Genomic DNA, 72,089 nt, shown 5'->3' on the forward strand with positions numbered 1-72,089 from the left:
GGAACTGTTGGAGGTGTTCCTCAGTCGACACATCCAGCCTCTCCAAGCCTGAGACCACCCGATGTGGATGTACTCAGGCCCTGGAGACACCGCTCGGGTCCACCCAGAGGAGGTCGCCGAGGAGACGGTGGCTCAGTGGCTGCAAAGCATCATCGGAAACAAGGATAACCCCAGGGGGTCCATGAGAGTTCAGCCATTCGACACTAACCACGAGCCGGAAGAGGCGAGGCTCAAAATACTGAGTGCTTTCTTCTTTCGATATGCAATTGCTTTTGAATCTGATTGACTCTTGTTGACTTGCGCCTTGCAGATTTATATCAAGATGTATTCGATGCCAAATGGGAAATAGCTCTAGGAGGGAGAGGAGAGCGCAGACGAAAGCGCCGATTGGCAATCCGAAGATGATAGTGACGACCCGGGCAACAGCGAGGAGGTCGACTCGCCGCCCCGCTCAGAGTGTCATTCCAAACAATCCCAAGACCCTGCAGGTGGGCGCGGCAAGGCAGTTCCACCAAGCACACAAGTGCCAAAGCACACTCGGACTTCGACTCCAGAACCATCGGAGAAGGCCGCTAAGCAGCCCAAGGTTGTCCCGCTGAAGCCTCGGAAGGCCCTGCCCAAGATCAAGGTGGATGTCCCTGTTTCTTCTGCGTAAGTGTTTGTTTCTTCTCTTTGTCTTCTATGTTATTGTCGACTCGTCCACTTGCTTGATCGAGTGAGTTTTGGAGCTTTCAGTGCTGCTACTTCTAGGACGTCCATGTATATCAACAAGGAGCAAGATGACGAGGAAACTGCAGACGCGGCCACTTCTGGAGCAGGTACAGCTCCACAGCCATGCTCTTGCTTTGTCAACTGTCCCGTCGGTCGACTGAATTCTTACGGTCGAGTGTTTTTGTAGCGCCACAACATGTTATTGAACTTCGAGATGACGATGACCATGAAGACGTGCCACAAAAGAACACAAGGAGAAGGGGCAGGACTTTGAGCAAGAAGGTGCCTGATAGCAAAGTGTCTCACTCGACATTAGCATCAAAACCAGTCGTTCAGCAACTTGGTGATCCGGTTCGTACTTCTGTTTCTTTTGTCGATCCGGTGTCGACTGATCAACCTTCGGCGTCGTGCAGACGGAACTCATCTACTACATCGACATCTTCTTGGATCAAGAATGCGAGGGATGTCACCGAGCTGAACGTATGCAGAACTCCGAAGTGTTGTACGTTCGATACATGATCGGTCGGAGTTAGAAGAAGTTCGACTACATCAACCGCGTTGTCAAACGCTTCCGCTTTTGGTCTATGAGGGTGCGTAGACACACTCTCCCCCTCGTTGCTATGCATCTTCAAGATAGACCTTGCGTGAGTGTAGGATTTTTTTTGAAATTGCATGCTACGTTTCCCAACAGCGAGTGTCATCCTTTTTTGTATGCCGGCAAGTGTGTTGGCATGACCACGGCCGTGATGATGTGGTCGAACTCCCGCCCCTTTTTTGTGTGCTGGCATGTGTGTCGGCCGCTGGCAAGTGTGCCAACCCAACTATGTGGTTTTTTCTGAAGCTGGCATTGTATGCCGGCGTTGACATGGTGCCAGCATGAACTTTCGGGCGAAGACATGGCCGTTGGCATGAACTATGGTCACGCGCATTTTTAAAAAATTTATGAACGGACATGAAATAGGTCGATGCGTTGGACGCACTGTCGACCCAAATCTTAAATGAGACGGACACCGAACAAGCGACCGACTCAAACGGACGAAAAACGGACAAAAAACATCATCCGTTTAGCTTGGTGCGTTGAAGTTGCTCTTAGAGCATGTGCAACCAGGCGTCAACGGACAGGCTCGCTCGCGCATTTGAGCGGATACCTGGCGTGCTTCGTTCAGAGCGGTGACACGAACAAAGCAGTGGCCCGGAAGGCCGGAACGGAGCATTGGGAATACGCACGCACGCGCGCCGACGACAAGCACGCACATGGGGACACGTCGGCGGCGGCACCATGCATGCACACAAGCGCTTACACAGCACACACGCCGCCGACGATACGAGCACGTTGAGCAGCGCGTTGGGGAGGTAGTTGACGTTCTTCATGGTGGCTGTAGACTGGGGAAGGAGTGAGAGAATGCACCTTGGGTGCTTGCTCTGAGTGTATTACTCAGGCTAATATACGGGGGGCGCCGAGCGCAGTTACATGAGGCGCGAGGTGGAGCTACAACGTGGGCGTGCACGAATACGTGCATGAGTGCTAGACTAGAGAAGTTACAGTCAACAGTGGCGAGGCGAGCAACGGCGGCCAGCATCGTACGGAGCACGCGCGGCAGAGCCATGGGACCGCGAACTGCTCAACCACGACGCCTTTTCAAGCCCAGTGGAGCCGCCGTCCCGTGATCGCGCACCGATCTGGGAAGACAAGGCCGCCGGCGCCGGGCATGGAGCGGGAGCAGATTCGGCGTTGCTCTTGCCGGAGCTGCCGCCCGTGGGTGGCACTGGCAGGCCCAACGAACCACTGACAACGCCGGGCCTTGAATGCGGATGCGAGGACCGTGGGACCAAACCAGAGGCCGGTCGATAGAGCAGTTATTGACGCGGTGCCGCGACCAGTTAGTAACGAATTCTACACCCATCTGCTTGCACCCTGTAATGAATTCGAGGGTGTTTGTTTCCAGAAACTTATTGGTCTAGGGAATAAGACTCTCAAGAAGGGACTTAGGGACTTACAGTTGTAATATGGTTTTATAGAGACTTATAAGTTTCGGAAACCAAACATGTAAGGACTTTTTAAAGACTTGAGACTTATAAGTTGGGACTAAAAAAAGTCTTAGGACTTATGAACCAAATAGGGCCGAAATCTGCCCTGAATCATCAGCCTGGTCGAGGCGACGTGTCATGCCGATGCCGCGCGTCGATCCATCAATCTGATGTATACCAGCGTACGTACGTATGTAGTACTCCCTCTGTTCCTAAATATAAATCTTTATAGAGATTTTACTATAAACTACATACGGTGTATATAGATGTATTTTAGAGTGGCTGATGAATCAACAATCTCCCCTCCCCTCCCCTCCCCTTATTGGCTGAGTGCTTCGTGGAACCAAGCCAGCCACCTCAACTGACACTTGAACAGTACACATGCATATACGTAGGACGGTACTAGGAGTTAGCTAGCCCTCCCCCGTCACGTACAGTACATATACAACAGACGCAGCGGGTATGACACGTGCGCCTGTCCGAACGAGGGAATCCGACGTGCACCATTTGCTTCCATGAGCATTTTTTTTATCAAAGAAGGGCTTGGCCCCTTCCGATTTTTATTACTGAAAACCATCACAATATCCAACAGAGTTCTGAACAAACACCCACTATAGTGACACTAAACGCTGGCAGGTTCGAAACCGAAAGACCAAAAGGTCACCACTAGTAGAAAAGGGGGCTTTGGTTCAGGCCGGGTAACCCCATTAGTCCCGGTTCAGTCCAGAACCGGGACCAATGGGGGCATTGGTCCCGGTTCGTGAGCCCAGGGGGCCGGCCGGGCCACGTGGGCCATTGGTCCCGGTTCATCTAGACCTTTTGGTCCCGGTTGGTGGGATGAACCGGGACCAATGGGCCTCGCTTCTGGCCCACAACCATTGGTCCCGGTTCGTGCCACAAACCGAGACTAAAGATAAGACCTTTAGTCCCGGTTTGAGGCACGAACCGGGACTAATGGGGATGAGACCTTTAGTCCCGGTTCGTGCCACGAACCGATACTAAAGATCCCATTTTCAAACTATACCCCCCCTGTGGATCGGCTTTTCAGTTTTAAAAAAAATAAACGAAAATGATGGAAATGTCAAAAAAATAAAAGAAAATAAGTTTCCCATGTGATATGTGGTCTAGTTGTTGGGAAAATTTGCAAATGTGAATTTTGACTTTATTTGCAAAATCTCTCTGAAATTTGTAAAAATGGGCATAACTTTTGCATACTAACTCGGATGAAAAAGTTTTTTATATGAAAAATCATCTACTCGAAAAGTTACATCAAAATTCTCAAAAACCTAATAGAAAAAAAAGTTACGGGGCTTTTAAGATCTAGAGTGAAAAAAATCGAAAAAAATTCAAACAGTGGGCAAACTGTGGTCAAACAATGGTCAAACTAATTATTCTAGAATATTAGTGTTACTAAATAATTATTTCAGTTATTTCAATTTTGGTCAAATCTGGTCAAACTGTGGTCAAACAATGGTCAAACTAATTATTCAAGAAATATTAGTGTTACTAAATAATTATTGTTTTTTAAAACAATAGTTTCAAAATAAAACTATGAAATGTGTCACTTCATGCTCAAGCAAAATTCCTAAAGGTTAATAGGATTGACATCTTAGTATTGTCAGGAAAACAACAAGTGCAGATTTGGAACGAGGAAGAATAGAACCCGGAAGTTAAGCGTGCTCAGGCTGGGGGAGTGGGAGGATGGGTGACCGTTCGGGAAGTTAGATGATTTGGAATGATGAGGGGTGATTAGAGGATAAATTGAGAAGTGATGAGGGGTGGTGATTACAGACTAGAGGTTAAAATAATTCAGAAATTTGAAAATAAAAAAAATTCAAAAAAAATTTTCAAAAATAATCATAAAATTTCCTTTAGTCTCGGTTGGTGTTACCAACCGGGACTAAAGGTGGAGCTCCACGTGGCCGCGCCCTTTAGTCCCGGTTCTGGATTGAACCGGGACTAAAGGGAGAGGCATTAGTACCGACATTTTAGTCCCGGTTTCAGAACCGGGAGTAAAGGCCCTTATGAACCGGGGCTAAAGGCTCTTTTTCTACTAGTGCACATTGAGAGCTAGCCACAGCCAGCCCCCCCCCCCCCACTGCAGCCAACATCCAGCTTACTAGGAATCAGTCTAGAAACAATCAGGATAACAAAATAAAAGAAGCCCTGAAGCTAACAGCCACTAAAACAAAGCAGCAACGTCCGGATCCACAGCAGCAACAGTTCCAGCCTCCAATCTAGCGACGTTGATTTTCCATCCTTGCCTGGCTATGAACACCTCATTTGCTGCCCGTTCTAGTATTCTTGCTCCCAGCTCCAACATTTTTTTTGGCGGCTCCTTTATCTGCAAAATAGACCAGTCAATCAACCATCTGCACATCAGTTTGACAATATATAAAGGATCATTTATCCTTTTTTATCAAATATAATCGCATTTCTGCTTTTCCAAATAGCCCAGAACAGGGCAGAAACCCCTACCATGAGCATTTTCTTATCATCTTTGTTGAATTTTTTAATCCAGTCTCCAAAGCAATCTTTTACATTTAGAGGGACAGTTTTTAAACCACACACACATCTAACCAAACTCCATAACAGAGAAGCCACAGAACAAGAGAACAGGAGATGGTCAATTGATTCATTTTTCCCACAGAAAACACAATCTTTCCCTCCCTTCCATCCTCTTTTTAATAGATTATCTCTAGTTAAGATCCTTTTTTTATTGACTAACCATAGAAAGACTTTTAACTTTGCTGGTACCTTAACTTTCCACAAGTATTTTTGTGGGAAATTCACCCCTATAGTAATGATTTTCCTATACAAGGACCCCACAGAAAACTTATGATCAGCAGTGAGGGTCCAGGAAATTTTATCAGCCCCTCCCTTCATAGGGATTTCTTCACATCTTTTTTTCATGCTTTTCCATAGCCCAAGGGTCTCCCTATGCCAAGTTCTCCTGAATTTGAACCCATGCCACCCTTTTTGGATAGCTTCTTCCACAGTAATGTTGTGGTCAAAGCATATGTCATATAATCTGGGATAAGCATCTCTCAGGTGTTTGTTATCCACCCAAGTATCTTCCCAAAATCTAGTGTTCTTTCCATTTCTCAATTATTTTTTAACAAATTTATAAAAGATCTCTTTGATTTTTATCAGGCTTGTCCAGAACTGGGAATCTCCAGGTTTCTCACTAACTAATGCTAGACAGCCTCCTTTTCTATATTTTTCATCTAATACATCTTGCCAAAGCCCTTTTTCAGTTTCCAACTTCCAAAACCACTTAGCCAGCAATGATATATTCATAATTTCCAAATTAAGAATCCCTAAGCCACCTACATCTTTAGGTAGACAGCATTTTTCCCATTTAACTAGGTGATATTTTTTCACATTTTCATCTTCCTGCCAGACTAACCTAGCCCTGAAGAAATCAGCTTTTTTAACAATCCCTTTTGGGATTGCATAAAAGGACATCATGAACAAGGGGATATTGGTGAGACATGCCTGCACCAGAGTGATTCTTCCAGCAATGGACCCCAGCAACTTCCCTTGCCAGCAGCCGCACCTTTTTTCAATTTTATCAGTTACACAGTTCCAATGAATATTTCTAATCCTATTTTCTGACACAGGCATTCCCAAGTATTTAATAGGAAGGTCCCCCATTTTACATGTTAAAATTTCCTGATATATCATCTGTTTTTCTTTGGCTTTGCCAAATAACAATAATTCACTTTTTATGGAAATTTATTTTGAGACCAGACATCTGTTCAAAAGCCCCCAAAATAAACTTGAGGTTCTTCACACTTTCTATCTCATCTTTGATCAGAAAGATGGTGTCATCAGCATATTGTAGCATGTTTATTCCCTTATTATCTCCTGCTCTCAGCACCGCTTTGACTGTATCCTGCCTCAGAGCATTGTTTATTAAAATAGCCAAGGCATCAGCAGCAAGTAAGGGAGACATAGCATCCCCTTGTCTCAACCCTTTAAATGTTTTAAAATATGGGCCAATCTCATCATTCACCCTAATTCCTACATGTCCCCCTCTCATAGTCTCCATTACCCAATCACACCATTTATCTGGGAAGTTTTTCAGCTTCAGCATCTGAATTACAAAAGGCCATTTGATTTTATCATATGCCTTCTCAAAATCAACTTTGAAGACCAGAGCATCTTCTTTATTTTTGTGAAAAGAGTTAAGGGCTTCATGTAGAATAACCACCCCTGTCATTATATATATGCCTTTAGTAAAAGCAGTTTGAGTTTTGGAAATGACACGTGCCACACATCTAGCCAGTCTATTCATCAGCACTTTAGTTATGATCTTAAAGCTGGCATTTAGCAGACAAATAGGTCTGAATTTTTGAATTTGTTTGCCATCTTTGGTTTTAGGCACCAAAGTGATGATGCCATAATTGAGCCTAGCAATATTGACATCTCCTCTTGCAAAACTATCTACTAAAGCCTTCAAATCCCATTTGACCAAATCCCAGAAATCCTGATAGAAGTCAGCAGGAAATCCATCAGGGCCTGGACTCTTATTCCTCTTCATCTCAAAAACCACCTGGTGGATTTCATTTAGGGAGAAGGGAGCTAACAGCTCCTCTCTGTCTTGTGCATTAATTTTCACCATCTCTATCTCCTTTAAAGAAATATCAGACTCCTCTGGATGTCCAAATAGATTTTTGTAAAACTTAGTAATATATTCCATCAGTTTGTCTTCTCCTTCAATCACCCCATCCTCCTGTTCCAATGAGACAATCCTATTCTTCCTTCTCCTCCCATTCACCTTTGCATGATAGTATCTAGTATTCCCATCTCCATCTTTAATTTCTGCATCTTTATATCTTTGTAGCCATTTCATTTCTTCATGTACCATAATTCTTTTTAATTGAGCTCTAAGCTCTTTCTGCTCCACTCTATCTACACTAGATAGCCCCATTATCTCAGCTCTCTTGTCCAACTCATCTAATTCTCTGATGATTTCTATTTTAATTTATTTATACCAAGCATCCACATTCTTATTCCATCCTTTGGCTTTTTTCTCATATTTCTCAATCTCAATTGCCATCTTTCTAAAATATCACCTTTATATCTCTCATTCCATGTTTTATATACTAACTCTTTGAATCCCTCTCTTAGGACCCAAGCATTTTCATATCTAAATATGTACTTGTCTTTGTGTTCCTCCCATGTATCCAAGAACAGGGAGTGTGATCAGATATCTCTCTGGCAAACGCTTGAAGAAAGGCTAGGGGATATTTCTCTTCCCAGGCTGGACACATAAGAACTCTATCTAATTTCTCAAAAGTAGGCTCTTCCTGATTATTAGCCCAAGTATATTGTCTCCCATTCAAAGGCAATTCCCTCAACCCAGCCTGTTCAATAATAGCATTAAACATAAAGGGCCATTGATCATTTGACATAGGTTTATCTTTTTCCTTGTCATTTCTGATTATGTTAAAATCCCCTCCCACCAAACAGGGCAAAAGGGTTATCATGATACAATCTTGCTAGTTCAGCTAGGAAGCTAGCTTTCCTCTCCTTCTAAGCATCTCCATATACAGTTATTAAATTCCAGTGCATTTTGATTTTTTTATCAAAGACTAGGACTCTTAAAAAATATTGTCCCTTCTCCACCCCCTCAACATCAAAGATATCTTTGTTGATCCCAACTAGGATCCCTCCAGACATTCCTCTGGGAGGGTTCCAGTACCATTGGTAGTTTTTCCCCCCACACAAGTTGTGAAGTTCATTTTTGGTGAAATCTTTCTTTATTGTCTCAGATATCCCAATGAAATCCAGCTTTTGATCAATAATCATTTCCCTAATATATCTCTTTTTGTGATCTTGTCCTATACCTCTAACATTCCAAAAAAAACCTCATTATTCCTTTTTATTGAGTTTTATTCTGTCTTCCTTTCTTTTTCCTTTGCAAAACCCCAATCCCAACTGTTTGCTTCACACAATCTAATGCTGGCGAGCTTTTTTTTGCTGCTTTTCTTCCCTGAGAGCAATCCTCTCAATTTTCTGATTTGTTTCTCCTCAATATCAGCATCTGAATGTTCAAAATCAGAACATATTTCATCAAGTTCCACATCTCCAGTATGAATATATACTGGTGTGTCTTTCAGCCCTTCTGTTTTCCCCTCAGGAATTCCTTTTTCCTCATATCTTTTTTCTTTTTTTATATTCTGAAAATATATGTCTCTTCTAGCTTTTTCCCCCTGTATGTCCATCCCCACCCCCTCGATTGAATCTAGCAGCTCCAAACCCTCTCCCAAAGTTTCCAGACATCTCCAACTCTACAGTCGGCGAGGGGAGGAGAGGGGGAAACCCTAACTGTTGGGATTGCATTCCTCCCATCTATGTCCCCTCTTTTATACCAGCCAGGGCCCTCCTTCCTTTTTTGGGTGGGCTGAGATTTGGCCCATAAGGCCTCCACCAAGATAGGCTCACGTCCACATCAGCATCAATCCTTTTTCCAATTGTGCCCCCAAAAAAGATTGGGGGTCCCAGTCTTTCCAGAACATTATTTTGTTTAGATTTACCCTCTTTTGGAGCCAAATAGGCTGCAACTGGGGTCATTTGAACTACAGTTTCCCCAAAATCAACATCCTCTCCCCCAAACCAGGGTGTGATGGGATATATTTTATTTCTTTTCATGTGTTCTTGCACAATTCTGGCATCTATCCTAGTAGGATTGAGATAATCTCTTTTTTTGTCACCCCCCTCATCCCAATTTCCATGAGCTTTATCTGAACCACAATAACCAACCAAAATCCTATTGCCAACATGAGGATCCCCTAATCTAGGTCCTTTACGGATTCTGTTAATAGCATTTTTCCTATTCCCTAGTTTGTTTCTCCTGAATCCAGTGTAGATAGTACCAACTAGGTATTTTGCAGGATTGAGCAAACCTGCTTTGACAACGGCGACCTCCCCCTCCCCTCCTCCTCAGAGCCCTCTCCGGCCAGCAGCCAGAATCGACTGCCAGCAGGAGAGCGCCCTACTGGCGGCGGGAGAGAGCCAGGAGGCGAGGTGAGCGCCTCGGGAAGCGCGGTGAGCGGCGCGAAAGCGAAGTCAGGGTCGCTGGCGCCCTGGCCCTCCGTCATGGCGGCACATCCGCCTGAGCAGCCGCCGCCATGTCCTCTTCGATCTCGATTGGGAGCCACCTGGACCCCGGGGCTGGGATCCCCATCACCACCTCCTGTGGCTGCGCCGGTGGCGGCGCCCGAGGCTGGATCAGGCGGAAGCGGAGGGAGCGAAAGACCTTCCACTTCTCCCTCTGCTCCGGGATCAGAGATTCCGCCTCGAGCATCGCCCAGAGGATCACCCCCATCGCCGGCTGACGCTCGTAGTTGGGGAAGCATCTGAGGATCTCCTCGCCCCGCAGCTTGTCCCGCACCATTCCAGATGCGTCGTTGAGAGCCTTCGCCGTCGGAAACCATCGATCTATCTCCTGAAGCCGTCCCATCAGCACCTCGTCGCCGGCGGACAACTCCCACATCTGCTGCTCGCGGGTCGTCATGGAACCCTAACTCTCGGAGCAGCGGGGCGCAGTAGTTTTCGCAGATGAGATTTGGGTGGAGGGATGAGGTGGAGAGCCGAGTCGACGGCCAATTAACCTCGCCCTCTCTCCCCCACTCGCCATTACTCACCTCGATAACCGCTCCATTGCCACCCCACCAATCAGCCGCCGCGATATTCACAACGTGGCAAGGGGACGAGATGATCTGACCCACCCGCAGCGCCGCGTCGTCGCACCAACCGCACGAATCCACCACCACCCCATCGGCGTCGAGGAGTTCCACCCGCTGCCCGCGCCGGCGAATCGTGCCAGGCCGGGGCACCGGCCGCACCGTGCCGAAATCAGGCACATAGGCGCAGGGGAGGCGTGCACCGCACGCGGTGAGAGCGTCGCACGCGCTGTCCATCCCCCGGGCTTATCGGTCCCTTTTCACAACAGTTCCTCGTCTGCTCGTGTTGCCGCTTCCATGAGCATGAGACAAACAAAACAATCTGGCCGGCTCCAAGTTTGCACGCACGTGTGCCTGCCCGTGCATGCACATCGCAATTCCCCTCCGTACGTATCGAGACGAAAGCTCCAACCAACGGCGAAAAAAAGAGCGACAGAGAGAGTTGATGATTTGCGTAGTACTACATGCTCTTGGTTAAAAGAGTGAGCAAAAAGTACGTAGAGGAGATGTAAAATAAGCAACCCAACGACCCAAATCAAGCTCAATCTCCCTACATAGACATGCCAAGAGCGACAAGATGTACTACTAGTACGTACTGTATTTAGCATCACCGAACTATATGTGGGCTCGTTGGGATTAAAAACATGATCAGTGCACGATGGAAGCTGCGTCTAGTGCTTCCGAGAGATCTGATCCGATCACCTAATCGATCGATATTAGTAAGTGAATTTGTAATATACTCCAGAGTCCAGTCCAATCTACATACGTACTCATAATCAGCTCCATACTGCCATACTGGTAGAAGTATACAATGATCGATGGAGCTTAGTTGGAAGAAGAAGAATGTGAGGGAGCATGTGGTTGTTAATTAATCGATCAGCACCATGCATCTTTTGTCTCACATCACAGCACACCAACGCAGCCAAACTGACAAGCCCACACGTACGTGAGCGAGACACGGAACGTGGGCTGGTCCGGCCGCATGCATGGGACACGGCACGGACAGGTCGATCGGCCGTGCAGCAGGTTGCACACGTACGTACAGGACCATGGAGACCGACCGGCCCGGTCGATCGAGTCAGTCGGTCACTCACGTACACACCCGGCCGGACCGGCGATTGATCGAGTGCGACGCAACGGGCAGCGATCCAGTAAGTTGGGCAACGACCGTCGTACAGTAGGTGCGTACGCTGAGTTTTGCAGGCAGGACGATCGAGGATCGATGAGAGACCGGCCGACTCGAGACTCGACCCATATTGTTGCGCGTGCGCGTGCGGCCGAAAGGTCTTCTGTAGTACCCGGCCACTCCAACCACGCGCTACCGAGATCACTGGAAGGCATTTGTGACACCGGTAACGTTGGATTTCTTTAGACCATCCACCAGCACCTGCTGTTAGCTCATTCTGAGCTCCCGATACTCCTACTGTTACAGCAACTTCAACGCGCGGATCCAAACGGATGGCGATTTCGTTCGTTTTTTTGTCTGTTTGGATCGGTCAGATGAACACGGATGTCCGCTTTCGCATTTGGGTCGTGCGCGTGCGCCCAACGTTGGCCTGAACCCATTTTTAACGACACAAAAAAAATGAACGTATGCATATTAAAAAAGAAAAACAGCATTAATTAAACATTAAAGCCGGCCACGAAGACCGGCGAGAGTCCACGCGTCCACATTTTCATTTTTAAAAAATAAAAAACAGCCTAAACTACGAGGCGGCGCGCTGCCCTAGACATCCTCGTCGTCGTTCTCGGGGTCCGTGAGGTCGATGAGCGTCGGCGCCGGCCCGGCCCAGGCGAACGCCGTGTTCCAGAGCGCCGTCATGTCGGGCAGTGTCGTGGTTCTAAATCTGACAGTAATGTAGGGGGGTAAGTATAGAGAGGCGAGGTCTTAGCTATGGAGAGGTTGTAAGGACGCAAGGTTTACGAGTTCGGGCCCTTCTCGGAGGAAGTAAAAGCCCTACGTCTCGGAGCCCGGAGACGGTCGACTGGATTATGTGTGTATGAGTTACAGAGGTGCGAACCCTTGTCTCGAAGGAGGGGGTGGCTTATATAGAGTGCGCCAGGACCCCGGCCAACCCACGTTACGAAGGGTTCAATGTACATTAAGGCAGGGCGTTACTGATAACGCTAGTAATAAAGTGCTATGATAACCATAAAAGCTACTTAATGACCGACCGTTAGCGTGCGGAGTGACTTTAGGTCTCCTGGCCGTCGAGTGGTTGGATCTTGGTCGAGTAATTGCTTCTTGGTCAAGTGTCTTCGAGTCTGTCGAGTGGAACACCTCCAAGTCAATTGAAAGGTGATTTATTCTAGAGGTGTCCTTGGGTTGGGCAGTTAGGACAGGTCCGTGACCCTACCCTAGGTACATAGCTTCATCATTAGCCCCCGAATGAATCGAGGTTTGAGTGGGGAAGGAGTTGAGGACTTCTCCGACTCGTTTTCCATGCCGTGAGCATATCTTGTTTCGGATCAACGGACCTGAGTGATGACAACAACTTCCTTTTCAGTCGCCTTGATCCATTCTTAATTCTTCGTCGAATGAGTTTCTTTACTTGTAAGGCTCCGAGTGATGGTGCGGAGGAGATCTTTGGTCTGACAAGTTGTTTGCTGCCCGTGGATTTAGTGGGATCCGAATTTTGGGAAGCGCGCGGGACGGGGGAGGCCGCAGTAATCGGATGGGATAGAGCGGAGCCGGCTCGATCCCCGCGCCACCTTTTTCACCACGTATCGCTCGCGCGGTCGTTGCGGGATTTGACAGAGCCATCTGGGCCTACCTGTCAGCCACTCGGAAGCGGCCTCATATAAGGCGTTGGACCGGAGTCCCCCGAACAGTGCGCCCCATTACCTCTTCTCCTCCTCACGCCTCTCTGCTGCGCTCGCTCTCGCCCTAGCGCCGCCGCACCACACGCGTCTCGTCGGCGACAATGGTGAAGGAGAAGACAGCGGCTCTGGAGCGGGCAAAGAAGGCGACGGCGAGATCGAAGGGGAAGGCGACGAGTCGGGGCGGATCTTCCTCGCGGACTGGCCTGCCGAAGGGTTGGATCCAGGGCGACTGGATCCACTCGAGGATCTCCCAAGAAGACCTCGACGACCTGGCCGAGGGAGGGCTGATCCCCTACGACTCGGCGCAGCTTCCGGGGAAGGAATCCGAGCCGCAACCCCGGGAGGGTGAGCGCGTTCTTCTTGCCACCCACGTCGACCGTGGGTTTTCCTTGCCTCCTCATCCTTTCTTTCGAGGGTTTCTGAACTTCTTTGGGGCTCAACTCCACCATTTTACCCCCAACTCAATCATTTATCTTGCCGCGTTCATTTCCTTGTGTGAGAACTTCTTGGGTTGTCAACCTCACTGGGGTCTTTTCAAGCATATTTTCACTTGTCGCTCCCAGACAGTGAAAAAGGCTAATCCGAGTGACGAGAGGACCCAAGTGATCCAGATGTGTGGGGGTCTTGGCATCCAGACGAGGGGAAAAAGCTCCTTTCCGGCCATGATTCTTCCCGATTCAGTTCGCGAATGGCAGTCGACCTGATTCTACTGCAAAGACCAATTGACGCCAGGGCAATCGACCGGCCTCCCTCCCTTTACCATGGACCGAGTGGAAAACCCTCCCCTTTGAAGGTGCTCCCGGAGGAGAAGGCGCACGTGAAGGTGTTGGTCAACCGAGTGGTCCAGCTCATTCGTGACGGGGTCACTGGTATGGATCTCTTGGAGGTCTTCCTTCAGCGGCGCATCCAGCCTCTCCAAGCCCGAGACCACCCGATGTGGATGTATTCGGGTCTAGAAGACTCCACTCGGATCCACCCGGAGGAGGTTGATGACGACACGCTGGAGAAGTGGCTGTCGAGCATTACCGGGAACAAGGACAATCCCAGAGGAGCCATGAGAGTTCCCCCGTTCGACCAGTCGCGTGCACCAGAGCAGGTCTGATTCTGAGTTTTTGCTTGTAACCTGAATTCACTCGCGCAGCTGTATGTATTGCGTCGACTGACTTTGTTCTCCCTGCTTTCTTTCAGGCCATTATTGAAATGTATTCGATGCCCAACGGGGAGCAAGAGCAGGCTCTGGAAGGCGAGGCGAGTGGTGGCGAAAGTGGTGAGTGGACTTCCGATGGTGAAGGGGATGGTGGAAGTGACGACTCAAGTGATGGAGAAGAAGTCGAGTCGCCTCCTCGCATAGAGAGACGATCCAAGCTTGACCAAGAACGACTGAGTGCCCGCGACAAGGCAACTGCTCAGGCTGGTCAGTCTTCGAAGCGTCCTCGGGTCTCTTCACCAACCCCGACTGAGAAGGCGCCAAAGCACCCCAAAGTTGCAGAGCCAAAGACTCAGAAGGCGCTGCCAAAGATCAAGATCGATATCCTGTCGCCTCTGCGTGAGTGTCTCTCCTTGTATTCACTCGACGCTCTGTGCTATTTGTTTTTCTTGTTTTAACTGGATGAACTTTGGAATTGTTAGCGCTGCCACTTCCGGGACCTCAGCTTACAGGGATGATGATGAGGTGATGGAGGATGCGGTCACTTCTAATCCGGGTATGATTTCTGCCATACTATCTTTCTTTGGTCGATTCAACTGCATCGTGCATCATTGGGTGACGTGATTTTGGCGATTTGAACTTGGCACAGCTCCCAACATTATTAACCTCCCTGATGATGATGAAGAGCCCGAGAGGTCTTTGACGAGGAAGAGTAGGCGAGCTCCTGTAAGTGAGGCGCTATAGTCGACGCCGAGGGCGGAACCAGTCGTTCAGGACACTGGTGACGTCAATTGGGGTTCTGTTACCTTCACGGAGCCCCTGTCGAGTGCCTTGCCTTCTTCTTCGACTGCTCAGGTCCCTGTCGACCCGCCTTCAGTTTTTGCGACCCATCATATCCCAGAGGATGAGGTGAATGCTGCTAGGGAAGCCATACGCCAGGCGGGCATTATGATGGAGAAGATGAAGATGGTGCGGGACGCCAGCCAAGCCGCCTATGATGCCAGCTCGGCTCTCCAGAGCAACGTTCAGGTTAGTCGGCTATCTGAAGATTCTTTCCAAAAATCTTTGCGTCTGTACACCCACTGGGTGCGTCGATTGAAGTTTTGGACTAGTGGGGGCACGCTGAGTGCACCCATTGGGTGTAGTCCCCGAGACTACGGTGGACTGCTGGCAGTCGACTGTAGTCTTTGTATTTTGCCGAATGTATAAACCAAACTGGTAGTTTGTCTCTTCCACTCGACTTCGGTGGGCCGGTCGAGTGGGATTAGAACCGGTGGGGGCACGCTAAGTGCACCCACTGGGTGTAGTCCCCGAAACTATGGTGGACTGCTGGCAGTCGACAATAGTCTTAGTATTTATTGCATTTGCTGTTTTTTTGTAACGATAACTTCTCCCCTTTGATTTCAGAAATCTTGCGATCTTGGAGCTCGCTTTGCTGACTTGGAGAAGCAGCAGATTCAACTGAACCTTGATTTGGAGCTGGCCAGGACAGAGCTGCAAAAGGTCAGAGACGGCGCCGCAGGTAAGACGATTTCGTCGACTGGTTAGTTTTAGGCTTGAGTATCCTTCTGCTACTTCCGAATCAATCATCATTTCTTTGCAGAAAAACTGAGAGAAGCTCTGGCGAAGAAGGATCAGGACTTGGCTGCTACCCGTAAGGAGGCTGACGACAAGACCGCTCTGGCCGAACAGAAGTTGGCTTCGGTCGGCCAGTTAGAAGAAGAGAATACCAGGCTGAAGACTGCTCTGAATGAAGCCAACAAGGATTGTACACGCTGGAAGAAGGATAACCTTGACCTGAATGAAAAGATGGAAGGCATCGCTCGCAGGAGGGACGATCTGGAGAGCTACTTGAGGAGCCTCGCCAAGAAGTTGTACATCAAGCTTGAAGGTGCACATTTAGTTCCGACTGGTGTTTTTTTGTGTCGACTCAGTGTATGAAAACTGACTTATCCTTGGATCGTGAATGCAGAGTTTTGCCAGAACTTTGAAGAGGAGACTGGGCGGATCGAACCAGGTTTGGATTCAATCAACTCTCCCATGAAAGATGAAACTGCCATGAATCTGCTCCAACTGGAATCTCGCATCGACGGTGCCGTGGACTACTTGGCTCGACTGAAGGTCGCCATGTCACGGATCGACCCGGCACTTTGGCCAGAGGCTACGCTCCAAAACGATCTCGAGTCTCTGATGACTCGACTTAACGGAATCCCTGACCGAGTGCAGGAGTGGAAGAAGTCTTCTGCTCGGTGTGGCGCTGATGTGGCTCTGTCCTTGGTTCGTGTCCACTGCAAGGAGGTGTGACAAGACAAGCTGGCAGCAATCAAGGTCGCCAACACCCAAAAGCATGACTTCCAAACCTTTATGTAGACTTTCATCGCTGCAGCCACTCGGATAGCCGACGGCGTCGACCTGGATGAGTTCGTCGAGCCTGCCAGCCCTCCTCCCGCGGAGTGAACAAACTCTTATGTCCTACCTTAAATTTGCCTCGGAATGCCGAGTGGTTTTTGTAACCATTAAACTTTTTCGGGCTGCATGCCCGAGTACCTCGATTCGTGATCCAGAACCTTTAGGATTTTATCTGAACTTGGTTTACCGTTGAATTTCTTTATGAGTCTCCTGCTGAGTGAAACCATTCTTCGTTCGAGACAACTTTCTGTATTCGCAGCGCAGCCCCGAAGGAGAGGGAAGCAGACGACCCATGTCTTGTATTTGTGGCGAAGCTCTCCAGGGGAAGGCGGCGATCGACCCACACCCTGTTGCTGCAGAGTGGGACAGAAGGCACATTGTATTTGTGGCGAAGCTCTCCAGGAGAAGGCGGCGGTCGACCCACACCCTGTTACTGCAGAGTGGGACGGAGCGCACATTGTATTTGTGGCGAAGCTCTCCAGGAGAAGGTGGCAGTCGACCTGCGCCTAGTCGTTCTTGAGGATTGAGATGTGTTTCGTACTTAGGCGAGTACTGGACTGCGGCTAAGCCCTCGGGAGGGAGGATTGCTCTCTACTCGGTAGGATTTTTCAAACTTAGGCGAGTGCCTGACTGTAGCTAAGTCTTTAAGTGGGAGAACTTAGGCGAGTACTGGACTGCAGCTAAGCCCCCGAGTGGGAGGGTTGCTCTCCACTCGGTAGGATTTTTCAAAGTTAGGTGAGTGTCTGACTGCAGCTAAGTCTCTAAGTGGGAGAACTTAGGCGAGTACTGGACTGCAGCTAAGCCCCCGAGTGGGAGGGTTGCTCTCCACTCGGTAGGATTTTTTAAACTTAGGCGAGTGCCTGACTGCAGCTAAGTCTCTAAGTGGGAGAACTTAGGCGAGTACTGGACTGCAGCTAAGCCCCCGAGTGGGAGGGTTGCTCTCCACTCGGTAGGATTTTTTAAACTTAGGCGAGTGCCTGACTGCAGCTAAGTCTCTAAGTGGGAGAACTTAGGCGAGTACTGGACTGCAGCTAAGCCCCCGAGTGGGAGGGTTGCTCTCCACTCGGTAGGATTTTTTAAACTTAGGCGAGTGCCTGACTGCAGCTAAGTCTCTAAGTGGGAGAACTTAGGCGAGTACTGGACTGCAGCTAAGCCCCTGTCGTGGAATTGTCACGGCAGATGTCCTCTTGCAAGGACTTAGTCGTGGAGCCATCGCAACTAGGAAGCTTAAAGGGGTTAATCGGGACAAAGGACATGAGAGGTTTATACTAGTTCAGCCCCTTACGGTGAAGGAAGGCCTACGTCTAGTTGGGTTGGTATTGCTTGAGGTTTCAATGACCAGGGAGCGAGATACGCTATGCCTGGCTCTCGATGAGTTGTTTTCTGCCCTAAGCCGCCGGCGGGTCGTCCCCTTATATACACGGGTTGACGCCCTGCGGCCCACAGAGTCCCGGCCGGCTCGTAGACAGTCTCCGGCTCGGTGACTAGTTAATTCTACCTTATGATACAAGTCATGCCATCATGGCGGTTTACCACTATGGGCCTTAAGTCGCCTGTGGGCTTTAGACCCTTTATTGAACCGCCATCTTCATGCTTGATCTTGGGCTTCTTCTGATGAGTCCTTCTTTGCGTAACCCGGCCCCTCCTGGGCGGCTTACACAAATAGTTATATCCCCAACATTAGGCCCCAGATTGATTTGAACCGGTTCATGTCAATCTTAAAATACCTTAAGAAACAAGCCTTCAGTCTTCTTGTCTGCGCAAAGGTTTTAACCCGCTATGACGTCATCTTCTGGATCCGCGTTAACCCGTCGTGACATCATCTTCAATTAAATTCATATTTTACTCCATCATATCTTCCAACGGATCTTTGCCTTTACTGACCATTCTGAAAAACGAGGCGTCGGGGTCGCTGGATAATGATGTTCGGTCCCCTCGTTTCTCGCGCCGTCTCAGTCGGCCCTTCCTTATAAATAGGTGCGACCTAGGTCTTTCCCATTCTTCTTCCTCGGTCGTCTTCCTCCTCGCACTGTTTCTCTGCCGCTCGAGCTCTGCCGCCGCCGCCACCGCAGATTTCCTCGTCTTCTCCAACTCCGGCCGCTGCATCAACCTGACTTGACCAGAAAAACGTGACGGAACCCTGCAACAGCTCTGCATCCGTAAGTCCTTTTCCTTCCCTGCTTTTAGATCTGCATTGCGGCCTCCCGAGTTCGTCGATGTTCATCGCCGCCCGTTGCAAACCCTTGATAGCTTTCTGATGGGTTTCGTAGTAATTTCAAAAAATTTCCTACGCACACGCAAGATCATGTGATGCATAGCAACGAGGGGGAGAGTGTTGTCTACGTACCCAACGCAGACCAACTGCGGAAGCGATGACACGACGTAGAGGAAGTAGTCGTACGTCTTCACGATCCAACCGATCAAGCACCGAAACTACGACACCTCCGAGTTCGAGCACACGTTCAGCTCGATGATGATCCCCGGACTCCGATCCAGCAAAGTGTCGGGGAAGAGTTCCGTCAGCACGACGGCGTGGTGATGATCTTGATGAACTACAGCAGCAGGGCTTCGCCTAAACTCCGCTACAGTATTATCAAGGTATATGGTGGCAGGGGGCACCGCACACGGCTAAGGAATAGATCACGTGGATCAACTTGTGTGTCTAGAGGTGCCCCCTGCCTCCGTATATAAAGGAGCCAATGGGTAGGGCTGGCCGGCCAAGGAGGGGAGGCGCAGGAGAGTCCTACTCCCTCTGGGAGTAGGATTCCCTCCCCCCAATCCTAGTCCAACTAGGATTCCTCGGAGGGGAAGGGAGAGAGGGGGGCCGGCCACCTTCTCCTAGTCCTAATAGGACTAGGGGAGGGGGAAGTGGCGCAGCCACCTTGGGCTGCCCCTTTCTCCTTTCCACTAAGGCCCATGAAGGCCCATATGGCTCCCGGGGTGTTCCGGTAACCCTCCCGGTACTCCGGTAAAATCCCGATTTCACCCGGAACACTTCCGATGTCCAAACATAGGCTTCCAATATATCAATCTTTACGTCTCGACCATTTCGAGACTCCTCGTCATGTCCGTGATCACATCCGGGACTCCGAACAACCTTCGGTACATCAAAATGCATAAACTCATAATATAACTGTCATCGTAACCTTAAGCGTGCGGACCCTACGGGTTCGAGAACAATGTAGACATGACCGAGACATGTCTCCGGTCAATAACCAATAGCGGGACCTGGATGCCCATATTGGCTCCTACATATTCTACGAAGATCTTTATCGGTCAGACCGCATAACAACATACGTTGTTCCCTTTGTCATCGGTATGTTACTTGCCCGAGATTCGATCGTCGGTATCCAATACCTAGTTCAATCTCGTTACCGGCAAGTCTCTTTACTCGTTCCGTAATACATCATCTCACAACTAACATATTAGTTGTAATGCTTCCAAGGCTTATGTGATGTGTATTACCGAGAGGGCCCAGAGATACCTCTCCGACAATCGGAGTGACAAATCCTAATCTCAAAATACGCCAACCCAACATCTACCTTTGGAGACACCCGTAATGCTCCTTTATAATCACCCAGTTACGTTGTGACGTTTGGTAGCACCCAAAGTGTTCCTCCGGTAAACGGGAGTTGCATAATCTCATAGTCATAGGAACATGTATAAGTCATGAAGAAAGCAATAGCAACATACTAAACGATCGGGTGCTAAGCTAATGGAATGGGTCATGTCAATCAGATCATTCAACTAATGATGTGACCTCGTTAATCAAATAACAACTCATTGTTCATGGTCAGGAAACATAACCATCTTTGATTAACGAGCTAGTCAAGTAGAGGCATACTAGTGACACGTTGTTTGTCTATGTATTCACACATGTATTATGTTTCCGATTAATACAATTCTAGCATGAATAAAAAAAAATTATCATGAAATAAGGAAATAAATAATAACTTTATTATTGCCTCTAGGGCATATTTCCTTCAGTCTCCCACTTGCACTAGAGTCAATAATCTAGATCACATCACCATGTGATTAACATCGATAGTTCACATCATCATGTGATTAACACCCATAGTTCACATCGCTATGTGACCAACACCCAAAGGGTTTACTAGATTCAGTAATCTAGTTCACACCGCTATGTGATTAACACCCAAGGAGTACTAAGGTGTGATCATGTTTTGCTTGTGAGAGAATCTTAGTCAACGGGTCTGCCACATTCAGATCCGCATGTATTTTGCAAATTTCTATGTCAACAATGCTCTGCATGGAGCTACTCTAGCTAATTGCTCCCACTTTCAATATGTATCTAGACCGAGACTTAGAGTCATCTAGATTAGTGAAAAACTTGCATCGGCGTAACCCTTTACGACGAACCTTTTTCCACTTCCATAATCGAGAAACATATCCTTATTCCACTAAGGACAATTTTGACCGCTGTCCAGTGATCTACTCCTAGATCACTATTGTACTCCCTTGCCAAACTCAGTGGTAGGGCATGCAATAGATCTGGTATACATCATGGCATACTTTATAGAACCTATGACTGAGGCACAGGGAATGACTTTCATTCTCTTTCTATTTTCTGCCGTGGTCGGGCTTTGAGTCTTACTCAATTTCACACCTTGTAACACAGGCAAGAACCCTTTCTTTGCTTGATCCATTTTGAGCTTCTTCAAAAAAATTTCAAGGTATGTGCTTTGTGAAAGTCCAATTAAGCGTCTTGATCTATCTCTATAGATCTTAATGCCTAATATGTAAGCAGCTTCACCGAGGTCTTTCATTGAAAAACTTTTATTCAAGTATCCTTTGTGCTATCCAGAAATTCTATATCATTTCCAATTAGCAATATGTCATCCACATATAATATCAGAAATGCTACAGAGCTCCCACTCACTTTCTTGTAAATACAGGCTTCTCCGAAAGTCTGTATAAAACCAAATGCTTTGATAACACTATCAAAACGTTTATTCCAACTCCGAGAGGCTTGCACCAGTCCACAGATGGATCGCTGGAGTTTGCTCATTTTGTTAGCACCTTTCGGATTGACAAAACCTTCTGGTTGCATCATATACAACTCTTCTTTAGTAAATCCATTAAGGAGTGCAGTTTTGTTTATCCATTTGCCAGATTTCATAAAACGCGGCAATTGCTAACATGATTCGGACAGACTTAAGCATAGAGACGAGTGAGAAACTCTCATCGTAGTCAACACCTTGAACTTGTCGAAAACCTTTTGCGACAATTCTAGCTTTGTAGATAGTAACACTACTATCAGCGTCCGTCTTCCTCTTGAAGATCCATTTATTCTCAATTGCTTGCCGATCATCGGGCAAGTCAACCAAAGTCCATACTTTGTTCTCATACATGGATCCCATCTCAGATTTCATGGCTTCAAGCCACTTTGCGGAATCTGGGCTCACCATCGCTTCTTCATAGTTCGTAGGTTCATCATGATCTAGTAGCATGACTTCCAGAACAGGATTACCGTACCACTCTGGTGCGGATCTTACTCTAGTTGATCTACGAGGTTCAGTAGTATCTTGATTTGAAGTTTCATGATCATTATCATTAGCTTCCTCACTAACTGGTGTAGGTGTCACTGAAACAGTTTTCTGTGATGTACTACTTTCCAGTAAGGGAGCAGGTACAGTTACCTCGTCAAGATCTACTTTCCTCCCACTCACTTCTTTCGAGAGAAACTCCTTCTCTAGAAAGGATCCATTCTTAGCAACGAATGTCTTGCCTTCGGATCTGTGATAGAAGGTGTACCCAACAGTTTCCTTTGGGTATCCTATGAAGACACATTTCTCCGATTTGGGTTCGAGCTTATCAGGTTGAAGCTTTTTCACATAAGCATCGCAGCCCCAAACTTTAAGAAACGACAACTTTGGTTTCTTGCCAAACCACAGTTCATAAGGTGTCGTCTCAACGGATTTTGATGGTGCCCTATTTAACGTGAATGCAGCTGTCTCTAATGCATAACCCCAAAACGATAGTGGTAGATTGGTAAGAGACATCATAGATTCGCACTATATCTAATAAAGTACGGTTATGACGTTCGGACACACCATTATGCTGTGGTGTTCCAGGTGGCGTGAGTAGTGAAACTATTTCACATTGTTTTAATTGAAGACAACTCGTAACTCAAATATTTTACCTCTGCGATCATATCGTAGAAACTTTTATTTTCTTGTCACGATGATTTTCCACTTCACTCTGAAATTCTTTGAACTGTTCAAATGTTTCAGACTTATGTTTCATCAAGTAGATATCCCCATATCTGCTCAAATCATCTGTGAAGGTCAGAAAATAATGATACCTGCTGCAAGCCTTAATATTCACCGGACCACATAACATCAGTATGTATGATCTCCAACAAATCTGTTGCTTGCTTCATTGTTCCGGAGAACGACGTTTTAGTCATCTTGCCCAAAAGGCATGGTTCGCAAGCATCAAGTGATTCATAATCAAGTGATTCCAAAATCCCATCAGCATGGAGTTTCTTCATGCGCTTTACACCAATATGACCTAAACGGCAGTGCTACAAATAAGTTGCACTATCATTATTAACTTTGCATCTTTTGGTTTCAATATTATGATTATGTGTATCACTACGATCGAGATCCAACGAACTATTTTCATTGGGTGTGTAACCATATAAGGTTTTATTCATGTAAACAGAACAACAATTTATTCTTTTACTTAAATGAATAACCGTATTACAATAAACATGATCAAATCATATTCATGCTCAACGCAAACACCAAATAACACTTATTTAGGTTCAACACTAATCCCGAAAGTATAGGGAGTGTGCGATGATGATCATATCAATCTTGGAACCACTTCCACACATCGTCACTTCACCCTTAACTAGTCTCTGTTCATTCTGCAACTCCCGTTTCGAGTTACTAATCTTAGCAACTGAACTAGTATCAAATACTGAGGGGTTGCTATAAACACTAGTAAGTACACATCAATAACATGTATATCAAATATACTTTTGTTCACTTTGCCATCCTTCTTATCCGCCAAATACTTGGGGCAGTTCCGCTTCCAGTGACCAGTCCCTTTGCAGTAGAAGCACTTAGTCTCAGGCTTAGGACCAGACTTGGGCTTCTCACTTGAGCAGCAACTTGCTTGCGTTCTTCTTGAAGTTCCCCTTCTTCCTTGCCCTTTTCTTGAAACTAGTGGTCTTGTCTACCATCAACACTTGAGTTTTTCTCGATTTCTACCTTCGTCAATTTCAGGCATTACGAAGAGCTTGGGAATCGTTTCCGTTATCCCTTGCATATCATAGTTCATCACGAAGTTCTACTAACTTGGTGATGGTGACTAGAGAATTCTGTCAATCACTATCTTATCTGGAAGATTAACTCCCACTTGATTCAAGCGATTGTAGTACTCAGACAATCTGGGCACATGCTCACTAGTTGAGCGATTCTCCTCCATCTTTTAGCTATAGAACTTGTTGGAGACTTCATATCTCTCAACTCGGGTATTTGCTTGAAATATTAACTTCAACTCCTGGAACATCTCATATGGTCCATGACGTTCAAAACGTCTTTGAAGTCCCGATTCTAAGCCGTTAAGCATGGTGCACTAAACTATCAAGTAGTCATCATATTGAGCTAGCCAAACGTTCATAACGTCTGCATCTGCTCCTGCAATAGGTCTGTCACCTAGCGGTGCATCAAGGACATAATTCTTCTGTGCAGCAATGAGGATAAACCTCATATCACGATCCAATCACATCATTGCTACTATCATCTTTCAACTTAGTTTTCTCTAGGAACATATATAAAACATAGGGAAGCAACAACACGAGCTATTGATCTACAACATAGATATGCTAAATACTACCAGGACTAAGTTCATGATAAATTAAAGTTTCATTAATCATATTACTTAAGAACTCCCACTTAGATAGACATCCCTCTAATCTTCTAAGTGATCACGTGATCCAAATCAACTAAACCATAACCGATCATCACGTGAGATGGAGTAGTTTTCAATGGTGAACATCGTTATGTTGATCATATCTACTATATGATTCACGCTCGACCTTTCGGTCTCCGTGTTCCGAGGCCATATCTGCATATGCTAGGCTCGTCAAGTTTAACCTGAGTATTCTGCGTGTGCAAAACTGGCTTGCACCCGTTGTAGATGGACGTAGAGCTTATCACACCCGATCATCACGTGGTGTCTGGGCACGACGAACTTTGGCAACGGTGCATACTCAGGGAGAACACTTCTTGATAATTTAGTGAGAGATCATCTTATAATGCTACCGTCAATCAAAGCAAGATAAGATGCATAAAAGGATAAACATCACATGCAATCAATATAAGTGATATGATATGGCCATCATCATCTTGTGCTTGTGATCTCCATCTCCGAAGCACCGTCATGATCACCATCGTCACGGCGCGACACCCTTGACTCCATCGTAGCATCGTTGTCGTCGCCAATCTTATGCTTCACGACTATCGCTACACCTTTAGTAATAAAGTAAAGCATACATCGCGATTGCATTGCATACAATAAAACGACAACCATATGGCTCCTGCCAGTTGCCGATAACTCGGTTACAAAACATGATCATCTCATACAATAAAATTCAGCATCATGCCTTGACCATATCACATCACAACATGCCCTGCAAAAACAAGTTAGACGTCCTCTACTTTGTTGTTGCAAGTTTTACGTGGCTGCTACGGGCTTAAGCAAGAACCAATCTCACCTACGCATCAAAACCACAATGATAGTTTGTCAAATAGACTCCGTTTTAACCTTCGCAAGGACCGGGCGTAGCCATACTCGGTTCAACTAAAGTTGGAGAGACTGTCGCCCGCAAGCCACCTATGTGCAAAGCACGTCGGGGGAACAGGTCTCGCGTAAGCGTACGCGTAATGTTGGTCCGGGTCGTCTCGTCCAACAATGCCGCCGAACCAAAGTATGACATGCTGGTAGGCAGTATGACTTATATCGCCCACAACTCACTTGTGTTCTACTCGTGCATATAACATCAACATAAATAACCTATGCTCTGTTGCCACTGTAGGGTTTCGTAGTAATTTCAAAAAATTGTCCTACGCACACGCAAGATCATGTGATGCATAGCAACGAGGGGGAGAGTGTTGTCTACGTACCCAACGCAGACCGACTGCGGAAGCGATGACACGACGTAGAGGAAGTAGTCGTACGTCTTCACGATCCAACCGATCAAGCACCGAAACTACGGCACCTCCGAGTTCGAGCACACGTTCAGCTCGATGACGATCCCCGGACTCCGATCCAGCAAAGTGTCGGGGAAGAGTTCCGTCAGCACGACGGCATGGTGACGATCTTGATGAACTATAGCAGCAGGGCTTCGCCTAAAGACCGCTACAGTATTATCGAGGTATATGGTGGCAGGGGGCACCGCACACGGCTAAGGAATAGATCACGTGGATCAACTTGTGTGTCTAGAGGTGCCCCCTGCCTCCGTATATAAAGGAGCCAAGGGGGAGGGCTGGCCGGCCAAGGAGGGGAGGCGCAGGAGAGTCCTACTCCCTCTGGGAGTAGGATTCCCTCCCCCCAATCCTAGTCCAACTAGGATTCCTCGGAGGGGAAGGGAGAGAGGGGGGCTGGCCACCTTCTCCTAGTCCTAATAGGACTAGGGGAGGGGAAAGTGGCGCAGCCACCTTGGGCTGCCCCTTTCTCCTTTCCACTAAGGCCCATGAAGGCCCATATGGCTCCCGGGGGGTTCCGGTAACCCTCCCGGTACTCCGGTAAAATCCCGATTTCACCCGGAACACTTCCGATGTCCAAACATAGGCTTCCAATATATCAATCTTTACGTCTCGACCATTTCGAGACTCCTCGTCATGTCCGTGATCACATCTGGGACTCCGAACAACCTTCGGTACATCAAAATGCATAAACTCATAATATAACTGTCATCGTAACCTTAAGCATGCGGACCCTACGGGTTCGAGAACAATGTAGACATGACCGAGACATGTCTCCGGTCAATAACCAATAGCGGGACCTGGATGCCCATATTGGCTCCTACATATTCTACGAAGATCTTTATCGGTCAGACCGCATAACAACATACGTTGTTCCCTTTGTCATCGGTATGTTACTTGCCCGAGATTCGATCGTCGGTATCCAATACCTAGTTCAATCTCGTTACCGGCAAGTCTCTTTACTCGTTCCGTAATACATCATCTCACAACTAACATATTAGTTGTAATGCTTCCAAGGCTTATGTGATGTGTATTACCGAGAGGGCCCAGAGATACCTCTCCGACAATCGGAGTGACAAATCCTAATCTCAAAATACGCCAACCCAACATCTACCTTTGGAGACACCCGTAATGCTCCTTTATAATCACCCAGTTACGTTGTGACGTTTGGTAGCACCCAAAGTGTTCCTCCGGTAAACGGGAGTTGCATAATCTCATAGTCATAGGAACATGTATAAGTCATGAAGAAAGCAATAGCAACATACTAAACAATCAGGTGCTAAGCTAATGGAATGGGTCATGTCAATCAGATCATTCAACTAATGATGTGACCTCGTTAATCAAATAACAACTCATTGTTCATGGTCAGGAAACATAACCATCTTTGATTAACGAGCTAGTCAAGTAGAGGCATACTAGTGACACTTTGTTTGTCTATGTATTCACACATGTATTATGTTTCCGATTAATAGAATTCTAGCATGAATAATAAACATTTATCATGAAATAAGGAAATAAATAATAACTTTATTATTGCCTCTAGGGCATATTTCCTTCACTTTCCTCTTCAGTGCTCCTTTTTGATCTTTAGACAGTTAGAACTACTGCGGTGGCTGTTCCGCACCCATCTTGAATAGAAATAGATCTCATTTCCCTTGTTTAAAGGCCTCTTTCGAGTGTATGAACTTCTCTGCACTGGTTTTAGGTCTAGAAAATTTTCTTTTCAGAACGATCGTTTGACCCAAAATAATAGCTGCAACTTGTGAAACCTGTTTGTTCCACACTTAGCCAAAAAACAGCATCTGTCTACTCTGTTTCAGCCATAGTAGTTCATGTGACCGGTTTAAGATAATACTGACTGTCAGCACTGCCTGCTTTTGGTGACTTAAGACAATTTTCATCATCTTTAATACTTGCAGCTGTTTAAACATTATCACACAACCACCTGTATGTCATTAGGCCCCTACTTAAGCCGACAGCCCAATAATACTTATTCTCCGGGTTATAATAAACCGGAAAATTTCCTTTATCTTGTTGTAGGCTTCAATTTACTCAATGGCACCCAAAGCTGTTAAACCTCCTATTACCTACAACTGGGTCCCATCCATTGTTACGGAGAGAAAACTGTCAGAGTTTGTGAAGTCCGGCCATCTGCCCAAGAAGGACATCATGTCTTATCGTGCTCCTGGCCCGTCTGAAGAGAAACCTCAACCCAAGGAAGGGGGGTGATCATTTTTACTGATCACATGAGCCGGGGATTTGCTCCTCCCGGTTCAAAATTCTTTAGAGACGTTTTGCACTTCTTTGACTTAAGACCTCAAGACATCGGGCCCAACTCCGTGTCAAATATCTGCAACTTTCAAGTTTTCTGTGAGGTTTACCTTGGAGAAGAACCCAGCCTACTCCTGTTCAGGGAATTGTTCTATTTGAACCGGTAGAATGAAGGGCCAACAGGCCAAGTCTGGAGCTTGGTGGCATATCAATTCAAAGGCGGAGAGACTGCCTGTTCCCTTATGCTGAACTGCCGAGTCATCCAAAGGACTGGAACCAGACATGGTTCTACTGCCAAGATACTTCTCCGGCTGGCGAAAATCCACTGCCCGGCTTCCGCGCATTGCGCCTTGAACCTACTCACCCGCTGCCGGATAAGTTGACAGCTATTGAACGCCTGCCACTCACCCCCAAAATCAAGAGGATTAAATCTCTTTTAGGGAACGGCTTAGCTGGTATTGACTTGGTCCGAGTCTGGATTGCTTGGAGAATAATTCCGTTAAGCCGCCGCCCCGGCTTAATGTGTAATTATTCAGGCGAGAAGAATGACCCTCAACGTCATAACCCTGACGACTTACCAAATGACGTAGTGGAAGCTACAACTCAGTCCTTGTTGAAATAGGGCACAGTGAATAGTAATGCCTTCGGCTTACTACCTTTTTGCCAGAAGAACCCGGCCCCTGCAGTAAGTTTCCAGCCATCGGGTTATGTTTTATCATGTTAGGCTATATTCTTACGCATAACCAGTTATAACCTTTTACAGGCAAATGATAGCTTCTGGAACACGCAATATGATCATGAGGCGGCCAAGAAAGCCAGGGCAGCCAAGAGAGCCGAAAAGAAAACCACCAAGCCCACCACCTCAAGGAAAAGGAAGCCAAGCGCCTCTGAGCTGTTTCAGCTTGATGATACTGATGATAATGAGGAAGAGGTAACCTTTGAAATTCCCTTTCTCCTTTATTTCTACCTTACTGATGCTAACCTTCTTTCAGGAAGACACGGGCAACAGCCAACCCGTCGAGGAAGAGGTAATTGTAATCTCCTCCAACTTCGAGCTTCAGCCGCGTCAGAAAATTCGGAGAGTAACCTGGAAAGTAAGATTTTCACATCCTTTGGCTTACCAAGATCCTGACTTTCTTTTAAAGCGACAGAATTATGAGAGCCGGAGGCAGACCCGGACCAGCAAAGACGCGGAACTCTCCTCCGGCTTACCTGATGTGACCAGGAAACGCCAGACTGAGGTTATCTCCGATTTACACCTTCTTTTTCCTTTGGCAGGCTTCATTTGTTAGCCTCTCAATTATTCTGACTCCAACTATCAAGATATTTCACCTTCCTCTGGTGAGTCTATGCAGTCCAACATGCCAGCCTTCAAAACTACTCCCGGGTAATATAAACTTGTTGTACCTTATGCTTTATTTTACTCATATTTGCTGTATTTAACTTGTCTACCTTTTCCACAGTGTGCAAGTAAAGCCCAGCAAAAGGGAAAAAAAGAATAAGCCGCCCAAAGAGCCGGTTGTGACTGAACCAGAGTTGGGCACAGCTACTCCTGATGCCTCTGCTCACGAGCCGCCGCCTCAACCGTCTCATGGTGTTCCTATATCTTCCTCTGACCGCCTACTAAACAAACCCTCAACGATTCTGGTAACCTGGAGGCTCCTAGCCCCGCCAAGGCAAATGATCAGGAAGTTGAAATTCTCAAGACTCAGTTTGTTGAGCCGGCACAGCCGTCTGCACTTGCCAAGTGTTCTAAAAAGGAATTGGTGGAACGCCGGAAGGCCAAGCTGGATGTCGCTGACTATACTCATTTGAGTATTGGAGAGATTGTCTCCGGCTATATCAATCAAGTACAAAGCAGCCGTGACCTGGAAATTGACATGGTGAAGCAGATACAGCAAAAATCTGAGGTATGACTTATGCTAGCTTACTTTCAATCACACTTACTGTACCAGCCCCCAAGTCTATTGCTTATGAATAAATATGCTGTAGACTTAGAAAAATTGTTAGAGCTACTTACCCGGCTTAAAGAAAAAATAATTGAACCGGATGTAACACAATACCTTTAACTTGCGATATACATTAGCCCCCAAGTGCAAAAAATCTTTGCTTGCAAGGTATTTGGGACTTAATATTCAGGACCGGTTTAATAATTTAGAAAGCTTCAGTATACATTAGCCCCCAAGTGTCAAGTATCTTTGCTTGCAAAGTGCTTGGGACTTAATAGTACTCACCGTAACTTTTACTACTATCTGGTGCAATGCAGGCCACCATAAGTAAATTTGAATCGGAGATTGCTGATTTGAAGAATCGTCTGGCAACCCAGGAAAGTGAAATTGAAAAGGCCAACTCCAAACTTGAATTCAGCGTCTCTGAACAAGAGAAGTTGAAGCAAAATTTTCAATCAAAGAAGAAAACATGGGCTGATGAAAAGGCCGCACTGGTGACCCGGGCCGAGACAGCAGAGGCATCGCTTGCGGAAGCAACGGCCGAACTGTCCGACTTAAAGCGCCAGATATCTCGAATGGTTTCAGCAATCTTCGATGAGTGACTTATCCAAACCTTAAACACTGCAAAACTCCTTGAATGACCATTTCAGTTGTCTCCTCTGACTCACCTTATGCTTAATAACGCAGGCCCCAGGAGCACAAATCTTAAGCAGAACATGGTGATCAAGATGAAGGCGGTTTATACTCTGGTGGAACAACTCTACACCGGGTAACAACGTGCTCTGGCCGTTGTGGCTTTATCAAACGATGTTCCTTATCTCCTGCAAGACGTGCTGAAGCGGCTTGCCGTGCTACCTCAGCGAATCCAAGAGTTAAGACGAGCATCTGCAAGAGCCGGAGCTATAGCCGCCTTGAGCCGGGCCAAGGCGTGGCTTCCAGAACTAGACCCCGCTGACATTGCTCTTGGGTATCCAAGTTTAAAGGAAGATGGCACCGTGTTTAATGATAAGGATTTCACCGCCTGTGTGAAGGATATACGTCCGGTGGCTACTCTTATTGGGAACGATACTGACCTCACCAAGTGTCAGTCAGGTTATGACAAGGAGAACCAGAGAATCCCCATGCCGCATTACGACGATGTCAGCTTGATCCCTCCAACCCGTAAGCACACCTTTGCTCCTGAAGTCGACCCAACCGGTTTAATAGATGATGAAGCTGAGTTTGAAGCCTTGAGTGGCATTGACTGGGCCTCATCATCCTTCCAGGACAAAGCAGCCGACGGAGAGACGGAGAAGGATAATCCGGGGGCTTCAAGTCAACCCCAAGAGTAGCTTGTCAGGCACCACTTGCTTATGTCATCGTAGAAAACAATGCATCATTCAAACTCGGGGAGTCTTGTAACAAAGTAAAAGATACCTTGAGTTTTGCTATGCCTTTGCACATGCTTATGGCCCTTAATATTTGCATAAGCCGCCGCCATTATTCTCTTTGTAGTTTGTATGAATCTGTTATGTCCTTTGCAAAAATACCTTGCATTGCCCTGTAGTGCTCACAGCTGTTTTTTCCGGCTTATATAAACCAACCCCTGAGGGTAAACTTAACTCCTGAAAATTGGCACATATAAGTTCACCTGGTTCTTAACAACCTGATGTAACTAACATTAATTCTGGAAGATTGTAATGTATTCCATTGTATCTTCAAGAGGGTCACAAGATACCTAATGTTGGCACTTGGAACAAAATTCAAGGGTTTCTGATTCAAATACGATCAGTGACCCGTTCCAAAGGGGTTGAGCTAAGATTCGGATACGATCTGTTAGCCCCCAGTGGCTGTGGCGATGCTAATCAAGTGGGTATTGACAACTATGTTCTCTTTGGTTCGAATACGACCTATGTTTGAACAGGAAGCCCCCAAGTGACCATAAGAGTTGTTTAATGACGCTGATTCGAATACGATCCACGTCAGACCCAAAAGGAGTTAAGCTATGATTCAGATATGATCAAGAAGCCCCCAAGTGGGTTTGGCAGTATGCCGATCAAGCGGGTATCGACAGCTATGTTCTCTTTGGTTCGAATACGACCTATGTTTGAACAGGAAGCCCCCAAGTGATCAACGGCTAGATTCAGATATGATCATAAGCCAGAGCAAAGGAAAGCCGGATTCAGATATGATCCACTTCTCCTTGGTTATCTCCACCACCTGTCAAGGAAAAACACATAAACCTTTTTTGGGAGTGGAAAAAAAGGACAGAGGTCCTACTTTATTGCTTTATATAATATACATAGTATAAGTATATACACATTAGAGCTGACGGCTCAAGTATAATAAGGCCGAAGATGGGCGATATTCCACGGCCGACGGGTCTCCTCCTCCGACTTACGTGAGTCTTTGTGCTCTCGAACGTCGATAAGGTAGTATGATCCATTGTTCAGATTCTTGCTGACCACAAAGGGTCCTTCCCAAGGAGGGGATAGCTTGTGTATGTTAGATTGATCTTGGATGAGTCGGAGCACTAAGTAGCCTTCCTGAAAGGTTCTGGACTTAACCCGGCGGCTGTGGTAGCGACGCAGGTCTTGCTGGTAAATCGCCGAGCGGGCTATTGCCAAGTCTCGCTCTTCATCCAACAGGTCAAGTGCATCTTGCCGAGCTTTTTCATTGTCTTCCTCAACATAAGACGCCACACGGGGTGAATCGTGACGGATGTCACTTGGCAGGACCGCCTCTGCTCCATACACCATAAAGAAAGGCGTGTAACCCGTAGATCTGTTAGGGGTAGTATTGATGCTCCAGAGTACAGAAGGTAACTCCTCCACCCAACAACCCGGCGTCCGCTGTAAAGGGACCAAGAGCCGGGGCTTGATACCCTTCAAGATTTCTTGATTGGCTCGTTCTGCTTGGCCATTTGATTGAGGGTGAGCTACAGCTGAAACGTCAAGCCGGATATGCTCTCGTTGACAGAACTCTTCCGTAGCTCCTTTGGAAAGGTTGGTACCATTATCAGTTATGATGCTGTGTGGAAAACCAAAGCGAAAAATCACCTTTTTCATAAATTGGACTGCTGTGGCTGCATCACACTTACTGACTGGCTCCGCCTCCACCCACTTTGTGAACTTGTCAACTGCCACCAAGAGGTGAGTCTTTTTATCCTTAGATCTCTTGAAAGGCCCGACCATATCAAGCCCCCAGACTGCAAACGGCCAGGTAATTGGAATCATCCTTAACTCTTGAGCCGGCACATGGGCTCATCGTGAGAATTTCTGACATCCGTCACATTTACTAACCAGGTCTTCCGCATCAGCATGAGCCGTCAGCCAATAGAACCCATGACGGAAGGCTTTGGCCACAAGAGATTTTGAGCCGCATGATGACCACAATCACCTTCGTGAATTTCACGAAGGATCTCCTGACCCTCTGCAGGTGACACGCAACGTTGAATCACTCCAGTGATGCTGTAATGATGTAACTCGCCATTGACAATTGTCATGGACTTGGACCGCCGGACAATTTGTCTTGCCAAGGTCTCGTCCTCTGGCAACTCTCCCCGGGTCATGTAAGCCAAATAAGGCACTGTCCAATCCGGGGTAACGTGGAGAGCCGCCACCAGCTGTGCCTCCGGGTCTAGTATTGCCAGATCTTCTTCTGTAGGTAACTTAACAGAAGGATTATGCAAAACATCAAGAAAGGTGTTAGGCGGCACCGGCTTATGCTAAGACCCCAGCCGGCTTAAGGCATCCGCCACCTCATTCTTCCTTCGATCAATGTGTTCCACTACGTAACCCTTGAAATATCCAGCCACAGCATCGACTTCACGATGGTAAGCCGGCATGAGGGGATCTTTAGAGTCCCACTTGCCTGACACCTGTTGAGCCACAAGGTCTGAGTCTCCTAAGCATCTTACGCGGCTCAAGTTCATCTCTCTGGCCATCCGGAGACCATGGAGCAGGGCCTCATACTCAGCTGCATTGTTAGTGCAAGGAAACATAAGCCGGAGCACATAACAAAATTTGTCACCCCGAGGGGAAGTTAATACAACTCCAGCCCCCGAGCCTTCCAACTGTCTGGACCCATCAAAGTGAATAATCCAATAAGTGTTATCGGGCTTCTCCTCAGGTGCCTGTAGCTCTGTCCAGTCGTTGATGAAATCCACCAAAGCTTGGGACTTAATGGCAGTGTGCGGCGCGTACTTCAGACCATGAGGCCCGAGCTCGATGGCCCATTTGGCGACTCGTCCTGTAGCCTCTCTGTTCTGAATAATGTCTCCCAAGGGGGCAAAACTTACCACAGTGATAGGGTGACCTTGGAAGTATTGCTTCAGCTTCCGGCTTGCCATGAACATCCCGTAAACAAGTTTCTACCAATGAGGATATCTTTGCTTTGACTCGATGAGTACCTCACTGACATAATAAACCGGACGTTGAACCGGGTGTTCCTTACCAGCCTCCTTGCGCTCTACCACAATCGCCACACTGACGGCTCGTGAATTAGCAGCCACATATAACAGCAAAGGCTCTTTGTCAATGGGAGCCGCAAGAACTGGCGGTTCAGATAACTGCCTCTTCAAATCCTCAAAAGCAGCATTAGCGGCATCACTCCAGACAAAGGTGTCTGCCTTCTTCATTAATTGGTACAGTGGTAGGGCCTTCTCACCTAACCGGCTTATGAACCGGCTCAAAGCGGCAACACGACCCGCCAATCGCTGAACATCATTAATACATGCCGGTTTAGCCAAAGAAGTGATTGCCTTAATCTTCTCCGGATTAGCCTCGATGCCCCTGTTTGAGACCAAGAATCCCAAAAGCTTGCCTGCAGGCACACCAAATACACACTTCTCCGGGTTAAGCATCATTTTGTAAACCCGGAGATTGTCAAAGGTTTCTCTGAGATCAGATATCAAGGTTTCCGCCTCTCTGGATTTCACTACTATGTCATCCACATAAGTATGAACATTGCGCCCAATCTGATCGTGAAGACAATTCTGTACACATCGTTGATAAGTCGCCTGGGCACTCTTGAGCCCAAATGGCATAGACACATAGCAGAAGGCTCCGAACGGGGTGATGAAAGCCGTTTTCTCCTGGTCCTTAACTGCCATCTTGATTTAATGATAGCCAGAATAAGCATCTAAAAAACTCAAACCCGCACAACCTGCCGTAGCATCAATGATTTGATCAATACGGGGGAGAGCAAAAGGATCAGCCGGACAAGCCTTATTTAGGTCCGTGTAATCCACACACATCCGCCAGGTGCCATTTTTCTTGAGTACGAGCACCGGGTTAGCCAACCATTCTGGGTGAAAAACTTCAACAATAAACCCAGCCGCCAAGAGCCGGGCGACCTCTTCTCCTATAGCTTTTCATCGCTCTTCATTGAATTGCCGCAGAAATTGCCTGACCGGCTTATACTTCGGATCAATATTAAGAGTGTGCTCAGTGAGTTCTCTCGGTACACCCGGCATGTCAGAAGGTTTCCATGCAAAGATGTCCCGGTTCTCACGGATGAACTCGATGAGCGCGCTTTCCTATTTAGGATCCAAGTTGGCACTGAAGCTGAATTGCTTAGATGAATCACCTGGAGTGAAATCAACAAGCTTAGTCTCTCTGCAGCCGATTTAAACTTCATGGCCGGGTCATGCTCCGTAGTCGGCTTCTTGAGAGAAGTCATATCTGCCGGGTCAACATTATCTTGATAAAATTTGAGCTCCTCTGCTACACAGACAGACTCGGCGTAAGCCGCATCGCCCTCTTCACACTCCAAGGCCACCTTTCGGCTTCCATGCACAGTGATGGTACCCTTGTAACCCGGCATCTTGAGCTGTAGATACACAAAACACGGCTGTGCCATGAATTTGGCATAGGCTGGCCGCCCGAACAAAGCGTGATATGGACTCTTGATTTTGACCACCTCAAAAGTTAACTTTTCCGCCCTAGAATCATGCTCGTCTCCGAAGGCCACCTCTAGCTCAATCTTCCCCACTGGATACGCCGACTTACCGGGCTCCACTCCATGGAAGACGGTGTTGGAAGTCTTTAAATTCTTGTCAGTTAAGCCCATGCGCCGAAAGGTCTCGTAATAGAGGATGTTGATGCTGCTACCTCCATCCATGAGCACTTTAGTAAACTTATAACCACCAACTTGCGGTGCCACCACTAGGGCCAGTTGACCCGGATTATCAACCCAGGGAGGGTGATCCTCCCTGCTCCAGACAATAGGCTATTCCGACTGAAGGAAATATGCCCTAGAGGAAATAATAAAGTTATTATTTATTTCCTTATAATCATGATAAATGTTTATTATTCATGCTAGAATTGTATTAACCGGAAACATAATACATGTGTGAATACATAGACAAACAAAGTGTCACTAGTATGCCTCTACTTGACTAGCTCGTTAATCAAAGATGGTTATGTTTCCTGACCATGAAAAATGAGTTGTTAGTTGATTAACGAGGTCACATCATTAGTTGAATGATCTGATTGACATGACCCATTCCATTAGCTTAGCACCCGATCGTTTAGTATGTTGCTATTGCTTTCTTCATGACTTATACATGTTCCTATGACTATGAGATTATGCAACTCCCGTTTACCGGAGGAACACTTTGGGTGCTACCAAACGTCACAACGTAACTGGGTGATTATAAAGGAGCATTACAGGTGTCTCCAAAGGTAGATGTTGGGTTGGCGTATTTCGAGATTAGGATTTGTCACTCCGATTGTCGGAGAGGTATCTCTGGGGCCCTCTCGGTAATACACATCACATAAGCCTTGCAAGCATTGCAACTAATGAGTTAGTTGCGGGATGATGCATTATGGAATGAGTAAAGAGACTTGCCGGTAACGAGATTGAACTAGGTATTGGATACCGACGATCGAATCTCGGGCAAGTAACATACCGATGACAAAGGGAACAACGTATGTTGTTATGCGGTCTGACCGATAAAGATCTTCGTAGAATATGTAGGAGCCAATATGGGCATCCAGGTCCCGCTATTGGTTATTGACCGGAGACATGTCTCGGTCATGTCTACATTGTTCTCGAACCCGTAGGGTCCGCACGCTTAAGGTTACGATGACAGTTACATTATGAGTTTATGCATTTTGATGTACCGAAGGTTGTTCGGAGTCCCGGATGTGATCATGGACATGACGAGGAGTCTCTAAATGGTCGAGACGTAAAGATTGATATATTGGAAGCCTATGTTTGGACATCGGAAGTGTTCCGGGTGAAATCGGGATTTTACCGGGTTACCGGGAGGTTACCGGAACCCCCCGGGAGCCATATGGGCCTACATGGGCCTTAGTGGAAAGGTGAAAGGGCTTCCCACAAGGGCTGCGCGTCTCCCCCCTTCCCCTAGTCCTATTAGGACTAGGAGAGGTGGCCGGCCACCCCTCTCCCTCTTTCCCCCTCGGGGAATCCTAGTTGGAATAGGATTGGAGGGGAGTCCTACTCCCGGAAGGAGTAGGACTCCTCCTGCGCCTCCCTCCTTGGCCGGCCAGCCTCCCCCCTCTACTCCTTTATATACGGAGGCAGGGGACACCTCTAGACACACAAGTTGATCCACGTGATCTATTCCTTAGCCGTGTGCGGTGCCCCCTGCCACCATATACCTCGATAATACTGTAGCGGAGTTTAGGCGAAGCCCTGCTGCTGTAGTACATCAAGATCGTCACCACACCGTCGTGCTGACGGAACTCTTCCCCGACACTTTGTTGGATCGGAGTCCGGGGATCGTCATCAAGCTGAACGTGTGCTCGAACTCGGAGGTGCCGTAGTTTCGGTGCTTGATCGGTTGGATCGTGAAGACGTACAACTACTTCCTCTACGTCGTGTCATCGCTTCCGCAGTCGGTCTGCGTTGGGTACGTAGACAACACTCTACCCCTCGTTGTTATGCATCACATGATCTTGCGTGTGCGTAGGAAATTTTTTGAAATTTCTACGAAACCCAACAGTTTGGACATCGGAAAGGTTCCGAGTGAGTTCGGGCATATACCGAAGTACCGGGGGGTTACCGGAACCCCCTGGGGAGTATATGAGCCCTAATGGGTTTTAGTGGAGAGAGAGAGAGCCAGGGCAGGCCGCGCGCCCCCTCCCCCTCTGGTCCGAATTGGACTAGGAAGGGGGCGGCGCCCCTCTTTCCTTCCTCCCTCTCTCCCCCTTCCTTCTCTCCTAGTCCAACTTGGGGAGGGGGAATCCTACTCCCGGAGGGAGTAGGACTCCTCCAAGGCGCGCCATAGAGGGCCGGCCCTCCCCCCTCGTCCACTCCTTTATATACGAGGGAGGGGGCCACATCATAGACACACAAGTTGATCATTGATCTTTTAGCCATGTGCGGTGCCCCCCTCTACCATAATCCACCTCGGTCATATCGTAGCGGTGCTTAGGCGAAGCCCTATTCTGGTAGCATCATCGTCACCGTCATCACGCCGTCATGCTGACGAAGCTCTCCCTCGACACTCTGCTGGATCGTGAGTTCATGGGACGTCACCGAGCCGAACATGTGCAGATCGCGGAGGTGCCATACTTTCGGTAATTGGATCGGTCGATCATGAAGATGTATGAATACATCAACCGCGTTATCATAATGCTTCCGCTTATGGTCTATGAGGGTACCTGGACAACACTCTCCCCTCTCGTTGCTATGCATCACCATGATCTTGCATGTGCGTAGGATTTTTTTTTTGAAATTACTATGTTCCCCAACAGTGGCATCCGAGCCAGGTTTATGCGTAGATGTTATATGCATGAGTAGAAAACAAAGGAATTGTGGGTGTGGGTATATACATATTGCTTGCCGTCACTAGTTGTTTCTTGATTCGGCGGTATTGTTGGATGAAGCGGCCCAGACCGACATTACGTGTACGCTTACGCGAGACTGGTTCTACCGACGTACTTTGCACACAGGTGGCTGGTGGGTGTCAGTTTCTCTAACTTTAGTTGAATCAGATTCAATGAACAGGGTTCTTTCTGAAGATCAAAAAGCAATCACTATACTGCGTTGTAGTTTTTGATGCGTATGTAAGAACGGTTCTTGCTCAGCCCGTAGCAGCCACGTAAAACTTGCAACAACAAAGTAGAGGATGTCTAACTTGTTTTTGCAGGGCATGTTGTGATGTGATATGGTCAAGACATGATGCTAAATTTTATTGTATGAGATGATCATGTTTCGTAACATAGTTATCGGCAACTGGCAGGAGCCATATGGTTGTCGCTTTATTGTATGAAATGCAATCGCCATGTAATTGCTTTACTTTATCACTAAGCGGTAGCGATAGTCGTAGAAGCAATAGTTGGAGAGACGACAACGATGCTTCGATGGAGATCAAGGTGTCAAGCCGGTGACGATGGTGATCATGACGGTGCTTTGGAGATGGAGATCAAAGGCACAAGATGATGATGGCCATATCATATCAGCTATATTGATTGCACGTGATGTTTATCCTTTATGCATCTTATTTTCCTTAGTTCAACGGTAGCATTATAAGATGATCTCTCACTAAATTTCAAGGTATAAGTGTTCTCCCAGAGTATGCACCGTTGCTACAGTTCGTCGTGCCGAGACACCACGTGATGATCGGGTGTGATAAGCTCTACGTTCACATACAACGGGTGCAAGCCAGTTTTGCACATGCAGAATACTTGGGTTAAACTTGACGAGCCTAGCATATGCAGATATGGCCTCGGAACACTAAGACCGAAAGGTCGAGCGTGAATCATATAGTAGATATGATCAACATAGTGATGTTCACCATTGAAAACTACTCCATCTCACGTGATGATCGGACATGGTTTAGTTGATATGGATCACGTGATCACTTAGATGATTAGAAAGATGTCTATCTAAGTGGGAGTTCTTAAGTAATTTGATTAATTGAACTTTAATTTATCATGGACTTAGTACCTGATAGTATTTTGCATGTCTATGTTGTTGTAATAGATGGCCCGTGTTGTTGTTCCGTTGAATTTTAATGCGTTCCTAGAGAAAGCTAAGTTCAAAGATGATGGTAGCAACTACACAGACTGGGTCCGTAACATGAGGATTATCCTCATTGTTGCACATAAGAATTATGTCCTGGAAGCACCGCTAGGTGATAAACCCGCTGTAGGAGCAACGCCAGATGTTGTGAACACCTGGCAGAGCAAAGCTGATGACTACTCGATAGTTTAGTGTGCCATACTTTACGGCTTAGAACCGGGACTTCAACGGCGTTTTGAACGTCATGGAGCATATGAGATGTTCCAGGAGTTAAAGTTAGTATTTCAAGCAAATGCCCGGATTGAGAGATATGAAGTCTCCAATAAGTTCTACAGCTGCAAGATGGAGGAGAATAGTTATGTCAGTGAACATATACTAAGAATGTCTGGGTACCACAACCACTTGACTCAACTGGGAGTTAATCTTCTTGATGATAGTGTCAGTGACAGAGTTCTTCAATCACTGCCACCAAGCTACAAGAGCTTCGTGATGAACTATAATATGCAAGGGATGGATAAGACGATTCCCGAGCTCTTCGCAATGCTAAAGGCTGCAGAGGTAGAAATCAAGAAGGAGCATCAAGTGTTGATGGTCAACAACACCACCAGTTTCAAGAAAAAGGATAAAGGGAAGAAGGGGAACTTCAAGAAGAACAGCCAGACAGTTGCTGCTCAAGTGAAGAAACCCAAGTCTGGACCTAAGCCTGATACTGAGTGCTTCTACTGCAAAGGGACTGGTCACTGGAAGCGGAACTGCCCCAAGTATTTGACGGAGAAGAAGGATGGCAAAGTGAAAGGTATATTTGATATACATGTTATTGATGTGTACCTTACTAATGCTCGCAACAGGGCCTAGTGATACGTCTCCAACGTATCTATAATTTTTGAGTGCTCCATGCTATTATATTATCTGTTTTGGATGTTAATGGGCTTTATTTTACACTTTTATATCATTTTTGGGACTAACCTATTAACCGGAGGCCTAGCCCAAATTGCTATTTTTTGCCTATTTTAGTGTTTCGCAGAAAAGGAATATCAAACAAAGTCCAAACGGAATGAAACCTTCTGGAACGTGATTTTCTCAACAAGCATGATCTAGGAGACTAAGAGTGGGCGTCAAGAAACAATCGAGGAGGCCACGAGGCAGGGGGCGCGCCTACCCCCTGGGCGCGCCCTCCACCCTCGTGGGCCCCTCATTGCTCCATCGACCTACTTCTTCCTCCTATATAAGTCCACGTACCCCGCAAACATCCAGGAGCGTCACGAAAATCTAATTCCACCGCCGCAACCTTCTGTACTCGAGAGATCCCATCTTGGGGCCTTTTCCGGAGCTTCGCCGGAGGGGGCATTGATCACGGTGGGCCTCTACATCAACTCCATGGCCTCTCTAGTGATGTGTGAGTAGTTTACTTCAGACCTTCAGGTCCATAGCTAGTAGCTAGATGGCTTCTTCTCTCTCTTTGAATCTCAATACAAAGTTCTCCTCGATTCTCTTGGAGATCTATTTGATGTAATCTTCTTTTGCGGTGTGTTTGTCGAGATCCGATGAATTGTGGATTTATGATCCAGATTATCTATGAACAATATTTGATTCTTCTCTGAATTCTTTTATGTATGATTGTTTTATCTTTACAAGTCTCTTCAAATTATCAGTTTGGTTTGGCCTACTAGATTGATCTTTCTTGCAATGGGAGAAGTGCTTAGCGCTCACGAGAACTGCTGTAATTTTTATTTGGAAAGTGCTATTTAGTTAATTCTTTTTGCAGATGATTAATAGATAAATTCCTCACGTCCAGCAGTTTATTTTAGAATTTTGGGGGTTCCATATCTTGCGCTAGCTACAGATTACAACAGACTGTTCTGTTTTGACAGATTCTATTTTGCGTGTGTTGTTTGCTTATTTTGATGAATCTATGGCTAGTAAATTAGTTTATAAACCATAGAGAAGTTGGAATACAGTAGGTATAACACTCATATAAATAAATAATGAGTTCATTACAGTACCTTGAAGTGGTCTTTTGTTTTCTTTCGCTAACGGAGCTCACGAGATTTTCTACTTTAAGTTTTGTGTTGTGAAGTTTTCAAGTTTTGGGTAAAGATTTGATGGATTATGGAACAAGGAGTGGCAAGAGCCTAAGCTTGGGGATTTCCATGGCACCCCCAAGATAATCTAAGGACACCTAAAAGCCAAAGCTTGGGGATGCCCCGGAAGGCATCCCCTCTTTCGTCTACTTCTATCGGTAACTTTACTTAGAGCTATATTTTTATTTACCACATGATATGTGTTTTACTTGGAGCGTCTTGTATGATTTGAGTCTTTGCTTATTAGTTTACCACAATCATCCTTGCTGTACACATCTTTTGAGAGAGCCATACATGATTTGGAATTTTTTAGAATACTCTATGTCCTTCGCTTATATCTTTTGAGTTATATAATTTTGCTCTAGTGCTTCACTTATATCTTTTAGAGCACGGTGGTGGATTTGTTTTATAGAAACTATTGATCTCTCATGCTTCACTTAGATTATTTTGAGAGTCTTAATAGCATAGTAATTTGCTTAAAATCCTAATATGCTTGGTATGCCAGATTAATAATAAAACTTTCTTATGAGTGTGTTGAATACTAAGAGAAGTTTGATGCTTGATGATTGTTTTGAGACATGGAGGTAATAATATCAAAGTCGTGCTAGTTGGGTAGTTGTGAAATTGAGAAATACTTGTGTTGAGGTCTGCAAGTCCCGTAGCATGCACGTATGGTAAACGTTATGCAACAAATTTGAAACATGAGGTGTTATTTGATTGTCTTCCTTATGAGTGGTGGTCGGGGACGAGCGATGGTCTTTTCCTACCAATCTATCCCCCTAGGGGCATGTGCGTAATACTTTGTTTCGATAACTACTAGATTTTTGCAATAAGTATGTGAGTTCTTTATGACTAATGTTGAGTCCATGGATTATACACGCTCTCACCCTTCCACCATTGGTAGCCTCTCTAGTATCGCGCAACTTTCGTCGGTACTATAAACCCACCATATACCTTCCTCAAAACAGCCACCATACGTACCTATTATGGCATTTCCATAGCCATTCCGAGATATATTGCCATGCAACTTTCCACCGTTCTGTTATTATGACACACTTCATCATTGTCATATTGCTTGCATGATCATGTAGTTGACATCGTATTTGTGGCAAAGCCACCGTTCATAATTCTTCATACATGTCACTCATGCATCATTGCACATCCCGGTACACCGCCGGAGGCATTCACATAGAGTCATATTTTGTTCTAAGTATTGAGTTGTAATTCTTGAGTTGTAAGTAAATTAAAGTGTGATGATCATCATTATTAGAGCATTGTCCCAGTGAGTAAAGGATGATGGAGACTATGATTCCCCCACAAGTCGGGATGAGACTCCGGACAAAAAAAAAGAGGCCAAAAAAAAGAAGGCCCAAATAAAAAAATAATGAGAGAAAAAGAGAGAAGGGACAATGCTACTATCCTTTTTCCACACTTGTGCTTCAATGTAGCACCATGATCTTCATGGTAGAGAGTCTCCTATGTTATCACTTTTATATACTAGTGGGAATTTTACGTTATAGAACTTGGCTTGTATATTCCAATGATGGGCTTCCTCAAAATTTCCCTAGGTCTTCATGAGCAAGCAAGTTGGATGCACACCCACTTAGTTCTTTTGTTGAGCTTTCATACACTTATAGCTCTAGTGCATACGTTGCATGGCAATCCCTACTGACTCACATTGATATCTATTGATGGGCATCTCCATAGCCCATTGATACGCCTAGTTGATGTGAGACTATCTTCTCCTTTTTGTCTTCTCCACAACCACCATTCTATTCCACATATAGTGCTATATCCATGGCTCACACTCATATATTGCGTGAAGATTGAAAAAGTTTGAGAACATCAAAAGTATGAAACAATTGCTTGGCTTCTCATCGGGGTTGTGCATGATTTAAATATTTTGTGTGGTGAAGATAGAGCATAGCCAGACTATGTGATTTTGTAGGGATAACTTTCTTTGGCCATGTTATTTTGAGAAGACATGATTGCTTAGTTAGTATACTTGAAGTATTATTATTTTTATTTCAATATTAAACTTTTATCTTGAATCTTTCAGATCTGAACATTCGTGCCACAATAAAGAAAAATTACATTGAGAAATATGTTAGAAAGCATTCTAGATCAAAAATTCTTTTTATCATTTACCTACTCGAGGACGAGCAGGAATTAAGATTGGGGATGCTTGATACGTCTCCAATGTATCTATAATTTTTGATTGCTCCATGCTATTATATTATCTATTTTGGATGTTAATGGGCTTTATTTTACACTTCTATATCATTTTTGGGACTAACCTATTAGCCGGAGACCCAGCCCAAATTGCTGTTTTTTTCCTATTTCAGTGTTTCGCGGAAAAAGAATATCAAAGGAAGTCCAAACGGAATGAAACCTTCGGGAACATGATTTTATCAACAAACGTGATCCAGGAGACTTGGAGTGGGCGTCAAAAAACAATCGAGGAGGCCACAAGGCAGGGGGGGCCCGCCTACCCCCCTGGGCGTGCCCTCCACCCTCGTGGGCCCCTCGTTCCTCCACCGACCTACTTCTTCCTCCTATATAAGTCCACGTACCCCGCAAACATCCAAGAGCACCACGAAAACCTAATTCCACAGCTGCAACCTTCTGTACCCGAGAGATCCCACCTTGGGGCCTTTTCCGGAGCTCCGCCGGAGGGGGCATTGATCACGGAGGGCCTCTACATCAACTCCATGGCCTCTCCAGTGATGTGTGAGTAGTTTACTTCAGACCTTCAGGTCCATAGCTAGTAGCTAGATGGCTTCTTCTCTCTCTTTGAATCTCAATACAAAGTTCTCCTCGATTCTCTTGGAGATCTATTCGATGTAATCTTCTTTTGCGGTGTGTTTGTCGAGATTCGATGAATTGTGGGTTTATGATCCAGATTATCTAGAACAATATTTGATTCTTCTCTGAATTCTTTTATGTATGATTGGTTTATCTTTGCAAGTCTCTTCAAATTATCAGTTTGGTTTGGCCTACTAGATTGATCTTTCTTGCAATGGGAGAAGTGCTTAGCTTTGGGTTCAATCTTACGGTGCTCGATCCCGGTGACAGTAGGGGAAACGCCACGTATTGTATTATTGCCATCGAGGATAAAAAGATGGGGTTTATATCATATTGCATGGGTTTATCCCTCTACATCATGTCATCTTGCTTAAGGCGTTACTCTGTTCTTATGAACTTAATACTCTAGATGCATGCTGGATAGCGGTCGATGTGTGGAGTAATAGTAGTAGATGCAGAATCATTTCGGTCTACTTGTCGCGGACGTGATGCCTATATACATGATCATGCCTAGATATTCTCATAATTATTTGCTTTTCTATAAATTGCTCGACGGTAATTTGTTTACCCACCATAATACTTATGCTATCTTGAGAGAAGCCACTAGTGAAACCTATGGCCCCCGGGTCTATTTTCCATCATACAAGTTTCCAATCTATTTTATTTTGCAATCTTTACTTTCAATCTATATCATAAAAATACCAAAAATATTTATCTTATTATTATTATCTCTCTCAGATCTCACTCTTGCAAGTGGTTGTGAAGGGATTGGCAACCCCTTTATCGCGTTGGTTGTGAGGTTTTATTTGTTTGTGTAGGTACGAGGTGACTCGCGCGTGGTCTCCTACTGGATTGATACGTTGGTTCTCAAAAACTGAGGGAAATACTTACTCTGCTTTACTGCATCACCCTTTCCTCTTCAAGGGAAAACCAACGCAGTGCTCAAGACGTAGCACCTGGGTATTCGATACTGGTTCAGTTGCTAACATTTGCAACTCGAAACAGGGGCTACGGATTAAGCGAAGATTGGCTAAGGATGAGGTGACGATGTGCGCGGGAAATGGTTCCAAAGTCGATGTGATCGTCGTCGGCATGCTACCTCTACATCTACGTTCGGGATTAGTTTTAGACCGAAATAATTGTTATTTGGTGCCAGCGTTGAGCATGAACATTATATCTGGATCTTGTTTGATGCAAGACGGTTATTCATTTAAATCAGAGAATAATGGTTGTTCTATTTATATGAGTAATATCTTTTATGGTCATGCACCCTTGATGAGTGGTCTATTTTTACTAAATATTGATAGTAGTGATACACATGTTCATAGTATTGAAGCCAAAAGATGCAGAGTTGATCATGATAGTGCAACTTATTTGTGGAACTGCCGTTTAGGTCATATTGGTGTAAAGCGCATGAAGAAACTCCATTCTGATGGACTTCTAGAATCACTTGATTATGAATCACTTGGTACTTGCGAACCATGCCTCATGGGCAAGATGACTAAAACACCATTCTCCGGAACAATGGAGCGAGCAACAAAGTTATTGGAAATCACACATACTGATGTATGTGGTCCAATGAACATTGAGGCTCGCGGCGGATATCGTTATTTTCTCACCTTCAGAGAAGATTTGAGCAGATATGGGTATATCTACTTAATGAAACATAAGTATGAAACATTTGAAAAGTTCAAAGAATTTCAGAGTGAAGTGGAAAATAATCGTAACAAGAAAATAAAGTTTCCATGATCTGATCATGGAGGATAATATTGAGTTACGAGTTTGGTCTTCATTTGAAACAATGCGGAATAGTTTCACAACTCACGCCACCCAGAACACCACGGCGTAATGGTGTGTCCGAACATCGTGACCGCACTTTACTAGATATGGTGCGATCTATGATGTCTCTTACTGATTTACCACTATCATTTTGGGGTTATGCTTTAGTGACGGCTGCATTCACATTAAATAGGGCACCATCTAAATCCGTTGAGATGACACCTTATGAACTGTGGTTTGTTAAGAAACCCAAGTTCTCGTTTCTTAAAGATTGGGGTTGCGATGCTTATGTGAAGAAGCTTCACCTGATAAGCTCGAACCCAAATCGGAGAAATGTGTCTTCATAGGATACCCAAAGGAGACTATTGGGTACACCTTCTATCACAGATCCGAAGGCAAGATATTCGTTGCTAAGAATGGATCCTTTCTAGAGAACGAGTTTTTCTCGAAAGAAGTGAGTGTGAGGAAAGTAGAAATTGACGAGGTAATTATTGTACCTTCTCTCTTATTGGAAAGTAGTTCATCACTGAAATCAATTCCAGTGATTCCTACACCAGTAAGTGAGGAAGCTAATGATGATGATCATGAAACTTCTGATCAAGTTACTACTGAATCTCGTAGGTCAACCAGAGTAAGATCCGCACCAGAGTGGTACGGTAATGCTGTTCTGGAAGCCATGTTACTTGACCATGACGAACCTACGAACTATGAGGAAGCGATGATGAGCCCAGATTCCGTAAAATGGCTTGAGGCCATGAAATCTTAGATGGGATCCATGTATGAGAACAAAGTATGGACTTTGGTTGACTTCCCCGATGATCGGCAGGCCATAGAGAATGGATCTTCAAGAAGAAGACTGACGCTGACGGTAATGTTACTGTTTACAAAGCTCAACTTGTCACGAAAGGTTTTTGACAAGTTCAAGGAGTTGACTACGATGAGAACTTCTCACCCGTAGCGATGCTTAAGTCCGCCCGAATCATGTTAGCAATTGCCGCATTTTATGATTTTGAAATTTGGCAAATGGATGTCAAAACTGCATTCCTTAATGGATATCTTAAAGAAGAGTTGTATATGATGCAACCAGAAGGTTTTGTCGATCCAAAAGGTGCTAACAAAGTGTGCAAGCTCCAGCGATCCATTTATGGACTGATGCAAGCCTCTCGGAGTTGGAATATATGCTTTCATAGTGTGATCAAAGCATCACTACTAGGGAAAACCCTAGCAGTAGCGCTGGTTTTGTGCTCACTAGTAGCGTGGGTAGGCGCGCTACTAATAAGGCGCTACAGCTATTGCTTAGCAGTATCGCGTGCCGCACGCGCTACTGCTAGGACAAATAGCTGCAGCGCTTGTTCACTCCCACGCTGCTGCTAATGTAACTACTGGCAGCGTGTTTTCTTTCCATCGCTACTAGTATTGTTTTTATTTTATTTTTATTTTTAGTGTATTTATGCGCCATCATACAAATATTGGTACAATACCAGTTATGAGGTTTACATCATTATGTCCATAACAGTGTGTCAAATGAAGGTGGATTAGGTTCAAGTGGAGGCAATATGTGGTGCATGTCAAAAGTATACTACTAATCCAAACTTGATCTAGTTTGGACTAGTAGTACTTTTGATGTGCACCACATGTTGCCTCCACTTGAATCTAATCTGCCAGCACAAGCTATTTAATCATCATCATAATCATTAGCACCAACAATATTTATTTAATCACCACTAACACTAGCTAATAATAATCATCAGTCATTACCACCAACACTAGCTATTTTATCATCATAGTAATAGTGTAGCACATCATCATCCTCAAACTCATTTCTAGCTAATCACTCTTGCTGCTCTCTCTTAGGTAAAACAACATAAAACATGTGTAGCTCTCCTCCTTGATCAAGTTGGAGCATGCAGATGAACCCGTCTCCTAATTTTGGGTAGCACATCTGTTTGCTGCCCCCTAGTACTTGTCTGCGCTCCCCCATCACATATCTAGTCCAGTCTTGCACTATTAAGCATTCATCGCTGATCTTGAATGCACTAAAGTAACATGTAGGATATCTTGGCCGTAAGCTAATAATACTCATGGTACCTTTAGTCTCGATCCCATAAGGCACAACATTCATCGGGAGTCCCTGTTGAAGAACATCGTATGGTCACATACTTAGCAATGAAGTTTAGCTTCACAAATAATGTATGGAAAAGATGCACTAAGGACAAATAGTAAAAATCTTACCATCCTTCCTAAATAGATGTGACCATAGTTCATGACGAACACTATTGGTCGCACGTTTTCAGTACTAAGATTTCTAAGTCCAGGAAGAAAATTTGTCTTGACGGTATCAAGATCCTCAAGCCATGAAACATAATGACTTAGCTCCTCGCAGTTTAGTTCAGCCCCGGGACAATAGTAGGTCCTGTCTACCAAGCGCTGGACATGTTTGCTTGCACCGAAATAAGCTGACAATACAAATTAGTTGTCAACTATTTTTGAATAAACAATATCAATGACATAAATATGGTTGAGAAACTTACATTTTGGTGTAACTGGAGGCGTCTGCACATCGACCCAGATGTCGGTATTACCTTCAATATCATCTTCTGGACGAATGTCAAAGGTGATAACCATATCAAGTTGAAATGCATAAGTCTTGCATAGTGCTCGCCATGTTTTGCATCCAAAATAGGTGTAGTCGTCTGAATTGTATAATTTTGCGTGGAAAATATAACCATGCTCGGTCTTCAAATAAACTTTCTTTACCTCCATAGTATGACTGAAACCTATCTTATCCAATACAAAAACTCTTGCATGGCAGGGGATACGCTAGTAGAATAGTAAAAAAAATAAGTTGAAGCAAATGAAGCAGATGTCATGCTTAATTACGAAAAAAGACTTGTCATTGTGACTTACTGTATCCACTTCGAAGTTCTCGTCCAGCTTGATGCTGAAGCGCCTATCATCATCTAGGAAGATTCCATCGCACAGGCCGCGCTCGTCTTCGCAGTATTTGCAAATACCGAAATCCTTTTTGTCGTCACACATTTCCTATGTTCATAGTTAAAACATTAATTGAAAATCGATAAAAGACAACTACCAGGATACTCAACACACAAATCCGGGGCACTCGATATTTCCTACATATTCTGGCAAAAGTCATGCCAAAATTCACGGAAAAATCCGGCATGACCTTTGCTAAAATAGGATATATCGAGCGCCTGAAATTTGCCGGAACGGAAATGAATCAACACTCCGGCAAAACATAGGCCACTCGGAGGTGTAACCTGAAAACATAGCAACACAAGATATACATTTCAAAATATCTTATAAGACTCAAATTAGCATGCATTCAATAAGCAAAAGTAAATCATCTCATGCGTCCGTACATCGTCGAATATTATCACTAATACATCCCGAATAGTGTCATACATATAATATCACTAGTACAACTAAAACCCTAGCACACGACGGGTATCAGCGCGGGCGGTGGACACCCACAGAGAAGGAACCATCACGGGATCATAGCTCCAGTGAGATCCCTGGAGAACCTGCCAGGTATTGGAGAACCTGTGCTCCAACGCAAACAAGTAGCGATGGACGTGCGCGTCCTCCTCACTGACACGGTGACGCACCACCTCCGCGGAGTCCTCGAGCCTCTGGACCGTCATTTGCCCACGCGACCGCCACCAAAGAAGGTTCGAGTCAACGCCAGGCTGGCTCCTCACCAACCTGCGCCCCCGGTAGGTAGCGCCTCCCAGTACCACCCCGGCGGAGCCCAGTCCCGGACATGGCCCATCTGGTCAAGCAGGTGTCGTCCTCCGCCGACTCGACGACGAGGATGCGGGATAGGCATCGTCCACGTCGATGCGGGAAAATAGCTTTAACTAAAAAAATAGCAACAAGTTCTTACTAACTAGTTCTATTAATTCAACTAGTTCTTACTAAAAATAAACTTACTATAAATAAAAATATTCTAGTACCTAATTAGTACCTAGTTCTTACTAACTAATTAGTACCTAAGAACTACTGCCCTAATTACCATCTAATTTGATGAACCTATAGGGGTGGAAAGTGGTAGCGGATATTCCAATTATCCAACTATAAAGTGAAATAAGTGGTCAAATTTTACTCGTTTTATGATTCATCTTAGAAATTTGATTTGTTTCCACCCTTACATGAACCCTAACTGATTTGAGCCGCATCCGCATCCGATTCGTTTCCACCCTAACTAATTTGATGGAGGTAGAAACCCTAGGCAGAGGTAGGGGAGAGGGAGGAGCAGGCGTGCTCACCTCGGGTGCCTGCGACGAGGGAGGGGCAGGCGGCGTCGAGGTCGTGGTCGGGGCTCCGGGGCGGCGTTGAGGTCGGGGGGGCGGGGGCGGCGTCCGGGGCGGCGTCCGGGGCGGCATTGAGGTCGGGGTCGGGGGCGGCGTCCCGGGCGGCGTTGAGGTCGGGGGCGGGGCCGGCGTTGAATCTGGGGTCGGGGCGGCATGGGGAGAGCGCGCGGCGGCCGAGGGGCGACGGCGGCGGCGAGAGTGGAGTTGATTTGGGGATGAAGTGGCCGTGGGGAAGGACGAACCACGTGGTTAAGTCAGAAGTACCAGTAGCGCGTTCCAGAAAGGACGCTACTGCTACGTTAGCTACAGCGCGTTCTGGAATACACGCTGCAGCTATAGCGATTTTCTGCAGAACCCGCTACTGCTATTCCTTTCTCCTTTTTCCCTTTTTTCTTTTATTTTTCTTTACATTTTATTTTTTCCCTTTCTCTTTTTTCTATTTCTTTCATTTTCATTTACTTTTCTACTTGTTTTTCACTTTATTTTATTTCCGTTAGCAGCAGCGCTTTACACGTAAGCGCGCTGCAACTAAGGAGATTAGCAGTAGCTCTGGGCCATTATACGCGCTACTGCTAGGTTGGGCTAGCCATGTGCGCCCAGTTCAAATGTAGCAGCAGCGCTTTTCGCTAGTACGCGCTACTGCTAAAGTCATAGCAGTACCGCGGTTTATTTATGCGCGCTGCTACTAAGTAGCAGCAGCGCTTGATTTTATACAGTGCTACTGGTAAAATTCTGTGTATAGGCTTTTCCCTAGTAGTGCATATGGTTTTATACAGACTTTTGGAGAAGCCTGTATTTACAAGAAAGTGAATAGGAGCTCAGTACCATTTCTAATATTATATGTAGATGACATAGTGTTGATCGGAAATGATACTGAATTTCTGAATAGCATAAAAGGATACTTGAATAAGAGTTTTTCAATGAAAGACCTCGGTGAAGTTGCTTATATATTAGGCATCAAGATCTATAGAGATAGATCAAGACGCTTAATTGGACTTTCACAAAGCACATACCTTGATAAAGTTTTGAAAAGTTTAAAATGGATCAGGCAAAGAAAGGGTTCTTGCCTGTATTACAAGGTGTGAAGTTGAGTCAGACTCAATGCCAGACCACTGCAGAAGATAGAGAGAAAATGAAAGGTATTCCCTATGCTTCAGCCATAGGCTCTATCATGTATGCAATGTTGTGTACCATACCTGATGTGTGCCTTGCTATCAGTTTAGTAGGGAGGCACAAAAGTAATCCAGGAGTTGCTCAGCCGATACATGGCGAAAAAGGCGGCACGGGGATCGAGGCACCCCTGTCTTCCCGCTCCGATTACTGTAGCACGCTCCGTCTCGTGTGCTTCTCTAAAATTTCGAATCTCGTGGGATCTAGGAATCGCAAAGCAACCAATCGCACCGAAGAGTTCACACCAGAATAACACTCGAAAATTATCAGCCTAATTCACTCGACAACCTCTGAATTGATCAAGGCGACTGAAACGAGGTTGAAGCTTTAGCACGATTACCAGACTCCGGTGAAATGCCTCCGAAGCATGGAATCGAGACGGAACCAACTTCAACCCTTCTTCACTCTGACCACAATCCATTCGGGGGCTAATGACAATGACATGTACCTAGGGTAGGGTCATAGGCATGTCCTAGACACCCTACCCAAGGACACTGCTGATACGTCTCTGTCATACCTACTTTTACAAACACTTCTGCCCTTCTTTTGGACTCTAACTTGCATGATTTGAATGGAACTAACCCAGATTGACGTTGTTTTCAACAGAATTGCCATGGTGTTATTTTTGTGCAGAAATAAAAGTTCTCGGAATGACCTGAAAATCAACGGAGAATTATTTTGGAATATATAAAAAAATACTGGAAAAAGAATCCTCGTCAGGGGGGGCTCCACCTGTCCACGAGGGTGGGGGCGCGCCCCCTACCTCGTGGGCCCCCTGATGCTCCACCGATCTTAACCTTGACTCTATATATTCACTTTCAGGGAGAAAAAAACCAAGGAGAAGGATTCATCATGTTTTACGATACGGATCCACCGCAAAGCCCTAAACTCTCTCGGGAGGGCTAATTTGGAGTCCGTTCGGGGCTCCGGAGAGGGGAATCTGTCGCCATCGTCATCATCAACCTTCCCCCATCACCAATTTCATGATGCTCACCGCCATGTGTGAGTAATTCCATCGTAGGCTTGCTGGACGGTGATGGGTTGGATGAGATTTATCATATAATCGAGTTAGTTTTGTTAGGGTTTGATCCCTAGTATCCACTATGTTCTGAGATTGATGTTGTATGACTTTGCTATGCTCAATGCTTGTCAGTAGGGCCCGAGTGCCATGATTTCAGATCTGAACCTATTATGTTTTCATCAATATATGAGAGTTCTTGATCCTATTCTGCAAGTCTATAGTCACCTATTATGTGTTATGATCCGTTAACCCCGAAGTGACAATAATCGGGATACTTACCGGTGATGACCGTAGTTTGAGGAGTTCATGTATTCACTATGTATTAATGCTTTGGTCTGGTACTCTATTAAAAGGAGGCCTTAATATCCCTTAGTTTCCAATAGGACCCCGCTTCCACGGGAGGGTAGGACAAAAGATGTCATGCAAGTTCTTTCCCATAAGCACGTATGACTATATACGGAATACATGCCTACATTACATTGATGAACTGGAGCTAGTTCTGTGTCACCCTAGGTTATGACTGTTACATGATCGATCGCATCCGGCATAATTCTCCATCACCGATCCAATGCCTACGAGCTTTCCATATATTGTTCTTCGCTTATTTACTTTTCCGTTGCTACTGTTACAATCACTACAAAACCCCAAAATATTACTTTTGCTACCGTTACTTTTGCTATCCTTACCACTACAATCATATTACTTTGCTACTAAATACCTTGTTGCAGATGTTAAGTTTCCAAGTGTGGTTGAATTGACAACTCAGCTGCTAAAACATGAGACTATTCTTTGGCTCCCTGTTGGTGTCAAAACCAGCGGATCTCGGGTAGGGGGTCCCGAACTGTGCGTCTAGGCGGATGGTAACAGGAGGCAGGGGACACGATGTTTTACCCAGGTTCGGGCCCTCTTGATGGAGGTAAAACCCTACGTCCTGCTTGATTTATTCTTGATGATATGAGTATTACAAGAGTTGATCTACCACGAGATCGGAGAGGCTAAACCCTAGAAGCTAGCCTATGGTATGATTGTCTGTTGTCCTACGGACTAAAACCCTCCGGTTTATATAGACACCGGAGAGGGTTAGGGTTACACAAGGTCGGTTACAAAGGAGGAGATATCCATATCCGTACTGCCTAGCTTGCCTTCCACGCCAAGTAGAGTCCCATCCGGACACGAGACGAAGTCTTCAATCTTGTATCTTCATAGTCCAACAGTCCGGCCAAAGGATATAGTCCGGCTGTCCGGAGACCCCCTAATCCTGGACTCCCTCAGTAGCCCCTGAACCAGGCTTCAATGACGATGAGTCTGGCGCGCAGTGTTGTCTTCAGCATTGCAAGGCGGATTCCTCCTCTGAATATACCATAGAAGAGTTCAAATAAAAGGATAGTGTCTGACCCTGCAAAACAAGTTCCACATATCTCCGCAGAGATAATAATATTTCCACAAATATAATCTGCTGACACGTTTTGGCAACATGACATTAAGCCATGGCCCGGTGATTATTTGAACCGTTTCCTTTAACTAGCCCCGCACATAACACAAGGCAGTTTTTTGACACGTCTTGTCAAAGCAGAGATCGTGTCCCCCTTATTACAGAATTCTCATCAATACGGGCGTGGGTAACCCAACCATGCCTAGGACTCCTAGATTTTAGGCAAGTCTCAAACAACCATTAGGAGGACGCTTGATATTCACCCTCTTTATAAAGGGACGAGGCTTTTACTTTTTTTCCTCCCGTGCTCAATCGAATCCTTCCCCCGCCTCGAGTTCTAACACCCAAAGCCCAGGTCAGGTGCTTCGGACCTTCAATCATGTCCGGATCTAGCCTTCAAGGCCGGTGGATGCCCTCCTCCGTTACGGAAGAGGATATCAAGAAGTTGAGGGAGGCCAGATACCTGACCGCCGAGGTTTCGCATCGGCTGCCTGCCCGAGGGCAGGTCGTCCCTACTCCTGAACCCAACGAGAACGTTGTGTTTGTCTCCCACTTCCTCCGAGGTCTAGGCCTCGCTCTGGATCCCTTCATTAGGGGTTTGATGTTCTATTACGGGCTAGATTTCCATGATCTAGCCCCGGACTCCTTTCTCCACATCTTGGCATTTATTGTCGTATGTGAGGCCTTCCTCCGCATTACCCCTCACTTCGGCCTGTGGCTCAAGACCTTTGACGTGAAGCCGAAGATGGTCGAGGGGCAGCATGTAGCGTGCGGAGGCGCATTAATAAGCAAAATCGCTGGAGCTCCATGGCCAAAGGGTTCCTTTCCAGCGGTGTCCGGATTATGGCAACGGGAGTGGTTTTACATCACAGCTCCCAGAAGTGCCAAGTGGGTGGCTGCCCCTGCTTTCCGCTCGGGCCCTCCACCACAACTGATGTCATGGATTAGCAGAGGGCTGAGCTGGGGTCCAGCCAAGGACATGCCTATACTGCAGAGCTGCATTCAAGATCTCTTCGAAGGAGATTTCAGTCTGGTTATGGTGGTGCAAGTCATGCTGGTTCGTTGAGTCCAGCCTTGCAAACGCCGGCCCCTCCGCATGTGGGAGTTCAACCCAGAAGGACCGCGCACTATTCAGAATTTCTTTGACCTGACGCATGAGGAGATGTATAAATCATTCTTTGGACCCCAAATAGAGTGTCCGGATACTACCGAGGACATGGGCCTGAGCAGCAACCGCACCGCCGACCAAGTAAGTAATCCTCTAGCCGAACACACCGTCTTTCATTTATCATGACGTCATTCTGAGAAATCGCTCTTTGACCAGGACTGGTTAACAAAGGTGAAGATGATTCGGTGTTCGGCCCCCCTTCCTGAGGGTTTGGACAATCCGGTACTGGAAAAGATGCTCGAGCTAGCACCTTGCCCGGAGCCCTCAAAGGAAGATAGAGGGGGGAATAAAGAGGGCGAAAGCGGGCCTCCACCGCTACCTATTCCGACCGAGGGAACGAGTGCCTCCGTGAGGGAGGATAACCAAGGGGAGGAATCTAACATTCTCTCACCCCGGGGAAGGAAGAGGACTACCTCTGAAGACCCGGAAACCAAGGTTTCCAAATGGGAGAAGAAATCTCCACCAAAGGGTCCTGCCTTGGAGGGTGCTCTTGCCGCACAAAGTCCGCGCGGAGATCAGCCCTCTAACGAGCTGTAAGTAATCAAAAAGTACTTTAATAGTGAAGATATACTACCTTACCTCTGAGGAAAATAACCGAAGAATTTATCTTGCAGTTCGGATCTTAGCCCTTCTCAGCTGAGCTCGTCTTCGGGGGATCTTCTTCCGGAGATGATGGAGAGCGAAACACCTCCCCCAGACTCCCCCGCTCAAGAAGCGGGCGACCTTGAAGTGTCATCACTTAGGGCCTCGCTGGATCAGGTGAGGCCAGAAGATAATCCTATGGTCGCCCGAAGTCCCCAGTATCCGGCTCTTGAAGAGAGCAACCAAAAGAATCCGGCACCGTCTGGTATGCGGTCGGACGCACTGAGGGATCTGCTAGAGCGAGCAACTGTCTCAGAAGAACACCGTACATTGATGGGTACGGTGATTGCAAGGATTTTGTCTGCCGAAAGCGGGTTGCATGAAGCCTTTATGAGTCTACTGACGGGTTTTGAGGTACATTAAATGATATACATTTGTGATAGTACCACACATTTTTAGGTGTGCCTTATGTAGATAGTAGCCCCTCAGACTCTGGTTGTCGTCGAGAACGGCGGCAAACAGAGGATCGTAGTCCCAGGTAATAACCAGACCGCCTTCATGTGCAGGTGGTTGAAGCTCTGGTGGCTAGCTGGACTAATGAGTTTGCCGAACTAAAGCGGCAACTGGATGCGGCAGATGCCGACATCGAGCTTGTTAACAAGCGGCTTGATGAGGCACAGGGTAAGTGATATTTTCCGGTGAATGTCACATAGGAAGAGCAGTGTAACGCCAGTATCTTTAATATGTTGTGACTGCAGATGGAGATGCCACCATGGAAACCCTTCGGACGGAACTTGCCCGAGCCAAGGAACAAGCAAGGATTAGTAATGTGGCCGCTATAAAGGAGGCCGAAGAGTTGAGAGCCGAAAAGGCTGCACATTGCGAGAGCAAAGATAAAATGGCCAAGATGGCTGTAAAGTTAAAAGACACTGCCGACCGTTGCCAGTTCCTCGAAGAAGAAAACCGGGAGAGGGCGATGGACCTTGATAAGGCCACAATGGCGACCAAGGACACCCGCTCTTCCATGAGAGCGAAGAAGGAGGAACTGCGTGAAGCCGGGGATATTGCGGCTGGGAAGCCCTTTATGCTGCGAAGGAAGTTCGGAGATCCGCGGTATGCCCCTCTGGGTCGGCTGTGGAGTTCGGCAGACGCATATATGGACTTGGCGGCGAGCGCTGTCGATGCGGCCGAATACTTCCGAGATCAAACAGATCGTGAAGTGGACAAGCTATTCTGGTCGCAGTTTAACATTCCAGAGCATCCGCTTCCACTAACTGATCAGCTTGCCGAATGGGCCGAACTCAATAGATTGTCCGGACATGCCATGAGGTCCGTCGTAGATCATTTGTGGCCGGAGAAGCCGAAGCCGAACAGCTATTTCAGCTTAGTGCAGCAGTTCCTTGGTGCGGTGTTGTGCATCAATGTGATGAAAAGGTCGGTGTGTATAGAAGGCTCGCGGATGGCCTTTGCCCGTGTCAAAGCATACTGGGCGGAGATGGATGCTGCCACTGTTGCGGCGCAGGGTTCGGCCATAGGCCAAGTGGCTGCCAAGCACTATTTTGAAGAAGTTATTGAGGGTGCTCGTTTGATAGAGGTCCAGTGCTCGAAAAATATTATGTTTGAGTGACATGTATTCCCATTGTAAAAACAATGTTTTATTGAATTTATCAAGGCTGTATTTATACTTGTGCCCGAAAGTATTATGATGCCTCCTATGCGGCCGTTTATGTATACATGTGTATAACCTGAAAGATTGCAGTCGTCGGCTTCAGCCCCCACGCGTATAATGCAGGGGTGTTGGCAGAAGACGTGTATTCACACTTAATCCAACGTCTTGGTCCTAATAAGGAGGTGATAGCGCAGCGAACTAGGAAACCGGACTATAATGCTTTAACACTTTCACTTAGCCATAGGAGTTTGACAGTGGGGCTACTATATAGCCCCTGGTGGCTCCGCACTCACCCGAATTTGGGTTGCGTGCATACCTGGCCGGGAAACGGCCCTTCGTTAAGGCGGAGGAATTCTAAGATTTCGATAGGTCATCGAGTGGTTGACCAGTCTCACGCTATATCATGACAGTCAGTTTTCGGCTTTCTCTACTGAGGTGCTCGTCCGGATGAACCAGGGCACAATCGCAGTAGTTCTCCTGGTGCCGCCTTAGCCAATAGAGGGGAACGTAAGGCAGCAAAACACAGGAGCCGGGCAAACCCAACATTTGACCAAAGACATGATTCGGAGCTGATGCATATAAGGCCAAACTCGCGACGCCGAACACTCCCTAAGGTATTCGGTCTTTATGGTATAAACCGGGCCTAAACAGTGCCCTTTATAAGAAGCCCCTGGTGTCCAGGTATGTGCATTATTCTAACGTGGCCACATGACAAGACGTCAGCATCCTTCTCAATAGTAGTGAGAATCCGAGGGATGTGTATCAACAAGAGACAGTAAGAAAGGTTTACGCAGGGTCTTAATCTAAAAAGAATCCTTGGAACGGGTCCCTGCTGCATGTCTGCGCCTGTGTCTCCGTTGTGCCGTATCCTGGACGGGTGTAGCACGATGGTCATCTGTAAAAGAGAGGAACTTAGGTGAAAAGTTGTCGTGCAAAAAGGTAGGTTATATTAAAGAAACCATGTACAATTCAAGATGAGTAAAATTTGCCACTTGTCTGCGCTCATTGAGCCCCTTGTATTTGTGATAGGGGTGTGGCCATCAAACCTGTATGAATTACATATAGCTGTGCCGGACTCGTCTAACCGTGTCTGTGGTCTTGACGACCTATCGAATGCTTTAGTTGGTGAGGCCGTTTTAGTGTGCGGCTGCCAAGGCAGCCGCACTCTCTTCGGCGCGCAGGGATCGCTCAGTATTTCCATTTACTGTAATGATGCCACGTGGACCGGGCATCTTAAGCATGAGGGAAGCGTAATGCGGTGTTGCATTAAAGTGAGCGAAAGCTTCGCGTCCAAGTAGTGCTTGATTGCCACTTTGGAACGGAGCAATGTGGAAGGTTAAATTTTTGCTACGGAAGTTATCGGGGAAGCCGAATATAACCTCTAGTAGCAGGGAGCTCGTGCAATGAGCCCCTGAGCCTGGCGTTACTCCTCTAAAGGTAGTATTGCTGTGGCGAATTTTTGTTTGGTCTATCCCCATTTTGCGGACTGTGTCCTGATATATCAGGTTTAGACTGCTACCACCGTCCATCAGGACTCGTGTGAAGAGGTATCCATCAATTATTGGGTCTAATACCAAGGCAGCCCATCCTGCATGCCAGATACTTGCAGAGTAATCCCGATGGTCGAAAGTGATCAGTTGAGACGACCAGTGGCAGGACTCCGCGGTGATAGGCCCTTGGGCATATTTCTCTAGGAGTGCCGCTTTGTTTCTCCCCTTGATCACGTGTAACACGTTTACTGTTTTGACTTCTGGTGGAAATTTCTTTTGTTCCCCACTGTCTTGCTTGAGAGGCTCATCCTCGTCTTCGCTTGGTGTATCCCCCCCTTGTGTACGGCGTTGAGCTTGCCGGACTGCTTGAAGACCCAACATTCTCTATGGGTATGATTAGCGGGTTTACCAGGGGTGCTATGGATCTGACATATTTGGTCCAGAATTTTGTTTAGGCTGGACAGCTCATCTCTGGCGCCTTTAGAGGACGGCTTTTGCTGACCTGGCCGAGAGCTTCTGAATCCGGCGTTTACCGCTGTGCTCTTCGGGATGTCTTCTTTATTCTGGCGCCTACTATTTTTGCTGCGTCATGATTTCCCGTTTTCATCTCTAACTTCAGATGTACTTGGGTCGCTGGTGCTGCATCGGGCTAGCCAGCTGTCCTCGCCCGCGCAAAAGCGGGTCATGAAGCTTGTTAATGCTGCCATTGTTCTCGGCTTTTCTTGGCCGAGGTGTCTGGCAAGCCATTCGTCTCAGACGCTGTGCTTAAAAGCTGCCAAGGCTTCGGTGTCCGGACAGTCGACTATTTGGTTCTTTTTAGTAAGAAACCTGTTCCAAAGCTTTCGGGCTGACTCTCTGGGCTGTTGAGTTATATGACTCAAATCGTCCGCATCCGGAGGTTGGACATAAGTCCCTTGAAAATTTGCCCGAAAAGCGTCTTCGAGCTCTTCCCAGCTTCCAATGGAGTTTTCGGGGGGGCTTTTAAGCCAGTGCCGAGATGTCCCTTTGAGTTTGAGGGGTAAATACTTAATGGCGTGGAGATCATCTCCTCGAGCCATATGGATATGGAGGATATAGTCCTCAATCCAGACCCCAGGGTCTGTTGTTCCGTCGTATGCCTCTATGTTTACGGGTTTGAATCCCTCTGGAAATTCATGGTCCAGCACCTCGTCGGTGAAACATAGGGGGTGTGCGGCACCCCTGTATCTAGGTGTACCGCGTTGTTCGGATGTTTTTTGTGTTGCATTGTATGCTGGAGCGCGCTTGCGTGGTCCATAGATGGATCTGGTTGCGCCGTCCTTTTGATGCGAGCCCTCGCGTGGATCGCATATTGGCTTATGTGCGGCGTTGTTTGCCGCTCTATGTTGGTCGTGACGTCATCTATCCGGCCAGATGGCCGTTTTAATTTTTGGTTGCGGGGGATCTAAGGCCTCCTCATCGAATTCAGGTAGCAACTTCCGCTTCGGGTAGCTCTTGGTGGGGCGATTACCGCCGTACTTCGCTGCTGTGTTGAGTACTTTACTCCATCTGATTCTGAGTGTGTCTTGCGCAGCCTTGAGCCTTTGCTTCTGCTTTTTTAGACTCCTCGCAGTGGCAACAAGCCTTTGACGGGAATTCTGTTGCTTCGGGTGTCTGTCCGGTGTGATGTCGTTCGGACTATTATCTTTGACAGAGTCGGGTTGTTCGGTTTGATTCTCCGTGTTGCCGTGGTCCGGCGATGGTTCACCCTGCTCTAACGCTGGGTCTATATGATCATTGTTTCTGCCGAGGCGGGATTTGGAGTGGCGCTTACGCCGCCGCTTTGACTGCTTCTCGAGGGGACAACCCTTCGTTGCGTCCTTCCGTTCCTCGTCGTCGTTTTCTTTTGGTGTGTCCACCATGTATACGTCATGTGATGAAGTGGGCGTCCAGTGCCCTGTGGGAAGTGGTTCCTGTTCGTCTCCTGCATCGTCGTTCATACCGTCTATGTCTTCGGAGTCGAAGTCGAGCATGTCGGTTAAGTCACCGACAGTGGCTACTAAGTGGGTGGTGGGTAGGCGGCAAATTTCTTCGTCATTCGCATCCCAATCCTGCCGGACATAGTTCGGCCAGGACTCTCCTGACAAGGAGAGAGACTTTAATGAATTCAGTATGTCGCCGAAGGGCGAGTGCTGAAAGATATCCGCTTAGGTGAACTCCATGATTGGCGCCCAGTCGGATTTGATAGGCACGGGCGCAGGCGGTTCGGAGTCCGTGGCCGAGGAAGGATCCGGCAGTATGGCAACACGGCTCTTGTGAAGGGTAAGGTCGATATTTGGCTCGATCGCCGCTGAGGATACGACCTCCGTAACGGGGTCTATCCACCCGTCCATGGATGGCGTGACTGGCTCCGAATTGAGGCTCGGAGCGGCTACCAATGCGATCTCCTGAATACGGTCCGATGGCAGAGCTAAATCGTATCCATCGTGACCGCGTGGCGCACAAGGCCGGGGCTCGAATCTGACGAAGATCAAGTCTCCGCGGGCATCGGCCGTGTAATTTAAACTTCCAAACCTGACCTGGTGGCCAGGGGCGTAACTTTCGATCTGCTCCAGATGGCCAAGCGAGTTGGCCCACAGTGCGAAGCCGCCGAACACAAAGATCTGTCTGGGGAGAAAAGTCTCACCCTAGACTGCATCTCTATCGATGATCGTAGGAGCCATCAAGCCTAACGGCGACGACACAGAGGAACTCTCAATGAAAGCACCAATGTCGGTGTCAAAATCGGCGGATCTCGGGTAGGGGGTCCCGAACTGTGCGTCTAGGCGGATGGTAACAGGAGGCAGGGGACACGATGTTTTACCCAGGTTCGGGCCCTCTTGATGGAGGTAAAACCCTACGTCCTGCTTGATTTATTCTTGATGATATGAGTATTACAAGAGTTGATCTACCACGAGATCGGAGAAGCTAAATCCTAGAAGCTAGCCTATGGTATGATTGTCTGTTGTCCTACGGACTAAAACCCTCTGGTTTATATAGACACCGGAGAGGGTTAGGGTTACACAAGGTCGGTTACAAAGGAGGAGATATCCATGTCCGTACTGCCTAGCTTGCCTTCCACGCCAAGTAGAGTCCCATCCAGACATGAGACGAAGTCTTCAATCTTGTATCTTCATAGTCCAACAATCCGGCCAAAGGATATAGTCCGGCTGTCTGGAGACCCCCTAATCCCGGACTCCCTCACTCCCCTTGTGTCGAATCAATAAATTTCGGTTGAATACTCTACCCTCGAAAATTCTTGCGATCCCCTATACTTGTGGGTTATCAACTGCCCTAGAGTCAAGAACATTGAAAGTACAACATAAGGCACCGACTGAAATCGCCTTGGAGTGCAATCCACTCGACCAGCTATCCCACTCGTATACCCCAATTCCACTCAACCAAGATAGAGTCACTCGACCGTCGGAGAATCACTCGGAGTATAGAAGATCTAAAGCCACCTCTGGATGGCAATGGTGAGGCGTTCACTCCATAGCCTTAAAGGTCATAATAGTCATTATAGCAGGCGTTACCGGTAACATCTCTGTCTTAACATACATTAAACCCTGTGTAACTGAGGCATGTGAAGGGGTGACGCACTCTATATAAGCCACTCCTCCCCTCTGGCACAAGGGTTCGCATCCCTTGTAACTTTCACGCATAATCCAGTCGACCGAGCCTCCGGGCACCGAGACGTGGGGCTATTACTTCCTGTGAGAAGGGTCTGAACTCGTAAATCTTGCGTGCACAACCTTGCCGTAGATAGGACCTTGCCTCCTCCTACGTACACAATATTCTTACTGTCAGACTTGCTCCCACGACAGCCGCGTGCCTCCGACCCTTTCTCTTCGCAGACTCCCTTGCCCGCTCTTCGGGCGTCAGCTTCTTCTTCGGCTTGGGCACGGCGGCGGTCTTGCAGGGGGCACGAGGCTTGCCTTTGCCGGTGGGGGCGGTCGTCATGCCGGACGAGGCGAGGGAGGCGAGGCGGCGGCGGCAAGGTCGTCGTCCATGGCGGGCGACAGGAGAGCGCGCGGGCGGGAGGGTTTTGGGGGGGATGGTGGAGGCTGCTGAAGAAATATACCCTAGAGGCAATAATAAAATTGTTATTTATATTTCCTAATATCATGATAAACGTTTATTATTCATGCTAGAATTGTATTAACCGGAAACTTAGTACATGTGTGAATACATAAACAAACAGAGTGTCACTAGTTTGCCTCTACTTGACTAGCTCGTTGAATCAATGATGGTTATGTTTCCTAACCATAGACATAAGTTGTCATTTGATTAACAGGATCACATCATTAGAGAATGATGTGATTGACTTGACCCATCCGTTAGCTTAGCACGATGATCGTTTAGTTTTTTGCTATTGCTTTCTCCATAACTTATACATGTTCCTATGACTATGAGATCATGCAACTCCCGAATACCGAAGGAACACTTTGTGTGCTACCAAACGTCACAACATAACTGGGTGATTATAAAGGTGCTCTACAGGTGTCTCCGATGGTGTTTGTTGAGTTGGCATAGATCGAGATTAGGATTTGTCACTTCGATTGTCGGAGAGGTATCTCTGGGCCCTCTCGGTAATGCACATCAATATAAGCCTTGCAAGCAATGTGACTAATAAGTTAGTTGTGGGATGATGCATTACGGAACGAGTAAAGAGACTTGTCGGTAATGAGATTGAACTATTTATTGAGATACCGACGATCGAATCTCGGGCAATTAACATACCGATGACAAAGGGAACAACGTATATCGTTATGCGGTTTGACCGATAAAGATCTTTGTAGAATATGTGGGAGCCAATATGAACATCCAGGTTCCGCTATTGGTTATTGACCAGAGACGTGTCTCGGTCATGTCTACATAGTTCTCGAACCCGTAGGGTCCACACGCTTAACGTTCGGTGACGATCAGTATTATGATTTTATGTGTTTTGATGAACCGAAGGTTGTTCAGAGTCCCGTATGTGATCACGGGCATGACGAGAAGTCTCGAAATGGTCGAGACATAAAGATCGATATATTGGAAGCCTGTGTTTGAACATCGGAAAGGTTCCGAGTGAGTTCGAGCATATACCGGAGTACCAGGGGGTTACTGGAACCCCCCGGGGAGTATATGGGCCCTAATGGGCTTTAGTGGAGAGAGGGAGGGAGAGAGGCAGCCAGGGCAGGCCGCGCCCCCTCCCCCTCTGGTCCAAATTGGACTAGGAAGGGGGGCGAAGCCCCCCTTTCCTTCCTCCCTCTCTCCCCCTTCCTTCTCTCCTAGTCCAACTAGGGAAGGGGGGTCCTACTTCCGGAGGGAGTAGGACTCCTCCAGGGCGCGCCATAGAGGGCCGGCCCTCCCCCTCCGCCACTCCTTTTATACGAGGGAGGGGGCACCCCATAGACACACAAGTTGATCATTGATCTTTTAGCCGTGTGTGGTGCCCCCCTCCACCATAATCCACCTCGGTCATATCGTAGCGGTGCTTAGGCGAAGCCCTGTTCCGATAGCATCATCATCACCGTCATCACGCCGTCGTGCTGACGGAGCTCTCCCTCAACACTCTGTTGAATCGTGAGTTCGTGGGACGGCACCAAGCCGAACTTGTGCAGAACGCGGAGGTGCCATACTTTCGGTACTAGGATTGGTCGATCGTGAAGACGTACGACTACATCAACCGCGTTGTCATAACGCTTCCGCTTACGGTCTACGAGGGTACGTGGACAACACTCTTCCCTCTCGTTGCTATGCATCACCATGATCTTGCGTGTCCGTAGGATTTTTTTTTTTGGAAATTACTGCGTTCCCCAACAGCTGCCACCGAACAGCTGGTCAGGGGGAGAAGGCGAGCGCGCGCGCGTCCGTCTCGTGTCCGCGCCGATGCAAATCCGGCTTAAAAATGGGCCGGGAATGGGTCGACAGGCGGACGAAAAGCGGACACACGTCCGTTTGGGTCGGCGCGTTGGGCCGACTTTTCTGTCCGCACCGACTCAAACGGACACCCGCGAACAAAATAAGTAGCCCCGTTGAAGTTGCTCTGTGGGTACTTGAGGTTCCTCAAAAAGAAAGGTACGTGAGGGGAAGCTAATTGTTGAGTATCGTGATTGTTTAGAAAACATAGGATCGTATGATTTATTTTATCTTGTCTTGTATTTTAAAAAGATAATGTACTTCTATATGCAAGTGTTTGGATCACTAAAGACGCTCTTGTATTTTCTTAGATCACTACTTTATTAGTAATCTAAATGCTCTTATGTTTAGTTGCAGAGGGAGTACTTGAAAAACAAATTCATCATACGCGCGGGCAGTCACACTAAAATTCGTGCTGTTGCCCTTGTCATCTTGTCCGGTCTAGGTAGGAAATTAAGCTTGATATGGGTCGTTGAGTAGTAGATTTGTTGACTATTTTCATCAAACATAAAATTAGTATAAAATTGGGTTATTTATTTTGAAACGAAGGAAGTAGTTAACAGAGAGCACGTCCTTTTGTTTGGCAGCTGTTGGGCCGAGCTTTCCTTCCGATTGATACGTACGGCCGGATGTGAATTGCTCGTGACGTGCATGCACGGACAGGAACAATGCAGAGCTGGACGTTGCATCCGCACGGTTGCTTCGTGTCGTGAGCCGGATCTTTTATTTGTTGGATGTTTGTCTCTGGCGGCATCGTGGAAGCACCGCACGTCGGATTCCCTCGTTCGGACAGGTGCACGTGCCTTGCCCGCTGCATCGATTGTAAATACGTGAAAGGGATGCAGACTGTTCAAGTGCTGATCATATATAAGTGGAGTTTTTCTTTTTTTTGAATGATCATATATATATAAGGTTTTTTTAACACAGTACAAACGCAAGCGTTCATATACACGCGCATACACTCATTCCACACACGCACACCCTACCTCTATGAGCACCTTCGAAAGACTGAGCCGCCATATCATCTTGAAATTTACGAAGTCATCGTAGTCACCTCGTCGTCAACGGAAACGTCTTCTTCCACTAAATGCGCATCGCCAGAATCTTGAAATAAATTCAGAAATAAATGCGAGTATCAGGATTTGAACCCTGATGGAGTAGGGATACCACAGTCCCTCTAACCATCTAATCGTAGGTTAGTTCGCAATGATCTTATATAAATGATTGGTTCAGTTCCATAAACTATACACCCCACAAAAAAAAAGGTTCCACAAACTATATGCAGCTATGGAGATTGTTGGCCGACCAGCCGCTGTTAACAAACAGAACACAGTCATCGCCGATCGGTTGCCATGCATGCAATCGTGCGGATCTCTGCTAGTTTTTCTCTAGAAAAATGTTAAGCACGTCCATAACCACTAAGGTATGAATACATGCATGCACATACCCTTACGTATATAAATAGTATATATTTTGAGTCATAAATTTGTAAATTACTATTACATCATTTTCAAATTCACTTCAACTTAATTTAACATATACCGAAACCAAATCGTATTACCAAAGTATTAATACCATACAAACCAAAAACCCGTATAAACTGAACCATAACCGAATTAACTGAATGCACAGAGTGAGCGAACAGGGAGGAGAAACCGCTGCCGCCTACCTCCGCCGGCGAAGCCGCCGGTCCCTGCCCCCATTTGCCGCTTCGGCGGCGGCTGAGGTGGGGATCCCGGCACTTCAGCTCAGGCATGTAGTTATGTTTGGCTTCTTTTGTCCTTGGTACGCTCATCCAGTGGAGGGAATAGCATCGCATCATAATAAAATGACATTGTCCTTCTTCCATCTCACCGGTGCTTCAACTAGTGTTGACGAGGGGCAGGTGGCTCAAGTGTCTCGGCGGTCCTCAGATCCGGCGAGCGTAGGTGTTGGTGGTCTGCGCTCATTGTCTGCCATGGTGGCGATGTGGTCGGGCTATGCAAAAATAAATAAAAATTGGTGCCTTGAAGTGGGGCTTGTGGATGGAGGCAAGCGACGACGCCTTTCTTCTTCAACCATGTTGAATGAAGACGACGTCGTCGAGATTAGGTGGGCATGGGGTCAATCCTCGGTGGTCGTGCCGCAACGCCTCGGTCCAATCGCATGTGGGGGACCGGTTCAACGGCCTGTTAAGCAGCTTAGTCTGTGAAGGTGTCTTTCCTGATTTTGGACTGGTTGATGCTTCACTCCACTTTTGGCGGCGCAATGAACTGAGGGGAATTGCCTGACGTCCGGCTCTGCATTGACTCCATGGATGAGTTTGTATCATTTTCAGTTTTGGGGTCCTTTTCGCACTTCATCAAGGTTTGTAAGTTTCTCTGGATGTCTTGTTTGGTTTCCATGTGTGTAGACCTTGTAGTATTACTCAGTTTTAATGATCCCAAATTCTTAAAAGCAAAGCTTTGCTCGTTAGACGTCCCGAGCAAACGGCATCGCGAACCGTCGGATCCAAATCATGCGCTCGCCGTCGCGTCCAGGTGTTCCATTGTCCGAACCGCCGCACAGGTGCCTCGCTGTCCTCCAGGTCCTACCACTAGCCCACTCCGCCGCACCCCTCCCCTATCCCACTGAACGGCTCGCATTTCGAAAACTGCTCACACTCTCTGCTCCACATGCCGGAATTCCCCATCTCTCGCTGCCGTTTTTCTCCTCCTCTCTCGCCGATTTCTCGCAATAAATCCACTCCTCGTCGGTGATTTTGGTGCGATTCTCCGTTCGATTTTTGCGGAGCGGCACTTTTTGAGGTACGGGAGGCGACAGAGGCGTCGGGAGGGAGGGGGGTGGAAGGGGGTGCAGAATCCACGGCTCATTTGCGACTGCAGGGGTAGCGGACGGAGGCACTTCCATCGGCGGCGTGGAGGGAAGAGAAGGCGAGTGACACGCGGCGGTGGGTTCGCTGTAGCGGCGACGCGACCTTCAGCAACCACCACTCGTATGTCCAGGTCGTGACGCGGTAAGCACGCCCCCGCTTTTCTCTCATTTTTGCTTTGCTATATGAGGTAGGATTTGCTAGCTGCCCTCGTTGTTGATTTCCCTCCTCCTAAGTGCGTGATGCGGCAAGGCATTCTGGGTCGTTGTTTTCTCAGTTTGTGACGTGGTTAGGGTTTGGGATCTGTGGATCTAGCATATTCTGCGTGCGAGATAGATGACGGCGAGACCGATATATGAGAGGTTGATGAGAATGATACCCAGTTGCATAGTTCCCCCAGCTAAGGTTGAGTTGCCAGGAATTTTACAGGCCTTTTTTGCCTGTAGGCTGCATGGTAGTTGCCAGTTTTTCAAGCCGAAATTGCTTTTTCATCGCTGTTTTTAGTTTCAGCATCCTCCTGAAATATGTGCGGCAAGGCATTCTGGGTCGTTGTTTTCTCAGTTTGTGACGTGGTTAGGGTTTGGGATCTGTGGATCTAGCATATTCTGCGTGCGAGATAGATGACGGTGAGACCGATATATGAGAGGTTGATGAGACTGATACCCAGTTGCATAGTTCCCCCAACTAAGGTTGAGTTGCCAGGATTTTTACAGGCCTTTTTTGCCTGTAGGCTGCATGGTAGTTGCCAGTTTTTCAAGCCGAAATTGCTTTTTCATCGATGTTTTTAGTTTCAGCATCCTCCTGAAATATGTGCAGCATTATATAGGGCATCTAGATATGTTGCTGCATCCTTAGCAATGTATATGTTTGGTGTGCATTTTAAGGCGTTTTTGCCTGGGCTGTGCCTGGATTTTTTTGTGTTTGAGTTTTGACAGTATATCCAAAAAGTCATTTGTATTTGTTATTTTAACGACAACACATGTCTCGGTTTTTTGCCAACGAACGATTCTGTTATGTTAACAGCAACAACACACCCCCCATCTGAATTGCTTTTTTTGTTTTTTTTCTGTATGCGCACAATTTTTGAAGGTGATTTTTGCCCGGTTTTAATGTGATTTTGCCAATATTTTGTGTGACGATATTCAAAAGTCATTTTTATGCAATTTTTTTCTATCAGCGTAGTAGGAACTAATGGATGCACCAAGCAAAAAGGGCAGTGAAGGAGATCAGCATGCAGTTAATCCTGATGCCGGTCCATCGGTTGCGACTGAAGATCATCAAGAGGTGTGTCCGATTTTTTTTTCAAAAAATTCAGTTTAGATTTTTGCTTTTTTAATATCTTTTTTTAACTTGTTTTTTGTGTCTTCTTTTTGCAGGGCCAGAGAAGCACACCCTTTCTTTCGTACCGCCATCGGGGAAGAAAGGAGATAGCTGTCCGTGGCAAACGTCCGCTGGACATCAATAGCAATCCCAGTGTTTCTGCAGATGGCGACGAAAATGCCGAAAAAGATACTGGTGTGGGACAATCACCGAAAGCAAAACGTCAAAAGACCGGATCTAGCCAGGTAACACACAGTTGCTCAACTTTTGATCAACACTTGCCCAAGTTGAGCTGTCAAGTTGCCTAACTGTCCATGTATAATCCGTTGTTTTGTTTCTCCTAGGATAAGAGAAACAGGGCATCGCCCGCCAGGCTTTTCAAGCTGAATAAACTTCTCATACCTCTCCAGAAGGGGGTTATCATTGATAGAGAGTTTGGAGGTTTATTGGACATTGCAGCGGGCAGCATGCCCGGAGACCTCAGCCAATGGATAATTAAGCACTATGATCCGGAGAAGTCACAGATTGTTATACCAGAAAGGGGGAAGATCCCAGTAGATGCAGCTAGTGTACATAGGATATGGGGGCTGCCTAACAGGGGGAGGAAGGTGTGCTACGAGATTCGGCCTGAAATCACAAAGGAGTTCTACAGGATCTTCAATATCCAAGGCAAGAATGCGCCAACTCTCACTGCATGGTGTAAAATGATCCATGGAATGGATGGAGCCTATGATGATGACTTCCTACGTGCTTGGTTAGCCGCTGCTTTTTCTTGCTTCCTTGCACCATCAACCAGTCTTAGCATCTCACCAAAGAGCTTCCCGGCTGTGATGGATGTCAATGGTATTCAAGACACAAACATTTGTCAGTTCGTGGTTGACCAACTGAAGGCTGCATTCACATCGTCCCGCGGCAAGAAAAATGCTGCTTGCTGCTGTGTGTTTCACCTTGCAGTAAGTTGAACTAGAAGCTAGCATTTTGTAATCATTTTTTTCACATTTTTTACTATATGAACGACAACTGAATTTCTTCTTTTTTTTCTTTTTTTGCATGCATCTCTTGTATCTGGACTCATTGGATGTTGACGAACCTATCCCTAGCTTAGTTCCAAGAGTATCAGTTTGGAATTCAGATCTTATTGGCAAAGTTTTGAAGAAGGACAGGTAGGGCCCGGGTGAATATGGCAGGCTGTGGGTAAACCTTTTTGTTCTTTTTTGTGTTAATGTGTACACTTTTTGCATTTTTATGGTCAGGCAACTATATATAAAATACTAGCAATTTTCTGTCACCATCCAAGCAACTTAGATTTTTTTTAAACATGAACCGCAAAGTGTTTTTGTAGGCAACTCAAATAGTGAACATTTTGTAAGTCACACATATAATTTTTTAGGAACTAATTTTTGCAGTGTATTCCTAGTTCATTCCCAATCATAGACAACAAATAATCTTACATGGGTATTTAATGCCTAACCACATATAGTAGTACTACACATGTTTTTGCCTAGAATATGGTGTGTTGGCTAGCAGATGCATTTTTTTTTGGAGGCAATGTGGTTATGTGGTTTGGGGAGTTTCTGTTTGGGCTTGTGGTGTTTGGGTTTACAGACAAGTGTCCTATCTCAATTTTTTGTAGCAATTCTCTTACTGTGTTTGAGAAAGTTCTAAATGTGCTTGAGCAAGTCTCTTACTGTTTTTGAGCAAGTCTGTTACTGTGTATTGAGCAAGAATGTTAATGTTTTTTGAGCAAACCTGTTACTATGTTTGAGCAAGTCTCTTACTGTCTTTGAGCAAGCCTGTTACTATGTTTCAGCAAGTCTCATACATCATGTTTTATCATCCGTTTTTTTTTGTATTTTTCCTAGGTGCGAATACATTTTTGAGCGTTTTCTCATCATTGTTTTTTAATGTAATCAGTTGAAGACAGAGTTTTCACGCTGTGCAGATGAAAGTATCTTTGGAAGCATGGACCACGTCACGAAATTTGTTGCAGCAAGACTCCCTGAGTCATATGATAAAACAGTAAGTCAAATCACTTTGATCACTACTTTTTCATCTATAGGCATTTTTACACAAGACTTGCCTAATTCACTATTTTTTTGTTGGACACAGTTGTTTTAATGTGTCTACTTAGTTGCCTGTTATGTCTATATCTAAGACATATAAATTGGGGCAAGTGCATTTTATATATTTTCTGATATGTCCTTTCTTTTTTATGTTTTTCTTTTTTCATTTTTTTGCAGAAA

Source organism: Triticum urartu, chromosome 5 (genome assembly GCF_003073215.2).
Source record: "Triticum urartu cultivar G1812 chromosome 5, Tu2.1, whole genome shotgun sequence".
NCBI classification, from domain to species: domain Eukaryota; kingdom Viridiplantae; phylum Streptophyta; class Magnoliopsida; order Poales; family Poaceae; genus Triticum; species Triticum urartu.